The following is a 56,345-nucleotide window of genomic DNA, read 5'->3' as shown; positions in this document are numbered from 1 at the left end:
GATTACACTGGACTTACCATGGTCCATTTTCTACACTGGTGACAGGGCATTCAAGAATAGATTGTCTCCTACAAAATTGGGGCGGGGCTTGCAAAGTATTTATTTAACTCACAAAGCACTTGGATATGCATGATTCTAGGTGATACTTACAAATCAATGTAATTGACTATCTCCATACTGAGAAAAACAATTCAAAGAATTGTTTAGAAGAATAAAGAGATATGTACTAAATCATCCTACAGCCCAAAGCCCCCCTGAAATAGTCATTTTCATTGCCATTCATTGTCAAGAAAAGTGGGAGAAAATTGTACCCCTGGGTGAAATAAGCTTCATTATTTATTAAATTTATATGGCCATCTCCCAAGACATTACTCTGGGCAGTGTGCAGCAAAATAAAGAAATATAACTATAAACATACTGAACACAGACATAAACACACACATACAATTTGATTAGCAATGAACCACCTCAAGGTATCAGTGGTCCCCTGAGAAACCAAGGCCTGATGACAAAGCCAAGTCTTCAGATACTTCTGGGAAATGAAGGGTGAAGGGGAACATTCCCTAATGCATGGACCATTACTGACAACTCTTGTCATCTGGTCCAAGCCACCTTAATTTCCAGTTGGAGGGAACTTTGAGGAGCCCCCCTCCCCCACAAAGTTCAAAGTAGAAAGGCAGAATTATGCTTGGCAAGGCATTTCCTGGTATCTCCAGGAAATTTATAGGTGATCAGCATTTTGAAGTGGGCCTGGCAGCCTACAGATAATTATTCTACTTCCCAGAAAACAAGACAGCCCCTTCCCAAGTTTCTGATTGACAAGCTGGAAAAAGAATTCAAGAAAGGTAAGAGTAAAGAATAGAATTGTATGAATTCTATACTAGCAACTACAAATATTGATGGGGTCCCAAGCTTCTCCTCTCATGCCCAGTACTTCCTGAACAAACTGGTATCTTGTCTCCATTGTAAAAAGTAATCTTTCTTGTAGAGCTGTTGATATACAGACAAGCAGTATATATCTACAGAGAAAATATAGTCATTATTTGGGTACAGGTCTTGTACCTGTATATAAACTGGTTAAAAGGTAAAGGTTCCCTCGCACATGTGTGCTAGTCGTTTCCAACTCCAGGGGCCGGTGCTCATCTCCATTTCAAAGCTGAAGAGCCAGCACTTGTCCGAGGATGTCTCCATGGTCATGTGGCCGGCATGACTAGATGCCAAAGGTGCATGGAACGCTGTTACCTTCCCACCGTAGTGGTCCCTATTTTTCTACTTGCATTTTTACGTGCTTTCGAACTGCTAGGTTGGCAGAAACTGGGAATAGTAACAGGTGCTCACTCTGCTACGCGGCACTCGGGATTTGAACTGCCAAACTGCCAACCTTCTGATCGGCAAGCTCAGCGTCCTAACCCACTGAGCCACCGCGTCCCTAAACTAGTTACCAATATACTAATTCAGTGCACCCTTTCCAGTTCATAACTTTGCATGCCATTATCTCTATCTTTTATGACACAGACCTGCTCCTTCAGGAAATGCCATAAGTTGGAAGGACAAAAATGATCCACAAAATTACAAGGGGAGCTAGGTTTAGGTTAATAATATTTTTCATAGAGGCCCTAGCCTGTTACAAGAATTGAAACACTGGCTTTTAAAGAAGATATTATTTGCTTGCTGAGCAAAGATAAAGAGAAAAATCATTACAACAGAGTCTTGTGTGAAGTACCGTAGTTGCCTTCCTGAAACAGGACACTCAATAGGATGTCCTTCGGAAGTTTCAAACTGCAGCTCCTACCATCCCAGGTCAGTAGCTGGGACCTAACTTAGGGGAGATATGTTCTAAAATAGGGCTCCCCAAACCCCGGTGTATGGACCAGCTCTGGTCTGCGGCATGCTAGAAACCGGTCCGTGCAAACAAGCAAAGCCCCATCTGCGGGATGCAGGCAGTACATGAAATCAGGCCCCCTCTGGTCTGCAGAAAAATCTCCACAGAACTAGTCCCTGGTGCTCAAAAGGTTAGGGACCTCTGTTCTAAAACATCCAGAGGCACCATGGTTCATGAGAAGTGGTTTTTTTCTTAATAATGCTATTCCCTCTCTCCTGGGAATCCTGCCACCTCTTATGAAAGATATCCAAAATGAATCTGATGGCTGCAGTTAATGCTTTGCTTCCTCAAAAATCACTTCCTCCACCCATATGCAAACAACCAGGAAAGAAAACTGCTTCTGAGCAGTTTGTTCAAAAAACTACAGGACGCTGATCTTGGACTTCTTTTTATTATCAGAACTGAAGGTCTAAACAACAAATAATTTCTGGCCCAAAATACTATATTTTCAGAGAGTCCTTTGAAGTTGATGGCTTTTCTTCCAGGATTTCTTCTTCCTTTTCCACTTTGTAGTCCAACCTATAATGGCTGGATTTCCAATGCGTATTCTACTACTCACGGAGCCAAACTGCTTAGCTTTTCTGAGATCAGCCAAGGTCAACTAGGCACTGTCAATTGCCATTAAATCTGCTCTTAAAGGTACAGCGACAGATTAAATTTTGAAAAAATGGCCATCTTAAAAACAAACAAAAATCCTTTAAGGGAGGATTCCCTAAAACAGAATTTCACAGCATTTAGGAAAATTAACTGTCTAATAGAAATACTCAGGCTTTTTGGATGAAACAAAATGGGATACAACAAAAGCAAGGAGTGGGTAACAAACCTCTTTAACAGGTCCAACCAGGCTCCTCACAGTAAGCTAAAAATGAGGTTAACCTTTTCGGGATGCAACTTCAGGGTTACGTGAGCCGAGCTCGATTCACAGATTAGTTTATTAGTGCGCTACACAAACACGAGGCAACCTGCATAAACTTGGTATGCGAATTATATTCCAATGTATATTTCCAAAATGCACAATAACAGTATAATCAAGTATTGTAGCTAATCCCTGTCTTCTTCTTCTTCTCCGGTGCCCTCACCCAAAATTCACTCTTAAAACTCTTTACACCCGAATTCTCTTAAGAGGATTCCCTAACGAGACGGAGGGATCTAGGACCCTGAAGGCGCTGCCCCTTTCACTCGTTGTCACCTTACTTTCCACTGTGAAGATTTGCTCGCAGCACCGGGAGCTGCTTTTCTGCACAGAAAGCCTCAATGCCGGCAATAAACGAATAAGCACCTGAGGGTGGAAAAAGAAAAAAAAAGAAAAGGGGGAGGGGGAGGGGGAGAGGGAGGGGGAAAGCTCCCAACATTTCCAAAATACCTTCCCGTTGCAATGCATCGCTGCAGTCAATTTCTACATTTTTTGGGATGATTAGGGGGAAGGACTTCCCGGGTCAGGGGGAAGTGGCTTCCGGGCAGCTTTGAGCCCCGGCACCTTTTTTTTTTTTAAAATTTGGAAATTATCCGCTGGCAGAAGCTCAAGGGAAATAGCCTGCGGCATCCTTGGCCAAAGTTGCATTACCAGGATTCCTTATTTGAAACCATGGTCGCGAATCTTACTGGGATTGGTGTTTAGTGCACGCTGCTGGGCAGAACTTAATTTCAGCCAGGGCTCGACAAAGGTATAGTTCTTCCCTCCGGAGCTGCTCCATCAGCTGTAACGCCGTAGGTGAAGGTCTTAGGTTAAGGGATCTGGTCGCTTCTCGTTTTAGACTAGATATCTCTGCCTGACTTCTGTGCAACCTGCAAACTGGCTGGGAAAGGGAAGGAGGAAGCAAATTGGGGAAGGGTCTAACTAGTCTGCTGACATGGTAAATGTGTGCTAGTTTAAAAAGTCCACTGTTGGCTTGGAAGATGAGTTGGGAGAAGGACCTCGTCAGAGTTGTTAACATTAGGGAAAGGGGGATCTTGGGGCAGGAGTGATCAGAAGTATTGTTCAGGAGTTCTGTACTGTTCAGGGTTTTTTTTTAATCTTCCTCCTAATAATCAATGGGCGGAGCAGATAATACTCCTCCTAGATCGCAGCTTCAGTCCGGCTCTTAGACAAATATAACCTGCGTTGTTTTCCGGGGACTAAACTTATTTGAAGGCAACGAGCCTTGCTCCTCAGTACTGTACACAGGCTTAGGATGGAGGTGCAAAAGTAAAATAAGTGGAATTAAAGGCTGGAGATCCAGGGGGCTGTGATAAAACATATTTTTGAATGCCAGATTAATTTATTTTGATTTTTAAAGTGCAGATTCTATCTAGTGCCTACATAGAAGTAATCTGTATTGTTTCAGTAGGTTTTGTAAGGGCATCTAGGGTTATGGCTTTATTACATCAGCGGAAGATACACATTTATTACCCAGATTTATATACTGCCCCATCCCAAGACATTCTTTCTCAAACACGCTCATATTCCATTCCACCGCAAAGGATAGTCCTAGCATCTTTTGTATCCTAAATGTTTTAAATCTAGATCAGGTTAGGGCAGCTTGGCCTCTGTATGTTTTATTAATCTAATTTTGAGGGAATTTACTTAAGAAAATATCCCAGAAGAAGGCAATGATGATGAACCACATTTATACTGTTGCCAAGAGAACTTTTATGGATGTATTAACACATTTCCATAGAATCAGTTCTATCCAAAGGGGCCTTAATCCTAAATTGCTTTATCATTGCAATCTAAACCTGTCCTTGAGCCAAGTTGTTTGACTCCATTTGTTTGAGTCATCTGGGACAGTCTGTTAACAACTGTGTTTTGCACAGTAATTAGCCCATCACATTTCTTTCAGCCTGTTGTGTGAAATCAACCACTGTGATCAGTTTGATATTTGTACCCAGAAAATTGGATTAAATTCATTATGGTTCAGTTAACCATGGCTTGAACATGAATGTAATAATGTCTTTAATGTTACCTTCAGATAAACATCACCCTTAAAAGCTTTTACAAGCAAATAAGTTTCAGTGACAGTAAAACTTCTACTGAAGAGACATTTTAAATCTTCATGTCGGCCTGAAATCAACTAGAAATGCTTTTCCTATTTCCCTGTTGAGAAGAGTAATTTCAATCCTTTTTCTCTCTCTAGGAACATTATATTCTGTAGGTGTTATTTATAATGCTCCTGAGCACATTCTTTTTACTGGATCAGTTTGATCCAACTGCAAGTTTATACATTTTTGAAAAATGGAGGTACTAGATTCTGTGGCTATAGAATGGTGCATCATATTAAAATGATGTGCATGTATTTATAAAGATGTTTATTGGGCAGACTTCTGGAAAAAGATGGAGCCAGTCAGTCTGGATAGCTAATGGCTTGCTTTTGTGAAGTTAATGCTCTGTTATGGGCTGGGCTTTTGTTTGCAAGCACACCAATGGCATGCATACTAACAGTTTCCCACTGTTTGAAATCTAAAATGGGTTGAGACCATATGGGTGCAATGAGGCCCAGTCAGTTGCACAACCTTGTTAATCTGAGCATGCTCTGAGATGGTTGGGGGTGGGTGGGATTCACGAATAACAAGTTCAAGAAAGTGAGGGCTGCAAAGGCAGGAGTCAACTAAGTCTTTGGGGAATCTGAAAGTTTTAAAAAACTGACATCAAGTAAAGCATTTGGAGTGGGCAAGCAGGCACATGCTGGACTGAATCTGCAGTTTTTGGTTGGCAAGGCTGGATGAGTAGAAGACTCAAAACTAGTAAGATTTCTTTTTTCTCTCTCTCTCCTCCTTCCTCTCTATCTATCCTGGCATTGTATTTGCACTTGAAAATATTTTTGTCTATTTGAAACATTATTAGAAATCTTATTCCATGAATATCTTGAGTATTCCTCAGTTAGCGAAAATGCTCTTTGAAACAATGAATTTGTTTGCAGAGAATTTAATATTGGTATGGTGGTCTAAAGTCCCTATTAAAGAAATTTGGATACTTCTAAGAATCACTTAGACCCTGATGTATTCCAGCTTTCTAAGGATTTTGATCCTTCTCCAACCAGCAAGCAAGAAAAATTTGGAATGATTGATTGATTGATTGATTGATTGATTGATTGATTGATTGATTGATAGCAAGGCATAAATTCATAAATCCTAAATTTACTTTTGACCAGTATTGCATGCTTAGATTTTTCTTGTACATGGTGGGGATGTTTGCCCAGTGGTCTAATCTTTTCACATAAACCAATTTTGGGAGCAGTATCTATACAAAAATGGTAAATGTGACAGGAAATGTATCTTTGTTACATTTCTACTAATGGCTATTTATGATCTGTAAATTGAGATTTAACATAATTCTTGGAACTGCCTTGCTGGTCAGCCTGAACAGAAAACCTTCCTTCCACTTGTCACATATTATAAAAGGAGTACATCTGGTTGATATTTTAAAAATGCCACCTCCAATGTTTCTTTTTTAAACAACGATCTCAGGATAACAGATAAAGCTGGCATATTTTTAATGGGGGTAGCTAAAAATACTATTACTGTATTTTTGTTTAAATATGATTGATTGCATTATATATGTTCAATGAATATATGTCTTCTATTTTTTATTGTTAGAACTTATAGTAGTTAATTCTACCATGATTTCATACCACTGAATTACCACACTAAAAAAATCTGGTCAGTTCCTATGTGCAATTTTTGGTACATGTTGGAAAGGTTTTGGTGTTTCTTGGCTCAATGCCCAGTGCATCATTCAGCCAGTAGAATTCAGAGCTGATCTAATGGCAAAGACAATACTGTACATAGTCTCTTGTTTCAGTTTGGAGTAATTTTCAGAATGAATTTGTTATCTTCTTTTATTTAGAAAAAAATAAGGAATCTAGAAGAGGGAAGCTGGAAAAATGCCCTCTAGTAAGTTCTTTAGTTAACCTTTAATGGCAACCCTTCTTTGGTTGGAAGTTTATTTCAAACTATTTTATAATTTTCTTCAATGTTCCAGATTTGGCTAATCAGTCCCAATCTGAGCTAGGGACAAATAAGGGCCATTTGGCTTGGGTTTCATCTTTTAATTTTTATGATTGTTGAAGACTTTAAATGTTTAAAGTGGTCTAGTCCTCTCTGAATCTCAGAGATAATCTGGAGGAACATTGTAGAGTCTTAAAATGGTGGCTTGAACCAACTGCTCTAAATGTCAGATATATAATCTTCTGTAATTTTTGGCTCTTTCCCTTAAGCCTTTCCGCATTGTATCAGAAATTTCCAATAAGACAAGCTAACAAAATCTGGTTTAACACAACATCTGATAAGAAAATATTTCTTTTCATGTAGATGGAAGCATTTGGAAGTTTGTATTCATATTATTTGGTGCTGAATATGTGAAATGTTTCTTTATGTTTTGGATTTCAACTTCCATCAACTTCCAACCTTGAGCAATATAACTTAAATAACTACTGAATATAAGAACAGCCCCACTGAATAAGACAAAGGCCTATCTTAGTCGAGCATTTTTTTAAAATTACAACTAGATGGTCCAATAATGCTCAGAAGCAAGATATTCTCATGTAGTTGGTATTTGGAGTCATGCTGCCCTAAAGACAACACTGAGTTTTCTAGATGATAGACCTGAAAACATTTGGTCCCCCTTTTAAACTATTCAAGATTTTGACCATCATCACAACTTAGAATAATCAATTTTAGAAAGGTCCAGGCCAAAACTGCTGGAGGATGTAAAACTTCCAGCCCACAGCCTGGTACAACAGTCTAACATAAATTATGATCAGTTATAAATGAGCTGGCTTCAAAGCATGAATTATAAAACTATGTAAAGTAACATATGAAAGTAATAATAGTTTAAACCATTCCTTTCCCGTCCTTTATGCCAGTCAAATTTAGACTTTACCCTTCCCTGATTAATTGGCTTTCTTCTTTCTCTTCCATGTCATGCTTAGTTCAGTTCTTGAGATACTGTAACATAGAAAGTATTACATTTAATAAAGGGGAATATCATTTAAAGGGGAAAATTGAGTTCTTACACAGTGTATTACAAGTGTGACCAGATCATTGCAAATTGAAGCATTTCAGGGTGCTTGTCAAGGAAAGGTTTTGTGAAGTTTACAATCTAAAGAAAACTATGAACCTCATCGTGTATATTTCTGGAAGAAATTTATTTATCTTGTCTCTTATTTTTTATAAGTAACTCAAAGTGAAACTAACTAGTACTATCTTCTCCTCCTATTTTCCCAACAATAATCCTGTGAGATCAGTTCAGGTGAGAGAGTGACTGGCCCAAGTCACACTTTCATGTGTGGCTTTCATGCCAAGGGCAGGACTAAAATTCACTCTCCTGTCTTCTAGGGCTAGCTGTGTTACTGAATTCAAGTAAATATACAAAGGATTGCAGTTTTAATAGCTGAACAGATTACTTCAAGCAAAATATCCTGCTTTCTCCAGTTTAGCTAATCTAGGAGAAAAGTCCTATAACACAGTTATTTTACTAATAATTAATTTAAATAATTTTTAATGCAGCTTGGTCAGCTTGGAAACAGCAATAGGCACATGAAATGTGTTATTTATTTTTCAAATACTAGCTTTATGTACCCTTTTGTAACCTGCCTCTGTACTCATAGCTAGTTTTCTTTTAATGTTATAGTTATAGATCCTATTGGCCAATCAACTCTTGATTTGCGCTGGTAGCATGCAATATCTTTATCGATAGGTGTCCCCAATTGACATATTAAAATAGGTAGTTCAATTGTAACTTGTTTTTTTAAAAAAAAAACCTGTGTTCATATTCCTCTTTGTTGTATCATTGTCTCTCCCTCTAGCTTGAGACCCAAACCACTCAAGGAATTTCTCCACTTGATAGTGTCTCCAGCTGGCAGACCAGTTATTGGAAGCTTCAGCAGAAGCCTACATAAACTCCAAATCCAAAGAATGAGGAGGAAAATAGCAGCAAAGAGGAATATGGTAGCCCAGTACTTCCAGTGTCAGACACCATTCGAACAACGAATGCAACCATTGGTGAAAATGGAAAAAGAACCAGACCCAGCAGGCTCTGATTCATTAGGAATGTCAGAAGCCTCCGTAAGAACATATCGTATTGTACCGGTAGGAACAGGAGGAGGAGGAAATCTCCGGCTAGTAACACCACAGCAAACCAGGAATGAACGACTAGAGGCACCCCAATGCTGGGAAATCCAAGGGCAAGAATTGCCAACTCCAGAACTTACCCCAGTCCAATCACCTGCATGGCGGAATCTGCAAGTACCAGAACTCACCTTAACAGAAGACATTGAGACCTACTTGACTACTTTTGAGGATGTGGCTGAGGCCTGCAAATGGCCAAGGGAACAGTGGGTGACTCGGCTAGTGCCAGCCCTCAACGGAGCTGCTCTTCAGGCCTACAACAGCTTGGATCCCAGAGAAAGTGGGGATTATGGGAAAGTAAAAGCTGCAATCTTACGAGAAGATGCTGTCAGTCTGGAAAGACAGAGGCAGCATTTCAGGCATTTCCGTTACCAGGAGGCTGAAGGGCCCCGTGAAGTCTGTTCTCGTCTGCGGGGGCTCTGCCATCGTTGGTTGGAACCAGAGAGCCGCACCAAGGAACAGATTGTAGAGTTGTTGATCCTAGAACAATTTCTGACTGTCTTGCCTGAGGAAATGCAGGAATGGGTTCAGGAATATCGTCCAAAGACCTGCATTCAGGCAGTAACCTTGGCAGAACATTTTCTTCTGAAGCAGCAAGACAGTGAGAGATGGGATCAACAGGTGAGCACTTTCCAGGATGAAACCTGGGAGCTTATGTCCTAACATGCAATTAGAGTTTTAAATCACTTTTAACAGCACCAGCTTCTGCCTACACTCATGGTAGTATCCAGGAATGGGGGGGGGGGGGGAACCTCCCTACCTTTAGGGAGCTGGTTGTTGCTGAAGCTCTCTCTCTCTTTTTTTTAGTTTTTACTATTTTATTTAGTAGTGCCCAGTTCCCATGAGGAGAAACTTGGGTATTTTTTTTAAATAGACTCTACAAGCAGCTCAAAGTGTGGGTCAGTTCTGATGTACATAATAGAAATGGTCACATTCCACAAAGGCCATTTGACCACCTATTTCACAGGCAAGTGTTTATTTGATAACATCTCTGTCAAAATAATGTCCTGTGCCAAAAGATTAATACTATGTTCATTTTAATTGCTTAAAAAGGTGCTTACTTTGTTTATATAGTATTCTTTAAAGTATAATGAAAGTGATTTCTGAAACCATCCATGAAAAGTCATTGCACTGAGCTGAAATTGAGTCCTTATTGCTTTTTAGATTTTCTGTTTGCTCACAAAGAGAAAACAACTTGAAAGTGAGGAAGCGACACCGGGGAGCATTTGTTCTTTTACATTGTTTAACCACACAAATGTTGACACCCCTCTCCTTCACCAAAAAAAATGTTTCCCATCTTTAGAGCAGAGCAGCATTCTGAGAGAACCTGAATGATTTAAATGAATATCAGCTGATGCAGGCAGCTGTATATACTATTAAAATTCACAGAAACAGTACCAGAAGACTCTTGGAGAGATCCAAGTCTATCTCAAGCAAGTGTGAATTTTGAACTACCAGAAATAAAAGATCTATACATTTTGCAAGGTGCAGCAGTTGGGAATATCCAGCATCTAGCCAAGAATTGACTTTGTCTGGTTAGGATTTAGTGAGTCCCAGATTAAAGTTAAAGACAGCACATGTAAAGTGCTTTTTCCTGGATTGACAGCTATTACAGTCACCTTTGAATCTATCTTACACCACTGGCTTCCCTAGACACTAAACATGATTGAAAATGTTTCTCATGTGTTGCTGTTTTCCTACTTGCATTCTATCTTTCCCTGACAATATTGTATCCCTCTGCTTGGTGTATTCCTTTGCCTTGAATGGTGTCTAACTGCTGTTTCAGGTGCTAGGGCCATATATGCTTGAGGAGTCTGTGAATTTGCCAGAAAGTGAGCAAGTTGTCTCAGATACCCGGCAGACGGTGCTTTGCAGAGAAAATAAGGACGAGCTGAATGAGAATGCCTCCTTAGCAGGTAAGGATTTTTGAGACTCCAAGTATCTTGGGCCAACTCTGATAATATAGTCATTTAGTTAGGGATTATGGGATTGAAACAGAGTATCTGAAGGGACCAAATTGGGCCAGAGAATCACTCTGAACTAACAAGATCCAAGTTCAAATAACTCTTCAGCCATAAACCTCTGGTCTTCTACTCCATTTTATCATATCTTATTTTGCAAAGTTGTTATGGAATTACAATGGCTGCCAATATATATATTGTAACTATATATACTGTAACTAAATAATGTGTTTGTCTTCTTGCAAAAGTGAAGATTATGAAACTGTAATGTATAGTTACATAAATAGTAATAACTTTTTTCTTTTTTAATCTAGCAGGTGATGAAATGCAGACTAAAAATGAGGGAGAGTATCTGTTACAGGAAAGTTCAAAAAGACAGAGAAATCGCCTTGCTCCCAATCTGCAAGCAACTCCCTTTGCTCACCAGACACCCAACAGTCAGCTAGCTTTGAAAAAACAGCCCTTGCACAAACAAGAAGCGCTTTTCCCTTGCCCCGAATGTGGGAAGAACTTCTCACGTAAATCCACCCTCACCAGACACCGGAGAGTACACACAGGAGTCAAGCCCCATCAGTGCACCGAATGTGGGAAAAGATTCTTGCACAAATTCAACCTGGTGAACCACATGAGGACCCATGTGCGAGAAGAATCAAGCCGTTGTTCACTTTGTGGGAAAAATACAAAGCGGAATTCAGTGCAAGGGAGCCAAGAGCGAAAGGCTGGGTGTTGTGAATGCACAGGCAGTTTGGAACTACAGTACAGTGTGGAGCAGACAGTGCAGGACACGGGTGAATCCTTTAATTGACTTGAATCCTAGGGAGAAACAGTATAGCTGACTTGAACGTGCAAAGAAGTTTTTAGGAAATAACTCTAAATCAGGGAAATGTTCTGTGCCCGGGAGTATTCTAGAAGCCAGAACCATTTTCTGAGGACAGGCCAGTTACCCTGAATATTGGTCAAAGCGAAAATGCCTTCGGTAGCTCAGTTCACATATTGAATGTTTTGTTATTTGTTAATTTCTAAAATCATCCAGGGGAAGGGAAGAGGGAAAAACAACAAAGTTCTAACCTAATGATAATGGAAATATTTTCTTCTTGACACAACAGTCAGAAAGAGAAAGCTAGACAATCACACAGCCAAAGCTAGTGGAAATTCACCCCTAGCCCCTCCCCAGAAATCAAAATGTGATTGACCATAGAAATATGCAAAATGCTTCCAGGTCAGTACACTTTGATATCTGAATATACTGAAAGCTGTCTGATCTTTCAATGAGTTTCAAGAGTGGGCCATCCCTTGTATTCTCAGAAGAGATGTTCTCATATCAGAATGGAACATTTCAAGGATGGAATGGTTTAATTTCAAAATGTTTTGCACACTCAGTTAAAGAGCTTCTATTTAATTAAACTGCTCAGATACTGAAATTGGATACAGAATTTATTTCATAAATATCAATTTCGCAAATGTCCCAAACAATAAAAATCTTGCTTTCAAGTTGATCAGTCATGTTCTTAAGTGCAAAAATGTCTTTATTTGCTCATGCATAAAAATCATATGGACAGATGCTTATCCAGTCATATACTAACTAATTAATTATGTATCAGATTTTTACAAATTTGGGTAAACTTCTAGATAATGTATAACGGAATGTCACCTTGAAGGCCTTCAATCCTGTGCCTCTTTCATGGGGATCTTGAAAATCCTGTATTTGAAACTGTGATAGAGATGTGGACTGTTCTGTTGATTTGTCAATTTTTTCTGTGTTCCCTTTTTTTAACAGTGCCTCAATGAGGGATGGTAAAATTCACAATAATATTTGGGTTCATTGGAACTTTTCTATTAGGACTTTTTCTCCTAGAATTTGTTTTCCTAAACGTAAAATTGTTTTCCCAAAATAATTACAGAGTCAAGATAAAAGCTAAAGAATTACCTGGTTTAGCAGACATCCTGGTCAGAGTTACAAGGGATTTGATTTAACTCATCTGAATTACATCTCTTGGAGAAGCTGGCCACATTTCCAGGGAAATTTGCAGTTTGTGTTTGTCAGACTATAGTTCTCAGTAGCACATGGCAAACTTTTGAAATGGTGACTTTAAAAAGTGATTTGGGTAAGAACTGAGGAATCTTGTGTTTTTCAAGATGGGACAAAAATCCAATTGAGTGTGTTGTAAGTAGAGGTTTTCTAATTTCATCATCTGGCTGTTTGTAAATTCCTCTCAAGCACATCATAAGTATTTCAGGGTCTTCTAACACTACCAATTTTAATCCCTCTAACACTGTTGATATACCAAAACTGCATGTTTGGAATTTTGCAATGGTTATAGCTGCACATGTAAATGTTAGGGTTTTTTAAGAGAAAAAAAGTTTTTGTAATTTTTTATTAAAGCTTTATTTTTTTCTAGTTTGCACATTAAAAGGAGTTTAATGTTGTAATCAGAATTTATAGTTCTTCATTTCTCACTTAGCTGGGAGTTGATAATTTTGTTAATTTGTAGTATAGCTATAAACCCATAGTTTTGATTTTTAAAATGTGCTTCAGAGCAAGCAAGTCTATGAATATATTAGCCATATGAAATACTTTGGGCACTGAATCACCTGCAAGCTCTGGCTTGTAACCCAAATGAAGCCACTGGCAGTGGATCTAAACATTTCATAAGACACTTCACCATTCCCAAAATGACTTGCAAAATTTGTCATATACACAATGAACTTTATACGTACCTAGGAATCAATCTAAATATAATAGGGTTTATCTTTTAGTAATACATAGAATACAGATGCACCAATTATTTTAAACCTTTTTCATTTTAAAAATCCCATTAAAGTGAAATTTACTATATATCTTTAAGATATTGTATGTCCCAAAGTCCAGATGTATGAGACTGCCATGCTGATTAGAAATTAGAGAATGGTAATTCCAACACATCTGATTAGAAAAGAGATGGATTTTTGCTAGTTTTTTTTAAAAAAATGGTTCTTCGTTGGTATATACTTGGAGTAGAAAAGACCGCTTGCATCCAATCTGCTGCCAGAAATTAGCAGACCACATTCATAATGCCCCCTGACAATCCAAATTCCATATTGAGACCACTGCCCTCATAATTCTATCATTGCCTCTTAAACTAAATAAACAATTGCAGTTATGTTACTCTCCGGGGAAGACAATGCAAATTCGTACAACAAAAAATGCATGCTTTAACATTCTCAGAACTGAAAAGCACATTCTACAAAATTCAAAATCCATACATTCTTTTGTAAAACTTTGGTTGTTTATAAAAGTGATCTTACTCAGTTCTGTATTCTGACTCTTTATCATAGATCTGAGGATCACATATGATTCCCTGAATATGCAAGAAGTTCTATAATAACATTAATGTGGTATATATATTTTCTTCCAATCAGTTATGTCCATTTCTTGGAGACTGCCTAGACAAGTCACTGTAGTTGGCAAGGTTTTTCAGAAGTGGTTTACCATTGGTTCCTTCATAGAATTCACGATCTTCTAGTTTCTAGAAGAGTCTAGTAAATAAAACATTAAGTATAACATCATTTAATCTAAAGACATTATAGCCAGAATGGTATGATATTTGGGGTCTTGAATTGAGTCAAAGAAGACCCAGGTTTAAATTCCTACTGAGGTTTGCAAGAAGCCGTGTAACATCATGTCAATCCATAGCAGTTCTCGTAAATACTGCATGTTGCCATGGTTTGCTTCATGATAATTCATTAAATTATCAAAACTAAACAAAATAAGTTAGCTTATTCTATGAACCCAGCCATTACTTTGCAACAAGACACAGCAGTTAATATACCAAATCCAGACTGCAAACATCTGGATGATTAATAGCAAAAAAAATTAACTTTTGCTGCATCTGGATTTTTGCTCCAGACCTGGTAGTCCTAATTTAGGTTAAAATTATTAGAATCTCTTGGCCTCCATTAGGCAATAGGGAATGGCTAAGAAAGAAAAAAATATGAAAGCTGCTTGCCATGTATTGGCATGCTCTCTAATTCTTATCAGGCTGATGGCTATTATTGCATCCAGTTAAATGACAGTAATATTTTTCTCCACTACAAGATTCAGCTTAATTAGATTGCACGATATTCACTGTCAAAGGTCACCAGACAAAAATGATGTAATGACCAATTAAGTATTTAAATAGATAGGTCTACCACCATTTCCTCCCTGAATTTGGAACTTAAAATATTTTCTCTACCCTAGGCACTTTTTCAATTTTCCAAATAATCCTTGACAAGTTGGTCATGAATGATAATACCACAATCTTCTTTTGTCCTTAAAAGCTCTATTGGCTTGTTAAGGATTCTCCAAAGAAGATACTTGCTAAAGAGATAAGCCTAAAGTAACAGCACCAAGCACTTTTTTAACATGTTATGTATTCTTCCCCTTTTTAAAAAAGAATAGATTTAAGATTCTAAACTATTTGAACATGCCCTAGAGGTTAGTACTACTTAAGAGCAGCCAAAGGGGGGAAATTCCATGCAGAGATCTGTGAATGAGACAGCCAGAACTCAAAATCACAACTATCATAATTCAGTTATTTAAGAATGCCACAATTTAATTTCCTAATTAACTGTCAGGGAATTTCATCTTCTTTCTAAACACAAACATTTCTAGAACCTTTGTGGATTCAAAGTATGTAGGAAACTACTGATAAAATGTTGGACACCAGAGACTTTGCTAGGTAAACATTTCAGTTGTCCAAAGCAGAGCTACAGCGCTCTTCACCAAGAATAAGCTAAACTAAGTAAAGCAAAATAAAATAATTTGTGCAGGTATGCTTATCTGTATAATTTATACAGCTTTCTGCTTTATTCCTTGCAGAATAAAATGCAATTCTCATCATAGCAGTTTGATTTGATAGAGGTAATAATACTAATACTGTAGCTTTCTTCCATTTCTTCTTGTACTAATTGATTTTCAGTTTTGCCCAGAAACACAAAATAGCCTGTCCCTATAGGTTCCATTGGTTTAATTTAGCAGAATATATTCCTTTTTGTTACAATTTGTAAACAGAGTTTTCTCCTTAGTGCTACACAAATCAGTTTTGTCCTTGCATAAAGTGATATCTTTCCATTTTTTAGCTAAAAATGGCACGCCAATGCTTTGCAAACCACAATCTTAATGTTTCATCCCAGTTTCCAAACCTGTTTCTGTGAGGTTTATGCAAGACCTAGTCTGGGTCTATGATGGGGCTATTCACAGCTCAAAAGTTTGGGGGAAGGTGCTTCCTAACTTAGATGTGCTTCCCAGGCCTTGGCTTTTGAGTTGCTTATCATGCAACTATTCTTTCTATTCTTATCACATGTTTCTGAATGATATTCCCCTAGCTATCTCTGCATTTCCTCTGGCAAGACAGTCAAGAGCTGCTCCTTAATTAGAAATTCCAAGATATCTTCCTTGGTATGGTACTGATTTCAATTAGAACGACTAAGTTCCTCAGTTTTATGGTAGTAATGGAATTGCCAAGTGTCAACTGTGCCCCCTCTCAAGATGGCTTTATTTTTTATTCATATTAGCTTTTGTATCTAGGCGCATTATGAGCCTACTTGGCATGTTTGCCAAACAATGGCACAGCTGAGTCACCTACTTCACTTGTGAGCTATCTGCAAATTGTGATCATTTACTAAAAGATAGACAGGAAGATATCAATGTTGGCCTCAAGTCCTCACAAGTGTTTTCTACTCAAGAATTTAGAATGAAAAATCTTCAGCACTTTCAAATATGTCCTGAGGGGTAATGTTGATATAAAGATCATACCACTAAAGGTGTGATTTGGATGGGTAGTAAAACATCTACCACTGATAAACCAAGTTAAGAGATCTCAACAATCCAACACTTCAGTCCTGAGTTATGTAAATTCTCTGCAGTTACCTTTATATCCTGAAGACATTGAATTGCCTAATTTAATTTCTTTTTCATTATAGTCCAGGTACATGTTGGAACTGTAATGTATTGGGCCTTTTACTTGAACTGTTTCCACATGTCTTAAATGCTGCTTAAGACTGCTTAATTAGGGTATCTGTGTAATGGTCGCTGATTGTCCAGACATGCAATCTTCAGGACGATCATTAGTTGGCTCTGGGGCAGGAATAGGTTCCTTTAAACCTATTGGCTGCCACCTAGTGGCCAACTGTATAAGTAGCTGTGCAGAAGCCTCTGATTCAGTTTTGTTCCTGTTACTTCAATAAAGCAATGTTCCTGCTTGAACCCTCTTGTCTCGCCTCCTGCTTCCAAAGAACCCACTACACAACACTGGCGAGGAAGGTGGGATCCTGCTTCTTCAGAAGACCTAAAAGTCACTAGAAGGTGAGGCCAGCAAAGCTCCTGGCAGAGAACGCGTTCCCCCCCAGTCGGCCTAGCAAGCCACACTAGTGACCACCCCGCTCTGTGGACCAGTCCCAGGGCCTACAGAAGGAGCAGGACAAGACAACAAGAGACCCAAGCCGCGAAGACTTCCTGAAGATAGCAAAAGTCAGAAAGCTTGAGAAGTTTGATGTTACTCACCCAGAGAGATGGGCATCCTACATCTCGAGGGTTGAAAACTACCTCCGCACCAACCAAGTCGCTGAAGACAGCCTGAAGGCCGCAACACTCCTCTGTGTCTGCAGGCCTGCAACCTTCAATATCGTGGAGAACTTGGTTGCACTGGCGCAGCTGGAGTCTGTTACTTACGTTGACCTGAAGAAATGGCTTGGCAACCATTTCCAGCCCAAATTGTTGGTGATAGCATGGAGGCACGCCTTTGAACAACGAGTTCAACAACCCGGAGAGACGGCAACGGAATTCATTACAGCACTGAGACAAGCTTCGCACCTTTGCCAATTTTCGGACTTAGAAGAAAGGCTTTGAGACCGACTCGTCTGTGGACTTCGGAGCAGAGAGCTACAACAGAAACTTTTTTCAAAAGAGACTCTCTCACTCCAGGAAGCCTTAAAAGAAATCATGGCGGACAAAGCCACCGCTGGAGCTGTGAAAGCCATGCGGCCCACCAAAAGCACTCAGTATAAGGAAGCCGTCCACCATAAGAACGCCAAACTTCCAGAAGACATCGATTTCAACCATGAAGTTGACAAGATCCAATGGCACCATGACAAAGAACCGAAGACTCCTTACAAGGCAGTTCCTTTCCCTCGGTGTCTGGGCTGCGGTGGCCGCCACCAACAAGCAGACTGCAGGTTCCGGACAGCCACATCTTGGGCCTGCAGGAAGACCGGTGTTAAGGAAAGTTGAAATGTTGTCTTCATGTAGTTTAAATGGGTCAGCATATCTCCATTCTTCTGCAGACGAGCCCTAAACAGCTTACATGTAAGGTGTATATGTGCACCCACACTGTCTCTAACATAAAGCCTTCGCAAAATGTGCCAACACCTAGCAGCAGACTCCTCACCACGAATATGGACAAGCTGCTGATCATTCAGTGTTAGTCCAATAATGCAAAGTGCTTTCTCATTGCTATGTTTAAAGTCGTCTATCTTCTTTGTATCCTCTTTGTTATTTGCATCCCAAGCAGTAATATCTGGTGAGTTATTTACAACAGTCCATACTCCTTCCTTGCGCAAAAGCAAGCAGCATTTCGTGGACCAGGAAACATAGTTTGTCCCATCCAACCGGGTTATCCAGGAGATGCCTGACAACAATTCTTGTGCCATTTTACACCAAATAGCTAACACAAACTCAGCTAGGAATACTGTGTGTACTTACTCTTAGTACAGGCCTGGGCCCATAACCAGTGTTAAGGAATTTGTTGTGCAGAGGTCTCCTTGTGCTACCAAAGAGTTGCACAGACAAGGAAGGGTACTGAGAGCAGCAAGAGTCACACAGTAAACACAAGAGTACACTGAGTTGTAAAAGCAAAAAGTAGTTTACTTTTGAGGTGGTGTAAAAACAAAAATGCACAGTCAAAAATAAATAGTCCAAGTAGCAATCCAAAATACAAAGTCTTCTTACCGGTCCAGAGGTCAATACACAGTTCAGGTAACAGAGCAAAAATTTAGTGAATTCAGAGAGAGAAAGAAGCTACGTTCCTAGCTTCATCTTATGGCCATGAGAACACTTACACACCCATTGGCCAATTAACATCTTAAAGACATAACATCTTGGTTAATATATTTTCAACCCAACATTGTAGGCTAACACCATATGCCTAACAACCGGCACATCACATCTGCAGAGGTCGCCAGAAGGACTGCCATTTGGACGTTCCAATCAGGATAGGTACCGGAGCCCCGGCGCAGCTTAGTATAGGGTTTTGCTCCAGCCATCGGAGCATTTGCCGCACGGGAGGTTGCCATCCCCTTAAGCCCAAACACCGGCTCTTAGACAAAAACATCCCATGGAAGTGGACTAAGGTTCATGAAAACAGTTTTAAGGCAGTAAAATTACTTTGTTGTTGTTGTTGTTAGTTGCGAAGTCGTGTCCGACCCATCGCGACCCTATGGACAATGTTCCTCCAGGCTTTCCTGTACTCTACCAACTTCTGGAGTCCATTTAAGCTCACGCCTACTGCTTCAGTGACTCCATCCAGCCACCTCATTCTCTGTCGTCCCTTTCTTCTATTGCCCTCAATCTTTCCCAGCATTAGGCTCTTCTCCAGTGAGTCCTTCCTTCTCATAAGGTGGCCAAAGTATTTGAGTTTTAGCTTCAGGATCTGGCCTTCTAAAGAGCAGTCAGGGTTGATCTCTAGGACTGACCGGTTTGATCGCCTTGCAGTCCAAGGGACTCGCAGGAGTCTTCTCCAACACCATAGTTCAAAGGCCTCAATTCTTTGGCGCTCAGCCTTTTTTATGGTCCAACTTTCACTGCCATACATTGCAACTGGGAAGACCATAGCCTATACGCACTTTTGTTGACAGGGTGATGTCTCTGCTTTTTAGTGTGCTGTCTAGATTTGCCATGGCTTTCCTCCCGAGGAGCAAGCGTCTTTTAATTTCTTGGCTACAGTCCCCATCTGCAGTGATCTTGGAGCCCAGGAAAATAAAATCTGTCACTACCTCCATTTCTTCCCCATCTATTTGCCAGGAATTGAGAGGGCCGGATGCCATGATCTTGGTTTTCTTAATGTTTACTTTCAACCCAACTTTTGCACTCTCCTTCTTCACTCGCAACAAGAGACTCTTCAGTTCCTCTTCACTTTCTGCCATTAGAGTGGTATCATCTGCATATCTTAGGTTGTTGATATTTCTTCCAGCAATCTTTATTCCAACTTTTGATTCATCTAGCCCTGTCTTTCTCATGATGTGCTCTGCATATAAGTTAAATAGGCAAGGTGACAGTATACAGCCTTACCGGACTCCTTTCCCAATTTTGAACCAATCAGTGGTTCCGTGTCCAGTTCTCACTGTTGCTTCTTGGCCCGCATATAGGTTTCTCAAGAGACAAATAAGATGGTCTGGTACACCCATCTCTTTAAGGACTTGCCACAGTTTGTTATGATCCACACAATCAAAGGCTTTAGCATAGTCAATGAAGCAGAAGTAGATGTTTTTCTGGAACTCTCTAGCTTTCTCCATGATCCAGCGTATGTTGGCAATTTGATCTCTAGTTCCTCTGCCTCTTCGAAATCCTGCCTGTACTTCTGGTAGTTCTCGATCCACATACTGCTGAAGTCTAGCTTGTAGGATTTTAAGCATAACTTTACTAGCATGAGAAATGAGTGCAATGGTGCAATAGTTTGAACATTCTTTGGCATTTTCTTCAGTTTAAGCCTAAACTTTGCAACAAGAAGCTCATGGTCTGAGCCACAGTCAGCTCCTGGTCTTGTTTTTACTGACTGTATAGAGCTTCTCCATCTTTGGCTGCAGAGCATATAGTCAATCTGATTTCTGTTATGACCATTGTATTCTCTTGACAAAATTCTATCAGCCTGTGCCCTGCTTCATTTTGTAGTCCAAGGCCAAACTTGCCTGTTATTCCGGTTATCTTTTGGCTTCCTACTTTAGCATTCCAATCCCCCATGATGATAAGGACATCATTTTTGGGTGTTAGTTCTATAAGGTGCTGTAGGGCTTCATAGAACCGGTCAATTTCATCCTCTTCAGCACCGGTGGTTGGGGCATAGACTTGGACTACTGTGATATTGAATGGTTTGCCTTGGATTCAAACTGAGATCATTCTGTCATTTTGAGGATTGTATCCCAGTATTGCTTTTCCTACTCTTTTATTGACTATGGAGGCTACTCCATTTCTTCTGAGGGATTCTTGCCCGCAGTAGTATACCTTATGGTCATCTGAATTAAATTCACCCATTCCTGTCCATTTTAGTTCGCTGATACCTAAGATGTCGATGTTCAGTCTTGTCATCTCTTGTTTGACCACGTCCAGCTTTCCTTGATTCATGGATCTTACATTCCAGGTTCCTATGGAGAAAAAATCTTTACAGCATCGGACTTTCCTTTCACCACCAGACATATCCACAGCTGAGCGTCCTTTCGGCTTTGGCCCAGTCGCTTCATTCTTTCTGGCGCTACTAGTACTAGCCCTCTGCTCTTCCCCAGTAGCATATTGGACGCATTCCGACCTGAGGGGCTCATCTTCCAGCATCATATCGTTTTGCCTTTTGGTACTGAACATAGGGTTTTCATGGCAAAGATACTGGAGTGGGTTGCCATTTCTTTCTCCAGTGGATCACGTTTTGTCAGAACTCTCTGCTATGACCTGTCCATCTTGGGTGGCCCTGCACGGCATAGCTCATAGCTTCATTGAATTACGCAAGCCCCTTTGCCACGACAAGGCAGTAATCCATGAAGGGGTGCTTAAGATTGCTTAATTAGGTTGTCTGTGTAACAGTCGCTGACTGCCCAGACATTCAGTCTCCAGGACGATCATTGGTTGGTTCTGGGAGGGGGGGGAGGAATAGGTTCCTTTAAAGTTTGGCCGCCGCCTAGTTGCCAACCGTATAAGTAGCTGTGCAGAAGCCTCTGATTTAGTTCTGTTCCTGTTACTTCAATAAAGCAATGTTCCTGCTTGAACCCTCTCGTCTTGCCTCCTGCTTCCAAAGAACCCACTACATAACCGGAACTATCCGTATTGTATATGTATGATGGCCTCCAACTGAATCAGAACCAAAGGATGGAAGTGTTCTGTTCCAGCCTACTACCGGCCCTGCAGAAAAGGCAGGGACAACCCCTTTACAAAAGGCAAAAGGCTGGAAGTAAGCCCGCCAAATTTATTTACACAAAACAGATCCAAAACAGAGCAAACTGAGCAAAACAAAATGTGTTATTATTATTATTATTTATTTATTAAATTTGTATACCGCCCTTCTCCCGAGGGACTCAGGGCGGTGAACAGGGCACATATAAATAGAGGATACAAAAATTAAAAAAAGAATTAAATAGTCGCCCAGATAAAACAGTAACAATATAAATACCCAATTAAAAACCCTAACTTCTCCCATCAGGCCAGGCCAGCTTGTTCAAATAAATGGGTCTTCAGACCGCGTCGGAAGGAGCGAAGGTCCGGTGCCATCCGGAGCTCAACCGGCAGCTGGTTCCATAAAGCCGGAGCGCCCACAGAGAAGGCCCTCCCCCTGGGGGCCACCAGCCGACATTCTCTGACCGGGGGCACCCTGAGGAGGCCCTCTCTGTGGGAACGCACAGGGCGGAGGGAAGTTGACGCCGGCAGCAGGTGGTCCCCGAGGTACTCTGGACCTATGCCATGTAGGGACTTAAAGACCATTACCAGAACCTTGAATCTCACCCGGAAGACAACTGGTAACCAATGTAGCTCGTGGAGCAAAGGTGTAATGTGGGAGTACCGGGAAACTCCCAAGACAACTCTCACGGCCGCATTCTGTACCAGTTGGAGCCTCCGAGTGGTCTTCAAGGGAAGCCCCATGTTGTTTTTGTTAGCTGTGAAGTCGTGTCCGACCCATCGCGACCCTATGGACAACATTCCTCCAGGCCTTCCTGTCCTCTACCATCTTCTGGAGTCCATTTAAGCTCACGCCTACTGCTTCAGTGACTCCATCCAGCCACCTCATTCTCTGTCGTCCCCTTCTTCTATTGCCCTCGATCTTTCCCAGCATTAGGCTCTTCTCCAGTGAGTCCTTCCTTCTCATTAGGTGGCCAAAGTATTTGAGTTTTAGCTTCAGGATCTGGCCTTCTAAAGAGCAGTCGGGATTGATCTCCTCTAGGATTGACCGGTTTGATCGCCTTGCAGTCCAAGGGAGTCCAAAAGGCAAAACAAAATACAAACCACTAAAACAGGAGCTATTCAAATGGTTGCCTTCAGCAAACCAGCCCTCCCACACTTTCCCCTTTTAAACAGTTCAAGGCGTGGCTTCTCTCTGCCTCCTTCCGAGGTGCCCCATTGCCTTCCTCTGTTTACTCCTGATTGACTGCCTCCTGCGTCGGGCGTCCTTGAACAGGGCCAGCTGTGGGTCATCTTCATCCATGCTGTCAGGCTCACACAGCTGGGTCTGCATAGTAACCAGATGGGAGGGGCCTGGCTGAGGGCTCTGCGAAGCCTCAGAACTGTCCTCTGCAGGCTCTCCAACCCCCCCCTCCTCCTCCTCCTCTGAATCGTCCAACCCAACTTCCGAACTCACAGGCTGATCCTGAATCACAACAGGAAGTTCTCAGGTACAGCTTTACCTGAGACAACTCAGCCTGGTCTTGAAAACTCAGCTGGAAATAATTCTACAGCTCGACAGCCATTAATGAACCTATGTCCCCAGTCTCCTTTTCAGAAAGACTTGGGAATGGAAAGAAATATAAATATTTAAAGGAACTCTCCCACTCTTCCATAAAAATCAGAATTGAACAGTAAAGCAAATTCTGAAATTTTCATAAAAGAATGGATAAAATATGGATATATGCACATTATGGGAAAAACTATTTTCAAGAACATGACTTTGAAAAAGCAGATCTTAGGAGCAATGTATGTAGCAGCATATGAAAGTGTTCATGTGGAATTTATAATATCTTAATTTAGCAAAAATGTCACAACATTAAAACAGTACTTGAGCTGTGAACTGTAGAGCAGAATAGGGACAGTGACAAACCAGTTCTCATTCAAAGACATTTACACCTACAGGAATAAGTTGTTTGCAGAATAATTCATCCTGCCACTAGTGTGTTTCTATTCATACAACAGGAGAGGTGAAGAATCATACCTGAAATTCCATTTGCTTTCAAAATACATAGTGTATTGGGTCTATCAGGTATCAGACTCCTACCAAGTTCTAACAGAACCTATTGCAACCTGAATAATCTGAGTACATATTAGACTCAGTGAGGGATGGGGGTCGAAAGTGGCAACCATCTGGTTTTAAATTTTTGTTCCCAGTTTGACACAAGATCAAACTACTGCTGCTGATCCCATGAAATGACTGGAAATGTCCCAGTCCTAGTAGATTTGGAGGTTTATTTTGGACCTGACAATAGGTGTGATTAGTATACAGAAGTATGCATAACTGCAGTAAAAGATAAGTTTTTCTTCACAACCCTACAAGATAGATTGGGCTGAGAGAACCCAATTAACTCAAAGTTATCTAGTAGATTAAGGGGAACTAGCATCTGTGTTTCTTTGCTTATAGGTCAATACCATAACTACTATAACATAATGGTTCTGGGTTTGGCTATCTTGAGCCTGTGAAGGTGACAGCATTGTTGAGCATGTGCAAACTGTAAAGACTTGCTCCATATTTGACACATGCTCACAGATGTGCTTGCATGTTGGCCTGCTTAGAACTACTATGTCCTTCAAGTATATTCCTAATTTTCAAAGCTTGCTTTGCACACAATAGTAACAAATTCTTATGCTGCAAGAGTGTAGATGCAGTTCCACTATACAGGGAATTGCATCTTTGTCTCACCAATACTCTGAGATGTCAAACTTCCTGACTCAGAGCCCTTTACACATGCCTAGAGATACTTTTTCACGTGTCACCTCTTAACACTGCAAAAACCTTCTGGATAACACCTTTCAGTTATCGTCTCCTTTCAGCATCCCTCAGATTAATTTTTTGACTTTGGCCGTGCGACGTCATTCTAAATCGATTGTTCTGATGGAAGCTCCAGCAGGGGGGGGGGCATGCGGCTCGCCTCTTTGCTCGGCCGGAATCAGCAAGAAAAGAGCCACACAGGTTTATTCCCCCGAGCTCGTGCCTGTTTTCAGCTGCAACTTTGATAGGCAAAGATCCAAGACACCTGGAAGGGGTTGGAGGACAGCCCAGCAACAGGAATACAGTCTTTGGATTAAAGACAGCGGAGGGCGCTCTGCAGCTGGAACAGCTGGGGCTGGGATCCAGGGTTCGGAGCTCTGATTGGTCGAGCTTAGAAAAACATGCCTGTCTGAATACATTTCCTTTCTAGTAGGTGCCTCACCCACGCCCCACCATAATTTGTGTAAATATTGATTTACTGCATTATGTATTAAATGCACACGTTTGTATTTCAAAGTGGGTTTCATATGCAGAGACAGGTAAATAATATATAAAAATCATAGGTCTGAGAGAAAACCCAGATTTCTTCGGGCTAGTAGCATCCACGTAGAAGGAATTTGTTTTCAGTGTTGAGAGATTCCTGGGCTGAATTTAAGGGAACCCAGGTGACAGGGACTTTTGTACTGAATTTCATGTTTGCAAATGTGCATACTTAAGTGGAGATAGAACAATGTTATTCTTTCACATGAACATTTTCAAAAGATAGACTTGACAGTTGTAGTGCATCTCCAGCATTAGATTTATATGAAAATTCCAGTAAACTGAAGCATGATTTTTGCTTCTAACAAACAAAGGGACTGTTCTTATTGATGGTTTTTAAATTTCCTTCATCTTTATATGCAGTACATATTAAAATATATCCATATTTATTATATTATTCTTTTTCTTTTTGGGGATTCCTTTTAGGATAAGCAAAGTATATTAGTTCATAGAAAGGCTTGCCTTCAGCAAGAATGGTATGTTGTCCCTGAATGATTGCTAGTAGATACTAATTTTGTAATGCTGAGGCATCATTTCCAAATGTATTTGATATACATTTTTTTCACCTTATATAAGAACCATCTGATTTCTAGCAACTAGTTAAAAATAACTTAAAAGCAAACTGGGGGGGGATCACTTTGCAAGAAATGTAAAAATGTACAACTTATGAAAAGGAACTCAGATGTCTCATTTAATCTCCCCTCTTTAAATCTGTAATATATTGCTATATTTAATTCTGAACATATAACACACAAGCTATGATGTTGTAGGGCAGGGGTGTCAATCTGCTGGCCCACGGGCCAGATGCATCATAGTGAAACCACGCCCACCCCTTTGCCAGCAATGTTGTGACACATGTGACGTTGGGAGTTTGACACCCCTATAATGTAGGGCATAACTCAGAAGAATGAAGAAGAGAAGAATCCAAACCAGCAGGGGTAGCTTATACCAAATGGATGGAAATCAAGAAAATTTGTAAGTGCAAAAAACTGAAAAACTTCCCTCTCCTTAAGATTATTAGATGCATTATCTAAAATGACTTAATACATTGTACAAAATCATCCTTAATTGAATTTACAGATTTGGTACTTAATGATAAAATATCATAATGAGGTAAAACAAGAAATGTTTATTTTCTTCAAACATAGCTGTTTATGTCATAATCAAAGTAGTATACAGTACGTAAGATCTTTAAACTGGAAACAAACTCATGTGCTTACATTTATATTGAATGGGAAGAATGGGAGGATTTCCATACAGACTTTTCCATGTACACTTTCATTTACTACTGCTACAACTTCTTTAGATTAGATAACCTTTATTGTCATTTTTTTACTGTGGGCACAACGGCACATATTAAAAATGAAATTTAGTTGCTTGCTCTCAAAGTGTACACATACATAACACACATTAAGCATAGTATATACAACATATGTATAGACCTACGCCCTTACATATAAGTAACATAAATATTAATCACTGTCCATCTTGAATACATAATGGAAGGAGGAAATCACCCCAAACTTTCCCCCAAAAAACATAGCAAAACCTCTCTCTTCTTTCTGGCTCTTGGGGATCAGGTGCCAACCTCAGGGCCTTTCAGGTTGACTTTTGATTTAAAGGGCCAATTTCTCTCCTCTAGTAGATAAATGAGTACCACTTCAATAGGAAAAACCTAGCTGGCTTTGTGTGTGTGCAGAGCGGAAGCCGACACTAGCCCTGGCCAGACACAAAGCAACACAACATGAGGCGAGACCAGCGGAGGAGCCTGGAAGAGACAAGAACCCCAGCACCGCTAGTCATTTGTTGCACGCTAGTTGGCTTCAGAGATGCACCAAGGATAGGCACACAAGTGCCTAACATACTGAAATAGCAATTTAGGCTGACAGGATTGCATTGTGTTTAGCATTTGTAGATTTCCCTGACATTGTGTGCCATTTGCTAAATAAACAAATCACCACTGTGCAGCAGTATTGAAATGAGATGAGAAAGGGCAAAGGTTTGTGAACTTCCAAGGCTGAGAGCCAAACACTTTTATTAGGTCATCCCACAGGTGCTGTTTCAGGAAGCAACTGGACTTTGTTTTTCTTTGAAGACGTTTCGTTTCTCATCCAATAAGCTTCTTCAGCTCCGAAGAAGCTTCTTGGATGAGAAGTGAAACGTCTTCAAAGTCCAGTTGCTCCTAAAAAAACTACCTTTGGGACAACCATAACCTGGATGAATGAGAATCTTTATAGATACTTCTATCAGGCTTTCCAACCCCAGTTCTTTCCCCTCTCTCGTCTTCCTCCCAAACATGACCTTTTTCTGAATGCAATCTCAGTAATCTCCCAAGTTCTTTCTGGTAACAGAAATGAGCGAGACTTTTTCAAGCAGGACATCATTTCCCAGCAGGCTTGGGGAAGTTTACGAAAGAAAACGAGGGACATTTTATGGAGTTTATAAGGCGTCGAGGACCTATGACGTCAGGATCCGCTCGCTGGTGTATGTTTTTTCCCGCCGATAGCTAGCTTGCTTTTTCGCGCGAAAAAGAAAATGGGCGGGATGTTACTAGGTGAGGGAGAGACATTGAAGCTGAGACAGGTAATTCTTTTTCGCTTTGCGCGCGCTTACCCCCGCTGCGGGGCTGCCGAGGGAGCTTTCGTGCGACGGGGGGGGATATTTTTGGCGGGAATAATTTCTGCGTCCAGGATAGAACGGGATGTGAGAGATTCCTCTGTAAATCGCAGAGAAGGAAATGGTGGGAAAGCTCCCCTTATTAACTGTTCTTGTGGATAGCACTTCCTCCCTACGCACCACAGATACACACCTACCTCTTTTTTCCCTCTAAATATAGGCGAGACTTTAGAATATTGTTATATGTATTGGCTCTTCTGTCCCTATAGTGGCTGCAGGACAGGTCAACGAGGGGAAAAACGGAGGCAAGCTAAATAACAGAGAGAGCTACCCATTCCTTTCAAAAAGAAATATTAGTCCCCAAGGATCCTTTTTCTAATGTTATTCTATTTGTACGCTCTTGTGTAAACTACTGTGGCAAATTTTATGGGAAGGATATGGAGTGTGATATTTTTAAAGCAAATTGATATAAAACAGCTGGTCTTATATTATGAAGATGAGTTAAAAGAGGAGAGAAGCAGCATTGCAAAACATCGAAAAGGTGTTTTCAGAGTTAGTTCCTTGCTGTATGATCTGTGGGATTTTATTTCTTCCCTTGTTTTTGCATATATATTTCCAAATGTGTGTTAAATGAAATAAAATCTAGTGGCTCTATGCAATTATTTGTCTTGCAGATCTGCAGTTATTAAAAAATGCTGTGTTGAGAGAAATGGAAGAAAGACTATGAATGTGTATTTATTGCATATATAATGCTAGACAATAGTAATTTAGTAATATTTATGCCCTGTGAACCGCCCTGAGTCCCTTTGGGAGAAGGGCGGTATAAAAATCTCAATAAATCTAAATCTAATCTAAATCTAAATTTCTTTCACATGCTTGCTATGTAAATATTGTGTAAATATTAACATGGAATAGAAGAATGGTTTAGAAAGCCCCTTAAACTTTTATCTGCTGGTATGGCAAATATTTTAAATTATTATTATTATTATTATTATTATTATTATTATTATTATTATTATTATTATTATTATTATTATTATTATCATTATTATTATTATTATTATTATTATTATTATTTAATTTCTTTACCGCCCTTCTCCCGAAGGACTCAGGGCGGTGTACAGGGCAATACAATAAAATACAACATACAAAATTTAAAAAATATTAAATATTACAGCCCAATTCAATACAATTAATACAATAACATTAAAATACCCCTAAACCCATCAGACCAGGCCGGCTTGTTCAAATAAATATGTTTTTAGGTCATGTCGGAAGGAGCGAAGGTCGGGAGCCATCCGGAGCTCCAATAGTTTGATGCAGAAGAAAAGCCTTTACATTTTAATAGTTCCAGAGATTTTAGACATTTACTACATTCACTAAATTCCAACAGCATTAGTGCCAATAATCATAGCAGTTTTTAGTCTACAGTAGAATACAAATGCAACCTAGCTCTCAGCAGTGCTGTTCTAGCGGAGGAAATTAGGAGGAAGTATAATAACTGCTTGAGTTCTTGGAGGAAGGAATCTAATAATGTCATACTATGCAATAGGCTAGTGCCGATATTACTGGTATCATAGACTAGAACTTAGCAACAATCCAGGTAAAGGATGTCTTTAATTAATTTCCCAGGGTACTGGCACAAAGCTTCTGAATCAAACTATTTGCTACTGGAGGCCATCTTAAATATCATAACCACCCTCATAACCAATATTCCATCAGATTTGAATGACCCATCCCCCAAACCTCTTTCATCTGAATGCCTATGATTCCTTTTTACAACTGATCTTTTAGAACACTATATCTTAAACTTTTCTCTCTCACCCTTTCCCACTTTGAATAGTTATAGAGGATGCTAAAATATTTTTCGTTTGTATGGGTTATATACTGCTCAAAAAAATAAAGGGAACACAAGATAAGACATCCTACTATTAAATACAGTACATTGTGTTGTTTAAGTGTTCCCTTTATTTTTTTGTTGTTTAAGTGTTGCCTTTATTTGAGCAGTATATTTATCAATTTTTACCATGTTAAATATTAAAATTGATGCATTCACTGCCACTATTACTTTTCACAATTATTTGATGACATTTAACATTGTTATTTTTTTAACATAGGCTGGCAAATAATTTTCATTTTGCAGACCCCTAACAGGACTTGGGGGACTTAGAATTATACTTTGAGAAACACTGTCTTAGAATATAACTAACTAATGCTCCAAATAAAATGACACCTCCAATTTAATCGAAATAGAGCAGCATGTTGACATCGTACACAAAGCATATGGAAGGAATCAAGTTACCTGGTTCTAGCTTACCTATCTCCACATTTTTGTTGTTTCAGTTTTGATGAAAGAATGTAGAAAACTGTGGACATGCATGTCAAATTGTAATACTATGGTTTAAAATTTAAATTGAATTGAAATTTATGACTTTAAAGAGAGTTGAGCACTTCTCTGTTCTACAACTCAAGCAATCCTGCAAAAGATGCTATTTTAACATCTTCATTGCGGTTTTGTTTCACAAATGTTTAAAAACTGCTCCCTAGAAAGTTACTTGTTCCCCATTGTCAAGGGCTGTAAAATTATCCATTTTATGGATGAGATCTGCAACAGCTCACACTTGACCTGTCCAATGAGAAATAATATTGAAAAGATTTTGCAGGCAGCTTCCACAAAATAAAAATAAAACTGTAGATATATAATTTTGTGTTTCCAGTCATTAAATATTTTTATGTATAATAACAGGAATAATAATTAAGGGAGATTAAAGAAGCTGAGAAAAGGTGCCTGAGAGGAAGATTGATAGCATTCTTCAAAATCTGAAAGGCAGGACATAGAACAATAAATTAGAGAAAAGTAAATTCTTCAAATGTTAGAAGTGGAACCAACCAGAAGTAGAGAAATAGCAGTTTCTGCTCCATTACATGCATTCAAGCAGATGCTAAATAGCTATCTTTATAAGTATGCCTGTGTTGAGCAGGGGGTGGGTTTGATGGGCTTAAAATCAACCTGCTATGCTTCTAAAAGTAGAACCAAAGAGCAGCCCTCCTGAATCAAGCTAAGATCCACCTTACACGATTACCGGTATTTTTTTCTTCACATTAACCAACAAGGGACTTCTGAGGTAGAGAAAGAGATGAGCTGTTCTTTTTCTTTTGAAAGTGGTATATGGAGGCATCATATCCCAAAGCCAAAAGAAACATTAGGTCTTCCAAAAACTTGATACACACCTTTCATGAATTTATTCAGTCTTCTTTTAAAGCCATCCAAGTTTGCCATCGCTACATCTTGTTGGAATTCCAAAGGTCACATTTTTACACAGCTCAAATTCAATCTGCCATCTCTTATTTTCTTTCAGCTGTATCATATGAGAAAATAGGATATAACTATTTTGTGGAACTGGTGAGCTAAGGAAAAATCCAGATCTCTACAATGCAAAGCAACATAAGGTATGTGACAGCATGCCATCTTTAAGCAAATAAAGTTTGCTTTATTGAAAATTGGAAATTTTCATTTCTGGTGTGCAAGACAGACATTTAAAACTGCGGGGTGAAGTGTTTGACTATGAAATGATTTTTCTGGACTGAACAGCATTACCATTTTAAGAACAAATACTAACAATTTCTTGAAATACGTAAAAGGAACATATCAGCAATTAAAATACTTAACAAATAAGTTTTCAAGCAACACTTGTTTATTGATTTGTTTATATTTATGTGGCCATAAACTCAAGCAGTGCCACCCAGTGGCTTACAAGAAAGAACCCCAAATAAGACAAACAGTTTTCAGGCATAGGAAAGTGTATCATCTTTTGAAAAATATATAGATGTAGTATTGTTTTTTGTCTTTCTTGAAGACCAGAACTTCCTTTGGGAGAAATTAGTTGAGCTGTGTGCTCACTATGAGCAGGAACAATGCCAAAGTATTGGCACCCTGTCTTCTTCATTAGTAATTGGGCAAAGCCAGACATATTAATGTTTCCAAAGGGTTTCTTTTTAATTAAAGAGTGATTTTAAAAAAATATTATGGCTGGTCACAGTCAGATTTTTAGACTGGATTTGGTATTTTTATCCACCTATTAAATACTTCCCAAGGACCTAGGATAGGCAGATCTTGTCTGATTATCATTACAGAATGTAAGATGTTCCATGTAAAACAATGTTTTGCAATTGGTTTTGTAAGAGTTGATGGTGTTCAAGTGGTGCTCCAATTCTTTTGGGATTAAACCCAAGTTGCCTCTTAATATTGTTTCTATCTATCCATTTTATCTGTTTTCTTTTGCCACAATTGTTCTACATCTATTTGCTGGTCTTTGTATTTTGGGATTTTCTCCAGTTTGATCTCTTCTCTTCTGTACTACAGTGTCCACTATCCAGACTTTTTTGTCTTTCTTATTGACAGTTAAGTCTGGGCTGTTATGTGGCAGGTGTTAGTTTGTTTCAGTTCTAAAGTCCCAGAGCACTTTAGTTTCCTCATTTTCTTTTACTTTGCCTATTTTGTGGTCCTACCAGTTCTTGCTTGCAGGCAAATGGTGTTTCCTGCAGATATTCCAATACACAATTGTTACCATTTTGTCATGCCATTGTTTCTAGTTAGTTTGTGCAATCTTACAGCTGCTGGGTGGATTCACCATTTCTTCAACTTCTTTGCAGAGGCAGCATTTGCTACTGCTATTATATATATACTTATCCTGCCCTTTTATTTAGGTACGCTTTTTCATTCTCTATCTTAAGCTATCTACCGGTATGTATTTGCTTTATTATGGAAACTTCTGGCTTTTTGAACTGGAAAGCTGCCAGAAACTAAGATATCATTCTGTCTCTTGTAAAAATTATTATGCGCTCTGCAGCCCTGAGAATGAGGAAGAATACGTAAACCATGTTTATTTATGTCTGAGCAGATCATTCTTCCAGCCTCTGGCACGAATAAAGTCTGAAAAAGAAAAAGCAGAAGACAGCCACACGGAAGATGTGCTTATTTCACAAAAGTGAGTTACTTATGTACTCATACACCAAGCTGCAAAGTCTATTCATCATCTTAGGCAATCTTGAAATGATTCTTGTACCAAATCTTCAAAGAATACTGATTTTGAATACACAGTCCTTGCAACTGAAAAATCTGTATTTTTCTACAACTGACTTTTAACCAATATATACAATAAATAATAAATAGGATATTTAGTAGTTCAGTAATTAATGCTAAATACTTTGTTCTCAGGAAATTAATAAATGGTTCAGAACTGTCTGAAGACTTCCCAGTGAATTCTGCATCAAAAAAAGTTGCTAAGGTCCTTAAGAGTGATGATGAAGAAGATTCTGTGGAATTAGATGGAAAGGATGCACAAGCAGATGACAACAAGTTGGTAAGTCAGGTCCTATAACATCCTAATATTTGACTCATGAAGAACTCTTTGACCTCTTAATGCAGATTTTCTGATTTTATTTTTAAAATGTATTTTTATTTGTGATTGCCCAGAGTTGTTGGGAGTTGGGTTTCTCATTTAACTTCAGTTGTAGCACATACATAGATTGCTCTTATCAGACTAGCATAAAAGTTATAATAAATACTGATTTGTTCCTCTTTTATTGTAATGTTCAATCCAAGATGTATGATTGTCTGTGGTTATTTTTTCTGTCAATACTTTGTCAGTTAGTAATTATCTCTTTTTAGAGCCCTGACTGTGTTTCTGAGCAAAAGATCTCTGAAGAGAGCATCTCTCCAAGTACCAGCCCAACTACCACCAATTCAACCACATCTTTCAGTATCCCAAGGCGCAAAACTGGTAAGTTCACCCTCTTGATCATCCAACTCAGAAAAGTTTGTGTACAAGAAACCATTTCAATATCTTTGCTCTATAGGTACTTTAATTCTAACATTGTTATTTTATGCAGTCCTAATAGAATTAGGAAGTCTTGAACTTATAGTTCTGGTTTTACAGTAGACAGCTTTCTACAACTTTTCATGTTTTTGAGGAATCTGAAGTCCATCCAAGTTGCAGAAAGCTGGATGAGAATGGAACCTTAATGACTGACCCCATCAAATCAGTTTGGCTCAATTTGATTTTGATAGAGGGTTATTTTTAATGCCTGACATTTATTATAGACCCCTCATTTCATCAAGCGTGGTGTATTAGAAATGTCAACAAGCAGTGCTACGCACCCTCACCAGCTTCATTGTGATAGCTCTGGCATAAGAAAGCAGATTGAAGTCTTAGCTTTCTTGAAACTATTCTAACGCGTAGTCTACAACGGAGGTTGCCTATGAAAATATAACTCGCTCTCAGAAAATCATAATTATATTGATTCATAGAAACTTCCCAAATCCCAGTCCTCAATCAGCAATTAATCTATTAAGTATAATGGAGAAATGTTCTTTGAATTTTTAGAAATGTGGAAAGTTGTCCTTATCATTTGAATGTTAATTGTACCCTGCACTGATAAAATCTACTATTTAGTAATATCTGCTAGTACTTCTTCTGTAGTCCCCAGAAACCACTAGCAGAGACATTAGGCATCATTTCCTTCCTTAAGTACCCCAAATAACCTTTGAATAATATAGGATAACATTGCCTTGCTCACTTTTTAAATTAAGCTCTCAACATTTTTACACAAAGCCCAATCCAGAATTGAGGCCTACTTCCCTGCTTCTTCCAACTTCCTGTTTTTGCTACTTAGAAATATGTGCATTGAGTTCTAGAAAGCAAAACTTTGAGGAAGATCAGAAAAGCAGAAGAAATTCACACTGTCCATCTAGAACAGGCATGTCAAACTTGCGACATCACATGATGTCACACAACATATCAGTGACCTTTTCCCCATTGCCGACAGTGGGGTGGGGGTGGTTTCAGTATGATGCATCCAGCCCGTGGGCCAGCATTTTGACATGCCTGATCTAGAATAACGAGGTTTTGTGTGGTATTCTGTAGATATCCTTTTATCATTTAACTACTTTCTTGATCTGTATCTTACCACTTTTGTAAATCTTTTCTGCTCAAGTTAAGACATCCTTTTGATCAAGAAATTACATAGGCAGGACTTTTGATATTAATTAAATACAGCATATCAAGTCTATGATCTCTTATTTGCTTTAAGTGAAGTAAAAGTTTCCTAATCGTTGGGAAAAGTAGTGCCAGTTTAACTGCAAATAAAATTTACTTTTACCTTTAGCCCGCAAGCAACTCTCTAAACGTAAACCACAGGAAGATGACAACAGTTATAATTTCCATGAAAGCCGCAGTACCAAACGATGGAAGGAAGAGCTTGATAGAGATGGTGAGCCCCTTATTGTCTGTTTATTAGAACACAATGGTTAATATGAGGGAATCAAAAGGGGACTGGAATAACTCAATGACTTGCTATTGAGTCTTCTGGAATGAAAGTGGCTATCAGACAAGACAGTAGGAAAATGGTCTAAAATACTGGATATAACTGTTGTTGTTTTTTAGAAGTAAATTTTTTCTGAATTACTTCTGTGTTAATATAGTTTACCCAGTTAGAGATTAAGCTTAATTTTTAATTTTTCGTTTGCAATATATTTTTTGACAAAAAAATAATATAGTGTAGAGTCCAGTCATGTTTGTCAATGCTTATATGAATTTGCCCTGTCTTCCGATGTTCTGTAGGCTTTTCAAGTTCAAAATATTGTTCTCTAAATGTTTTTTTCACAGAAGTTGTCTGCAGCTATCTTGGGTATCAAAAAGCAAGTCAAAGCAAACTTGAGTTGAAATGGGTTAGGCTTTAAAACATAGTTACGTTTTCTACAGATGATGTTCAACATTTGGTTTCTGCTTTATATATAGATTCTAAAGATAAAACTAATGAGAAACCCATTGATGTGGAAGAAGCGAAAAGTGAAAATGCAAAATTGGTGCAGCATAAAACAGACAGAAATGCAAAGGAAAAAGAAATCTCAGATTCCTCTAAGCCATCCAGCAAGTCCATTTCTAGTTTTTTTGGTATGTTTAAATGTACCACCATTTCTGCATTGGAGTAAGAGCAGTGAAATAACCAAGATTATCATTAGGGGTTTGTATATCTAAGCTGGCATCTTGTTGTTTTATGTTGCATCTTATTTTGTCACATGCTGAAAGAATGGTTTCATGTATTGCTTTCAACATGGAAAGGATCTTTTCCTGGTCTTCATATTCTCTTAATAGTGTATTAAGTTGAAGATTTTAAAATCAGACGTTAAAAATGATTTTATAACGAGGTATGGGACCTCTATTTCACGTATTATAGGTGGTCTTTGTAGTAGAAGTTGTTTGTCAAGTAAGATTTTATACTCCAAGGTATTCCATCATCTCATGTAATAACAAATGTTTCTCATATAAAGAAATAGGAAAGCAATTTCCCACGTATAGCTCTGAAAGTCAGTAAATGTTTACATTCATAGTTCAAACAGGCCAATTATGCCACTCAGAAATTCTCTTTACAACTGAATTTCTCAAAGGTGGTATCTATCAAGGTCGAAAGAGTTTTATCTGAGGTCTGGGCTTCAAGCCAAGTCTCTTTTAGGCAATAACAAGTTGTAATAATACAGTTGTAATACTTCGCCACAAGATGTCACCAATGCCGTTTAAAGCTTTTTAAGTCCAAAATTTTTATAATCCTTTTTCCAGTTTTATTTCTTTTTTGTAAAAAAACAAAAACAAAAGTGTTCAGTAAAAATAAGAAAACTTTTGGTCCCAAATTTCAGAAACATATAAATCCAATTAGATTAAAATTTTTCTTATAGTGCTTTAACTACCCTGGGTAGTCAGTTGCTGCTGTTCTTAGAGGGTGGGGTAGAAATTCCCTTCCCTCTTTCCTCACAGGGGAAAAAATACTTTGGGCAGCTTTTACAGGAAAAGAAAATACTTAAAAAAGAGCCTTGGTGGAGCAGTGGGCTAATGCCTCCTTAAGTAACACCAGCTGCCTGCAATTAGTGCAGGTTCGCATCCCACCAGGCTCAAGGTTGACTCAGTCTTCCATCCTTCCGAGGTAGGTAAAATGAGGACCCAGATTGTTGGGGGCAATTAAGCTGACTTTGTAATAATGCCGCTTGGGGTGTGTGTGAAAGCCCTAATAAGCAGGCATATACATAGAATGAAGGCTACTGCTAATCTTGTAAGCCGCCCTGAGTCTTCGGAGAAGGGCGGGATATAAATGGAATTAAAATTAAAAATTAAAGAGAAGATCAGATCTCGCCCAGTTTCATCTGCATTGCTTTAGAAGTGCCGGATGGTAAGTTTGACTTCGGCTGTCAGCAGCTTAGTGACGAACCATATTTCTATGGCCGGTCTTTCTTCCGCCGGTTTGGAGGGCTGCCCCGGATCAAGCAGGGGTCCCCTCCTTGCTCGTCGCCCCTACAGAGCAACTTTCAACCCTTTCTAGGGTCCCCCAGCGGAACGAAATCGAATGCGGAAGACAGAGCTCACCTTCCAGCGTCCATAGCCACGATGGCAAACCGGAAGTCTTGATATGACCTTTCTTGTTGCATTCATTAAGCAATATATCACATGACTGTAGTTTGCAACCTTCCCAGCCGGTTTCCCCATTGTCTGCTTGCTGAAAGCTGGCTGGGAAAGTTGCAGATAGCAATTACATTATAACAGGATACTGCAAAAATTGTAAATGTGAGGATTGATCACAAGTCACTTTTAAACATCGTGATAGTTTCAAATAGTTGGTAAAATAATGGTCTTAAGTCAAGAATTACTGGAGTGCCTTTGTGTTGTATTTTTACTTTCAGCTCCCAAGAAAAGTTCTGTGAAAATAGAAAAGAAGCAAACAACTGTAGTATCAGAAAACATGGCAGTACCAAAGTGTCTTAATAATGTTAATAATGATGAGTCCAACAGCATCACTGACAAGTAAGTGATTCAAAGAGGGCTCTGTTTCATATTTATCTTGGGACTACATTAGTATTCCAAAGGATAAGGTAAGTAAGCAGAAGATCACAGTACTTCATGCTTTTTGTCCAGAAAGGATTTAACAATTCTTACCAAATCAGAAAATTATTTCAAGGAAAACCAATGTGAGTGATAATGTTACAAAGAGGGAACAAAGTATAAAATGTTTTATCCATTAATAAGTACTATGAAAATGATAAATATTTATTATTTATGAATATAATTACAGTAATCTAAAGACATTTGGAGAAACGTCTGTATCTAAATAGTCAGATAAAGAGATTTTATATTGCAGAAACTCAATTTCTAGTGTAAAGGTAAAGGTAAAGGTTCCCCCGCACATGCGTGCTAGTCGTTTCCGACTCTAGGGGCCGGTGCTCATCTCCGTTTCATAGCCGAAGAGCCAGCGCTTGTCCGAGGACGTCTCCGTGGTCATGTGGCCAGCATGACTAGACACCAAAGGCGCACGGAACGCTGTTACCTTCCCACCGTAGTGGTCCCTATTTTTCTACTTGCATTTTTACGTGCTTTCGAACTGCTAGGTGGGCAGAAGCTGGGACGAGTAACAGGCGCTCACTCTGCTACACGGCACTCGGGATTCGACCCGCCAAACTGCCGACCTTCCGATCGACAAGTTCAGCGTCCTAACCCACTGAGCCACCGCATCCCCTAATTTCTAGTGTAGAAGATGATAAAATGAAAATAAGACTATAACTGAATCGAGTGTAACTTCCTACAAAATAAGAGTGCATAGATTTTTGGCTTCCAGTTTTGCGCAGTAGTACAAGTAGCCGAGGGATTGCGGGGCTCCTCACTCTATGGCCGATTCTTTTCTGTTGGGGACCCTAAAGTTGCCCCGGACAGGCAACAAGGGAGGGAAGCCCTGCCGACTGCAGAGAGACTAGTCGATCTGGTTGTTCGGGGAAAGCCCTCCAGAAACCAGCAGAAGAAAGGCTAGCTTCACTCCAGAATCTAGCCCAAGCTACAAGCAGCCAAAGCCAAAAAGAACTAAATTAAGCTTGATCATAAACAGCATGTTTGGAACTGGGTAAGAATACCAATTCTCTTTCTTCTACTTGATATTTGATTTCCTGGGGGAAAAAACCCAAGAAGCAACAATCCTCCAAAAGTGAGAAGGAGGGGGACTCTTGCCCCACCCTCCCACAGAAGGAAGGAATTAAACTTTTATGGGGGACAGAAATATATTGAAATGAAATGAATATAAGACTTAAATCTGGATAAGTTTGAAATTGGTGGAATTTGTTAAGATTTTCCTTTCAAAAGATTATTGATGAAAACAGAAGAAAGTAAATGTTTTGAAAACTGAAAAAACGAACTGGGGCTGACATCTAGTGGTGGATGAAAATATACAACTGTAGTTGCTCTAATACAAGAATTGACAGAAAGCCCAGTAAAAGATAACTTGTTTTTGTGATCTTCAATAACTAAACAGAGAACAGCTGCAACAAAAGGAACATATTTTGGGCTATTTATAAGGCAAGAACTATAAACTTTAGGGGAAAAATTGACCTTCCTGGATTATAAATAATTCTAGAATTGTGACTCTAAAGCTGTTTGCAGAGAAAGGAAAATTTTGATTTTTGGCTATCATGGAACATCAGATACCTGCAGAAAGAACATATCAAGAAAAAACAAATATCTTCCAGGAGGAAATGTATGCTATGTTGCAACTAATTCAAACGACAATGATTTCAAACCACGAGGAAATTAAAAACAACTTTGAAAATATAAATAAACACATCTTCAATTTAACCTTTCCACAAAAAAACTCTCAGAAAATAAAAAATAGAGAGAGATCAGATAAAGCAGACAAGTGAATATAAACCAGAGGAAAGAGATTTAAAGATGGAACTCAACAATGGAAGGAATTATGACTTAACCCAGGCAGAGAAAAACTTTTAGGAAATATTGGACATGGAAAAGATAACCTATACGTCAAGATTGCAAAATAAGTCTGAGGACAAGAAAAAAGATTTGACAAAATGGATTATAGAGCTGTCAGAACTATGAGAATTTGAGAGACAAAAAATAATAAAGAGAAATTAAGAGAGAAAGAAAAAAGATTTCCAATGAATACAAACAGGCCAAACCTTCCCACAAAAACATTTTACTGGATTTATCTCTTGTACCTACAAGACTACAGGAAGACTTTTTGGTCCAGCAGGGCATACTGATTTGGCAAAAAAGGGGCTAAAGTTAGAATTAAGAAATTGGATGATGGGACTTGTCAGATGGAATATTTAAAGATTAAACATTTGTTTGAATATGGTTAAAAATAGAAAAATTCTAGATATAAATGTATTTTAGTTTAAAAGGCATGGGGACCTTAAGTAATATAGTATTTTTTTCTGATGTGAGAAATATAAAAATGTTGGGATGGTTTATATGAGGGAAATGTTTTAGATATTTAAGTGTAATTGATCTTGAGAAAATCTCAATTGATTAATGTTCTGAATAGACTCCAAAGATTAGATGATTGAATTTATTGGATGGAATATTTAAATATTAAACATTTGTTTGAATATGGTTAAAAAGAATAAAAAAAATATATATAAATGTATTTTAGCTTAAGAAGGACATGTTTTTCAAGTAGTATATTCCTTTTTTTCTCTTTTTTTAAGATGAGAAATGTAAAATTGTTGGGATGAGGAAAAAGATTTAATACTTAAGTGTAATTAACTGAGAAAATCTTAACTGGTAAGAATGTTTTGAACATTGTGGGGAAAACAAATCTAAATAAGAACCTTGAAAGCAGGATTTATGATGAGGTAATTAAGATGGTCACTTAGAAAAGCTTTATATTGATGTTAAATAGAAAAATGTTTATATTCAATTGTTATCTATCAAAATATTAAGAAATGTACTAATTCAAAGTTGGTAAAAGAATATTATTGGAAAAAGAGAAAATCAAAGAAAACTACTATATGGATTATGGAATTATAGAAACTAATTGTTATGGATTGTTTTTAAATGTAAACCCAGACAACACGCTGTTTACCAAATATTAAGGTGACTGCTAAAAAATCAATAAAATAATATTTTTTTTAAAAAAAGAATGCATAGCTTTTCTTTGCAGCACAGGACCAGGCCTCTATAGATTCTTTTACATTATGCAAAGAAAAATTAAATTGAAACCACAGCTCAGTTCTCCAAAGTTTCCTCTCTAATTTTCCCCCCAACTTACATGGGAATGTAATGAACCAGGTTAAACGGTCTCTTCCCCAGCATGGCTTCATTGTTCATGTACTATTTTTGAAATAAGAGCTATTGAAATTTTCTATATAGTAAACATGTCAAGCAAAATATAGATAGCCTTATTCTGGCTGAACTATTTCCCAATCTGTCTTTATGTATCTGAATATTATTGTAAAAGAACGTCTCCAATATTATCTTTACTGTGTTGACAAGCAGAGAAAAGGTATACATGATTTTTATGTGTATTTAAAATATTTTTTCTGCCTGATTTTACTGGTGGGATGATTGTCTTACTGTAATCATCTTTTCATGTCAGTGGCTAGCAGGTTTACTGATTTGATTTTATAAAATGTACTTCATTTGAAAACATTTGGCTCCTACTTTGTTGTTGTTGTTGTTAGCTGCGAAGTCGTGTCCGACCCATCGCGACCCTATGGACAACATTCCTCCAGACCTTCCTGTCCTCTACCATCTTCTGGAGTCCAGGCTCCTACTTAGATTAGCCTTAATACCAATTTGTAAAAAATGTTGCAATGATTCTCCAGGCCTTAAGAAAGTATGAAAATTTATCAGTCTGGATTCTCGTTTTACCAATTTCCGAAGGCTGAATCAACCCTGAGCCAGTCAAGATCAAACTCCTGGCTATGGGCAGAGGTAGCCTGCAATACTGCATTCTAACCACTATGGCTCCTAAATCTTAAAAAATATCAATTGGTCATTTTGTGTAGGATAACTACATACTGTGTATTTTCTGCCTCTGCTTTTACAGTTTACTCAAGCCATCAGTTACACTTGAGCCTGCAGAATACAATCCTACAAAGAGCACTTATCATCCTGTTCGTGATGCTTGCTGGAGCCCTGGCCAAAAGTGAGTGCCATTGCTTCTTTTAAAAATTTATCTCCTATTATTCAAGCACCAATGGACATTTCCTATCTGTTTTCATGTTAGTCAGTCTTGTTGTAAGCTTCATTATAGAATCATGTTAAATTACTGTATTAACTATCTCATGTCCTAAACCAAGATTGTTATTTAAGACCTGTGAACAGTGTATCTCGTCTTCCAGCCATAGTTATCATCTCACAGTTATTTAATATAAACTGGCTTTTGTTTAGAATAAAATTATTATAATCAAGCTACTATTTTTTCTAAATCACAAGAGTCTATTGATCAGCATTATTAGTTGTTATGGCTTAGCATTATATATGTGAGCCCACCAAATCATGCCTTATTTAACAGTCATAATACTTTTTAAAAATCATAGCTTATCACAATATGCAAGTCCAATTGAACAAAATAGATAGAATTTAGTACTGATTTTTGAGACAGAGGAGGTCCTTTTTAAGATTTTGGCATTCTTTTTCACTTACTGCTATTTTTTAGCAAATTCAGGAGATATAATATATGCAAAGAGAAGAAAGTTCACTTTGTTCTACTACTTCTGGATGATGCATTTCAGTTTCACAGTTTTAAATGTCGCTGTTATGCTAATTCTTTTGATAGGATACCATACATGGCTGTGGCTCGTACTTTTGAATTTATTGAGGAAGAATCTGCCCGGTAAGATGCCTTGCTACATATTACAGAATAAGGATAGTTGTAGCATTCAGTCTTGTCTTCAAAAATCATACATCTCTTTCTTTCTAGGTTGAAAATTATAGAGACCCTAAGCAATCTCTTTCGTTCTGCAATTGTCCTATCTCCACAAGACCTGCTTCCCTGTGTCTACCTCTGTCTCAATCGGTTAGGTCCAGCATATGAGGGCCTAGAATTAGGCATTGGCAAAACCATCCTCATGAAAGCTCTGGCCCAGGCCACAGGTGAGTCTGTCCATTTATAATCTTCTTAGGAGAAGTAACATTAGGCAATAGCTGCCAATAGAACAAACACTAGTACGCTCTTGTAATAAAGTTGAACATTTTGAATCTTATCTGAAAAGATGAAGGTACTAAGAAACGAATAGCACGCATGTGCGGGGGAACTTTTACCTTTACCTTTTTACTAAGAATTAATAATAAATTAGTCTCAGGGTTTTTTTATTTTTATTTTAAAAAAAACATGATTATATGGTCTCGTCTTCTCTCTAGGTCGCCAATTGGACCAAATCAAGGCAGAGGCAGCAGAGAAGGGAGATTTAGGTTTAGTTGCTGAAAACAGTCGCACAACACAAGGAACTGTGTTTGCTCCACCCAAACTTGGTGCTGCTGCTGTCTTTGGCAAACTCCAAGCAATTGGTCATATGGCAGGAAGCTCTGTAAGTAATGAGTGAAAGGAGATTAACAGTTCTGGAACAGAGCTGACTGTATTGATTTATTAGGTGATATAGCAAGGGTTCAATTGATTAAATGTCATATATGATATTAACTTTCATGTTTATCTGGCACAAATATTTGATGTTATAATTTCTGAAAACAGTAATAGAATACTAGCTTGGAGGAAGATAGAGTTTCTGAAAGCATCATCCAGAAAAATTTATTTTCAACCCTTATGCTTATCTGCCAAAAAAGTAGGTTGGTTGTAAAACTATTTTCTGAAATGCCCTGTCTCATCCTGTATGTATGGGAAGAGCCTTTTTTGTGAGGTTGCTCTCATTATATGGAATGCAATTTTCTAAAAGTTACTATCCCTAGTTATCCTTCCTCCTTTTCTATACCCCCTATACATTTGAAATTTTATTTCTGTTTCTTTTTTCCTCAGTCTATGAAAAAGAAAATTGACATTATCAAATCTTTGTTTGTTGCATGTCGCCATTCAGAGGCTCGTTATATGGCTCGGTAAGTGCAGTTATCCTTGTAGCACAATTGTTCTCCTTGTCCCACTTCAATATACCCACATTATATTCCTAAAATGATGTGTCTTGATATTTAGTTTGCATTATCTCCATTGATTTCCTAAACTCTATTACAATCATTATTTCTTCTACATTACTGTTGGTTAGTGGCAAACTCTTAGTATTCTATTTCTCAGTGTTCTTGCTTCCATCAAACACAAAGTGACGCATATATAAAGTCTCCTTCAGCCATCAATATAACTTCTTCAGTATTGTAATAAAGTTTTTTGTGCATTGCAGGTCCCTAGAAGGAAAGTTACGGATTGGGCTAGCGGAGCAGTCTGTCCTCTCGGCTCTTGCCCAGGCAGCATCACTCACTCCCCCAGGACAAAGTGAGTTTGGTTTGCAAATGGGAAATAGCACTAATGCTGACTGAAGGGAAATTTAAGGAGTTCTGTCCAATACATAGGAATACCTGATTGGCATTTTAGTGCAAAAGAGTTGAATATATTTAGAACCATCTAGGAAGCTGGTGTCATCCATAGGACAGGAAGTTTGTATTCTCTATTGAATCAGAGTTAATTAAAAGGTATAAGCTATTTTTATTATTGTTAAATAATTCAGAATTTGAAGATTTCAGTCAGAGAACAAAAAATACAATTAGTCATTAACAAATGTAGCAGTACCTTGCAACATGATTTTAGGGGCATGGGGAGCATATTCAGTCTCTCTTAAAAAAAATCAAATAGTACTCTTATTTCTAAAAATCCATGGCATTTAGTATATAAGTAATCCTCACTTACCAACCACTCATTCACTGGCCATTTGAATTAATGAAAGTGCTATAAATAAAAACTTGTGATTGGTCCTCAGTCATATGATTACAATTCAGGTGCTTGGGAACCGGCGGACATTTACAATTGTCACAGCATCCTTCAGTGAAGTGATGGTTGTTGTAACTTTCACAGCTAACTTCTGACAAGCAAAGTCAGTGAGGAAATAGGCAGCAAGTCAGAGTGACATGACATTCTGCTTAATGACCTGTGGTGATTCACTTAAAGACTTCAAATGGAATTGACATCATAAGTCAGCATAGTCATGTGACATTGTGCGTAACAACCACTCCACTTAGCAACAGAGTTCCCAGTCCCTATTGCATTATTTCTTTGAATTAATGGTCAGTCCCAGTGAAGTATTCTGTACTTTCACAGTAAGCATACAAAATGTGCACATCTTAACTAAAGGAATTCAATCGTTAATATGTAAGTTAGTATGCATATATTCTTCCCCTTCTAGAATTTCCGCCAGATGTTTTGGATGCTGCAAAGGGCAAATCTGCAGATGCACGCAAAGCTTGGCTGGATGAAAGGGCCTTGATAGTTAAGCAGGCCTTCTGGTGAATATTATTTGTATTAATAAATTAGTCATAATGTCTTTCCATTGCCCCTATCAGTTTTCATAAACTGCAATAGGTAAAGTCCCAGACAGTACTAAATGCTACTGTGTATCTGGCTTCAATCATGTCATTCTTGTTTTTTAACTAGTAAAGAAAAATTTGTGAATAGATAAAAAAGGAAAGCTGAGCAATTATGTTTTCACTTTCTCTCAAGTAGTTTTCTGTCTAATTCAGTCAATACATACTTATGTATAAATTTTCCTTTTGTCTTTTTGTTTTGATTGTATAATTGCTGGGAAACACCCAGCCAGGTAATAGGAGAGATCAAGTGGAGAATTAGCCTTATGTCCTTATGCAGCCGCAAGTGACTTAAGTTTAACCCTTCCTAGGTTCCATGGAACCTTATCTGTTTGTTCCCAAGGGAAGGCAAGCAGTCTGGGAGATTAAGTAGCACACAATAAAGTAGTCAACATGAACTTTTCATGTCTGGATCCAGTTGCTGTACCTGACATAGCTGGAATGCTGTCAGATTTTTTCCCCCTGTAATGATTTATGTTCTCACTGAGCTGTCTAGAACTTTTTAAAAAAGGCAGGAAAGTGCCAAAAAAAGCCCCAATGGAGCCTTATAGAATATTAAAGGAATAGTATTAGCTTGAATCATTTGTGAATTAATAGCCTAGGACTGTGAACAATCAAAAACCACTACAAACATTAGATTATTTATATTTTTAGCTAGCCAAAATCTAGTCACAGATCTCTGCAATTTTAATTTATTTGTTTTCAGTGAACTACCAAATTATGACATCATTGTACCTGTCCTTTTGGAGCATGGTGTGGAGAGCTTGCCTCAGTATTGCAAGATCACTCCAGGTATTTTTAAATTATTTTAGTGGGAGAGGGGCACTTGATAAATCAGGAATCTATTCCTTAAACAGAACTAGCACTTCTCCAAAAGCGTTTGCTATAGCATTTTCATCTTAAAAAGAAAACAGATTCTATTCCTTATGGTGGTTTGCACTTTAAAGTACAGATTGTCAATAAAATGATTTAATAAAAAATCAGTATTCTACAACATACTTATAATTACTTTCTTCTCCTTAATCATTTCATGTTTGCTACCTTTCTCTTAGATTTTACTGTGCAATGAGTCAGACATTCAGTTACTGCAAATCCCAGCTTTGTGTATTTTCTCCAACAGGGATTCCCCTGAAGCCCATGCTGGCTCACCCAACCAAAGGAATTGGGGAGGTATTAAAGCGTTTTGAAGAAGCAGCTTTCACTTGTGAATACAAATATGATGGGGAGCGGGCACAGGTAACAATGTTTGGTGTGAACAAAGAAGAGAAACTTCTATTCTCCTTTCCATTTGTTGTTCAGTGTTAACTCTTTCTTTCCATACAGATCCACATTCTAGAGAATGGAGAAGTACATATTTATAGCCGAAACCAAGAGAACAACACAACAAAGTACCCTGATATTGTCACCCGTGTTCCCAAGGTGCGATTGCTTTTAGAAATGTAACAACAAGAAGAGAGCAACATGGAGATGATTTTGCTGGTACAAGAGCAATTTCAGTAGTCAGTGGGTCTCCTGCAGGAGGAATGCTTTAAAGAATGGTACAGGATCGAGAATTTACAGCATGCAGAAATTCAGTTGTATTAAACTTATATTCTTGTGCAGGTGAAAAACAGCACTGTGAAATCATGCATTTTGGATGCAGAGGCAGTGGCCTGGGACCCTGTTGCAAAACAGATCCTTCCATTCCAAGTATTGACCACTCGCAAGCGCAAGGTAAAACATCACTGGATGGTTCTAGAATGTGTTAATCAAACACAATCTATAATCCTTTCTTTAGGGCATATCATAACTAGAGTGAAACGTATTACTTTTTAGATAATGGGGGGAGGAGAGGTGAAAGATACCATATATTGGGAAGTCTAATTTTTGAAAATAAAATACTATAGCGAAGAAATATTTTTCTTCTAACAGCTATTAAAATGTAAAAATCATGCAAATAAAATTAGACCAGAAATGTTTTAATTAGTATTCTGTGGTATAAATATCTAGCCTTCCTTTTCCCTTTGGCATTGTTCTTTAGGATGTGGATGCTGCAGAAATCCGAGTGCAAGTTTGTATATATGCATTCGACATGCTCTACCTTAATGGAACGGTAAGTCTAACAAATGTATTTCTCTAAAAATGAATGGTTGATGCTTTATAGTAATCTTGCCTCTTATTCTGTCTTTCTGCATCATCAATTCTTTTTATAATTACCTCTGTATTTTCCTTACTCTCTTGAAGTCCCTGCTTGGTACCTTCTTTTTAAATATATAATTATCTGCATTTTAGTCTTTAGTCCAGAAACCTCTGTCTCAGCGCCGGACCTTACTGCATAATTCTTTCACTGAGGTTGAAGGCCAATTCCTTTTTGCCACTTCCATGGACACTAGTAATGTTGATGAGATAGCAGAATTTCTGGAACGCTCTATCAAAGGTATTGTGTAGCTGATACATATGTTTCTTTTAGTATTATTCTCATAAAACTCAACCTTCTGTTGAGCATCAAATGAAAGCCAATATTGCAGAGTCTTAACATTTATAAGAATGATGTTTACCATCTTAACTTTGTACCTCTATGGATTTGTTTGTTTATTTTTGATTTATTGCCCATCTCTTTCAGAAATGGACAAGCTAGGGTCAGTGCAGCTGTGAGAATAAAAAAGTGAAACATTTGTTTATTTCAACCCTAAGCTTTTTAGAATAGTAAAATTGGATAATAACATGCTACAGAAGATAATAAATTGTTTTGCCTTCCTCAGATTCATGTGAAGGGTTAATGGTGAAAACACTGGAAGTGGATGCCACATATGAAATTGCAAAGAGGTCACACAATTGGCGGAAGGTAAGAACTGAATGCTTACTTAGCCTTAAATACTATGTGATACAATTGCTTAACTGTGCTGATTTGTGGCAGGATTGGAGTTTGTGACCCCTTCCCCAAATTGCCCATGTTCTTTTTTCAAGGATGGGTGGTATTTTATTTGCCATTTTACTTGTTTCTCAGTTTGAATAAAAGAGCCCAGAATGGTCAGGAATAAGGAATGCAAATAATAAAAGTTTTATTCCAAATTATTTTCCCCTACTTAACATTCGCCTTCCAGTACTAGAAAAACCTGTCTAGATGTTGGTTCTGTCCCTGTTCAGCAGTTGACTTACTCCATTAATACCTGTTTCCCATGCCAGCTTAAAAAAGATTATCTGGAAGGTGTTGGTGACACCCTTGACCTGGTGGTGATTGGTGCCTACTTGGGCAAGGGCAAACGCGCAGGCACGTATGGAGGTTTCCTTCTAGCATGTTATGATGAGGAAAGTGAAGAGTTCCAGAGCATCTGCAAAGTAAGAATTTTAGACTAGCACTTTTAAGAGATTTTGATTATTGATTTACAGGTTATAAACTTTTGGTACTGAATAGCATCAGTTGCCCTGACCTTAATTGTGGAAGAGGATTGTGTGTACCTTTGAGTCAGTCTTGTCTCAATGACAAGTCTTTGCAGTTTTCTTGGCAACATTTAGTGCTCAGTCACTGGAGATTTTCAGGGGGGAAAAAAGAACAGCCATTTGTCCAGGATGGTCTGAAAATTCCTGCATTGGGTGTGGGGAGGGAGGGGGCTGTAATGGAAGATTTCCAAGATCCTTCCAAACCTACAATATTGTTTTTGAAAAGTGATTTGCTGTTGCCTTTTTTCCTAGGGCTGAGCAAGAGTGTCAAAATTACTCAGCTGGTTTTGTGGCTAAGGCAGGATTAGAATGCATGGTGTCCTAGTTTTTAGCCTAGTGTTTTTTACCACTAGACCAAAATGGCCCTGCCCATTCTAATTAGAATCTATAAAATGAGATTGCTGTAATGACAGTTTATCTTACTGGGATAAAGAAGGGGAAAACTACCAGTACTACAAAGGAAACACACAGTAAATAATAACTGAAGTATAAAATTGGTAGCTTTTATATTTTCCATACTATGTTTCCTTGTCCCTCAAGACAAATGATAGACATTTAGTTATTTGTATCTAATTGCCACTTACCCTTTATCCCTTCTCAGATTGGCACTGGATTCTCGGATGAGGACTTAGAGAGACTCCATAGCTCACTCAAGGTAGGACTGCAAAACAAAAAGCTCAATACTGGGTTTGAAATAGCCCATTTTGAACTGGAAATGGCCTATCATACAAGATGTTCAGAGGATTTGGGCTGTATTTCAGGTTCTGTGTCAAAAAGTATGCTATATGTGAGGTAGAATGTTTCAAGAGGGTCACATATTCTTACTACTCACCATAGTCTGCATTACAGGACTACGTGATTCCAAAGCCACGACCATACTATCGTTGGGGTAGAACAGCTGAACCTGATCACTGGTTGGAAGCCCAGCATGTTTGGGAAGTGAAGTCTGCTGATTTATCCATTTCTCCCATCCACAGAGCAGCATCAGGTTTGGTGAGTGATGGGTGACATTGGAAGGCATCTATGTATTTATAGCAAGGACTTAATTTGTACGTACTGTAAATACTGTATAAACTGTTAATTGGCTATCATTACTAGGAAATATTTTGAGATCACAGTTCTCTGGCAGTATTAGTTCAGTATTCTGTAGCAATTTCAACACATTTTCAGCATTTTCTAAGGAAAATTTCTAACATCTTCAGCTGTTGAAATGGCATTTTAAAATTAGAAATGTCTGTTACTGTTATAATTTGTATAGGCCCTAATTACTGGAACAATTTAGTTTACTTTTATATAAAAGGTACAAATGTTTAACTTGTAATGCATATATTTAAATATAAGTAACAACTGTTCACTAATCTATACTGTAAGGAAATGAAGGAGAACTGTATTGTGGGTGATCAGGCTGTAATCTCAAAGTTTAAATTTTATTTGATGGTTTGAATGTGTAAAATTACCATAATTATGTATGTTTTTGATACTCAATTTGAAATACTACATTTCCAAATGCTGTAGGGTACAAAATGACTGGGTAGAAAAAAAATAAAACACTAAATAACGGTTTACAATGGGAATTGAGATTGGGCACTAAGTGGTGCAGTCATAAAACGCGACATCATGTGATCATGTCACTTAGCAATGTCCATTCCAGCACTTCCTGGTTGCCATCATTAAGCAAATCCCCCCCCCCCCAATTAAGCAAAGATATATATTTTCAACCTCCTGCCAGCTTCCCTATTGATTTTGCTTGTAGGAAGCCAGCAAAGGCCACAAATGATGATCATGAGACTGTAGCACACTGCAACGTCATAATCGCAAGTCGGCACCAAGCATGCAGGTTGCAATCACATGACTGAAGATGCTGCAATGGCCAGAACTTCAGTGACAAGTCATAAGTGCCGCTTGTTCAGCTCTATCACAACTTTGGTCACTGAATGATCATTAAGAACCACCTGTAATGGGGAAATAACTTTAGAATTTGCTCTTAACCTAATGTAACTTTATTAATGCTAGAAGCATGTTCAAGGATTTGGTAAGATCTGGTGGATTTGAAGCCCTTTGCACAACTCATAAACTCAAAGCCTTTCCAAGAGACTTCAGATCTCATTGTTTCAGAAACTAGTGAAGTCATTTTGGTAGTGCTGGTTTTTCTCCTCTAACAAATCATATAGTGCGTGCCTCGAAAATGATCAATGAGTGTTTCTGATCTCATAAGCATCTCACCTCTGCTGTTACACATGCCAAAGTATGTAAATTTACAGGCTATGTATTACATTATAATATTTCAGTCTGTGCCATAGATAAATAAGGTTTTGCAAAGTTGAAACAATAAATACTATTATCGCCAATGCCTTAATAAATTTTTATATTTGAATATGGTTGCTTCAGTATAGTGTGTGTGTGTGTGTGTGTGTGTGTGTGTGTGAGAGAGAGAGAGAGAGAGAGAGAGAGAGAGAGAGAGAGAGAGAGAGAGAGATACCAAAGTTGCCCCCAGAAGTTATAGCCTTGTGAATGGATTAAATAGTAATTGGATTTTTAAAGATCTAGTTATCTTTGCTAACAAAAGAAATTACAGGGAAGGGACATAGTAATTAACCATTTCTCTTCACTGCCCAAAAAACACCCTTTTGAAGGAGGCTTTATGAAACTTCAAGGATAATTTATTATTCCATGCAGGTGGATGAAGAAAAGGGCATCTCCTTACGTTTTCCCAGATTCCAGCGCACCCGAGATGATAAGAAACCAGAGGAAGCCACTAGCAGTTCTCAGGTAAAGATGGCAAGATATCTATATATAAATTCAATTAGTATAAATGAATCAGCCAAGAATTGTTTTCAGTATATGCAAAGTTGGATTCATGTCCTTTTGTATTATTACCTGTAATCATGAAAAGACAGACTAAGTAATTTTTGAAGTCTAGGGCTGTTTTTTTGTGTTTTTTAATAGTGTTTTGCTGAAAGTGCTAAAAGAGGCAAATGTGGGCATGGACAACATTCCCATCCTTTTGGATTGAGCTTCAGATTACCCACATTGTTCAATTCTCTAAATGAAAAAATTGGCATGGGGTGGGGTTCATGGTAAAATAGAAGTGTGTGTGTGTGTGTGTGTGTGAGAGAGAGAGAGAGAGAGAGAGAGAGAGAGAGAGAGAGAGAGAGATAAGCAGGTAAGCAAACTACAACTTTAGGACAAGAGACCATCCTACAATTTTTATGTACAAATATTCAGCCACCTTTCTCTTAATACAGGTAGCTGAACTTTATCGGATGCAGCAGCAGATCCAAAATCAACTGTCACTGGAAAAAGATTATGATTTCTACTAATAATAAAGTTTTTCTATTTGAAGTTTTTTGGCATGAGGTCATAGTACTGAACATAACTGATGTGTGTTAAGTTTGGGATAGAGTAAAATGGCAACTGTTGTTTCCCAGCTGAATGAATTTCTTTGATCAGGTATGAAACTTAAGTTGGTGATAGTGTATAAATAAACCTTGATATTTTTAAATTCCTGTTTATGTGGTTTGAGACATCTTCCTGGGACATCTGTAAATTTGACTCAGATCAAGTGTTTAAAATAAGTGTTTATTAGTGCATAGTTAGGTACAGGTAGCTTAAATTCTATAAAGTCTACATAAAAAAGTTATTACACAGCTTCAGGACTGTTGTCTAGGTTGGGGGGGAGGGGGGGGAAGGACACCATCCCAATACAGCTTTCCCTGGTAATCCTGGTAGTCGCCACAAACAGGCTAATCTTAGTTCTTTCCTACAACAGCAGTACCAATTTCTTTCAAACTAGATTCACTCTCTCCTTCCTACATCATTCCTTTTCTCTACATCTCTGCATCCGTCTTGCATTACACACTATCTCCTACCCCAAAGGGTAATGCAGGCTACTAAAGTGCCAACATTTCCCAAACATAATTTCTAACATGCTTGTTCTGTTCTATATACACTGTTCCATCGCTCTCCCCCACATGAATTTTTCATTTCACGAGGGTAGAGGGAGGACTCCTTGCCACTAGGGGGTGGTACGCAAGCGCTGACTGCGTGCCTTGTATACTTCAATGAGCAGGTCCTTGACGTACTGGATCTCTCTCTCAATAGATTCTGCTTTCTCTCGCAGATCACGATTGCGTGCCTCCAAGGCCTGGCACTCGTCCCCCAATGCTTCGTGTTCGGCTCGTTTACGCTGACGGTACCGCAGGGCTGCTGTCTTGTTCTGATCTCTCTTCTTTTGGCGTCGATCCCCTTTAGGCGTTAGCACAAGTGATTGCTGTACTGAGGCACATAATTCATTGCCCTGCAGGGGGAGCTCAGCAGGCGTTTCCCCACCATAGAGCTCCAACAATTCTAAGCAACTTGAATCCAAGGTTTGCAAGGGTGCAGGTGTACTGTGGTGGTGGTGGTGGTCCAGTGAATGGAAGCCATCACCAAAAGGAAAGTGAAAATTCCCATCAGAGGGAGGGGTGCTGGGTGCTACCTGATCAGGTGAGAGAGTTTCCTCCAAGAAATAATCCTCCATCTGCTCCAACTCTTTTTTGAGCAGTGAGGCCATGGCCTCCAGGTCCGGAGCAGGAGGAGAGGGCAGTGAGAGTGGCGAGGACTCCCCTGACACACTCAGGAGCGTGGCCAGGTCTGTGCGTTCCGTCATCCAGTCTGAGAAGCCATCGCCTAGGGAGTAGCAAAGCAAAACCAGATAAAACCACAACTTAAAACAAGAAAGTAAACTTGGATGTTCATGTGCATTTTCAGAAACATACCAGAAAAACAGCTTGTTACAGTATGTATGGAATATTTCAGAGAAATGTGTTATCTGAATTAGTATAGGAACAATGAAATTATAATATGGGGTAAACAGAAGCCAAAGTAGTGGTGATGGGGAAAGAAGCTAAGGGAGGGAATATTGAAAAACTATTACAAGCCCTGTTTTTTTCCCTTGCTTAACTGTCAAATTTGGGCTGCAAAAATTTATACATCTAGATAAGTGCAAAAAAATTCAAGATGCCTACTCTTTCCTGCCGTCTCCTAATCATCTGAATTTGTATCCTTACCCTTGGTTCCAGATTGAAAAAAAGCTATCAATTGACCATGCATTAAGCCTCAGATAACTAAATGGATTCATCTTTACTATCATCCCAACACTATGAGGGACCTTTCACAATGTTAGCACTTAACTATATTAAAATAGCCTATCAAACTAGTATTAATCTTCTGTCCCTAAAGAGAATATTCCTTGCCTTTTATACATGTAAATTTTCTCAAATTCCAGGATTTATTCTATTCTCACTCCAACTGGTCACCTGTTAGCACTGGGCGCTCCATGCCGAGGACAAAGCCCTGATCCACAGGTCCGGGTAGCAGCTCACTCTGACCGGCATGGGGCAGCCGGTGCTTGAGCAGCTCCGGCCTGCAGGACATGGTGCTAGCTGGGATCATGGTCAGGTCCAGGTCCAGGGTCAGTGCTGCCAGCAGAGACATTGTATTGGTGATCACTCAGGTTTAGTGCAGGATTTGTACGTAGCAGGCAAGACGTGGCTCTGCTCCTGCAGGCAAGGATACTGGTGGTGGTGGTGGTGGTAGTAGTAAAAGGAGACCTGGAAAGCAATAGAAATATTTTCTCAATCAAATCACTAGCCGAGATTTATTTTTATTTGTAGAACAGATCAGACAGGACTTTTTTTTTTAATCCCATTTATATCCCGCCCTTCTCCGAAGACTCAGGGCGGCTTACAATCTAAAGCACAAATCAATGTGCTTAGCAATGGCCTTCATTCTATGTATATGCCTGCTTATTAGGGCTTTTGCCCCCCCCCCCCGCGGCATTATTATAAAGTCAGCTTATTGCCCCCAAGAATCTGGGTCCTCATTTTACCTACCTCGGAAGGATGAGTCAACCTTGAGCCTGGTGGGACTCAAACCTGCACTAATTGCAGGCAGCTGGTGTTACTTAAGGAGGCATTAGCCCACTGCTCCACCAAGGCTCTGTTTTACCTGTAGCAAAAATCTTAGCACTTTGTTCTGTGCTGCAATCAACTTGTGTGAAAAGATCTGTAGAACAGGCCTCTGTTGACAGGCCAATTACAGATACATAACTAGGCTGAGACAATACCCTCTGCAGGTAGTCCTTGATTTATGACCACAATTAGGCCCAAACTTTCTGTTGCAGTTGTTAAGAGAGTCACACCCCATGTTATGATCTTTTTACCACAGTTAAGTGAAACAGTGCAGCTGAGTGAATCACGTGGCCATTAAGCAAATCTGGCTTTTCCCATTGACTTCTGTTGTCAGAGGTCAGCTGGGAAGGTCATAGATGGCAATCACATGACCCCAGGACACTGCAACCATCTTAAATATATGCCAGTTGCCGGAAGTTTGATCATATGACCATGGGGATGCTGCAGCGGTGATAAGTGTGAGAATCAGTCAAGTAACTTTTTTCAGTGTCATTGTAACTTTGAACGGTCACTAAATGAAGTCATAAGTCAAGGACTGCATGTTGTAATAGGTATCTAATTACAACTAGGCCCAGCAAAACGTTAGCCAAATTAAGGGCGTCGGACTCTTCAAAATACCAGGGAAAGCATGCAACGGGGACAATGAGCTTTGCTCCCTGCATCAGTACTGCAAGCACCATACTTCTAACAATTGGAACCCTCCCACCCACGTGTTGGATTTCAACTCCCATAATGCTCAGCCAGCATAACTTTTATGGAAGTTTGGTCCAAGACCTCTGAAGATGCGAGGGCGTAGTGGCAGGTGTAGACACGCATGTTTGTGGGAAGAGGCAGTGACAGCCCTGCGGTCACACAAAGGCTCCGCTGGCGGCCCGGCTTTTCTCAGTGGGGTTACGCAAGCCGCATCTGCTTCCTTCCCCAGAGAGCAGAATGTCTTACTGTACTCCCCGATGGAAAGAGGGGCGGGCAGACAAACAGGTTTTAGCATGCTAGGAAACGGAGGAGGAGCGGGGGGGGGCTTAGGGAGGAGAGGAAACATAGCGTTGCTACTCTGCATCTGTACGGAGATCTGGAAAATCTCACCATCCTGAACGTGTCGCCTCCGCTTCGTTACTTTTCCTTCGGTTATCCCCATCCCCACCCACCCCCGCAGGGTTTGCAAGAGTCTTTCTGCCATCCTAAGCGACCCCCCACCCCTTTTTTCCGAGAGTGGGCCGGGAAAAGGTGAATGGAAAGAGACAGCATCCCAACATTTTACTTACTCCATCTTGCTTGTTCTGTTGCAGCGTGCAATACACGCTAGTTTTCCTTCGGGATCCACGCCGCCCTAGAAAGCCATGTCCTCGATCTCGCGTGCCTCACCGGCGCTCTAAAACTCAAATCCTAAATTTGTGACAGGAGCAGAATGAGTCACAACGGGGTGGAGCCTCCGTATATATCCCTCTAGCCTCAGCGCAGAGTCTTCGCGTATCCTTCCGCCTGCACACTTTCCTGATGGATACTGCTTTCACTAATGCGCATGCTTCGGAGGCGGCGAGGAAAGGAAGCCCTTTTAGTATTTTTTTTCCAATGCCGTTAAGGCGGCAATTGTGTTTTTTTAAAAAAAATGCCGGGAATCA

General features: G+C 39.0%; 3 protein-coding genes across 4 annotated transcripts; 2 read left to right on the top strand and 1 right to left on the bottom strand.

Moving 5' to 3' along the window:
• Window positions 1-8,866: 8,866 nt before the first annotated feature.
• LOC308677788 (uncharacterized protein) lies at window positions 8,867-13,347 on the top strand (the record flags this gene model as incomplete). Its single annotated transcript, XM_081344484.1, has 3 exons — window positions 8,867-9,607; window positions 10,773-10,902; window positions 11,262-13,347. 3 exons carry the CDS (start codon window positions 8,867-8,869, stop codon window positions 11,750-11,752), a joined length of 1,362 nt encoding a protein of 453 aa, XP_081200610.1. The 3' UTR covers window positions 11,753-13,347.
• A 14,494-nt stretch (window positions 13,348-27,841) lies between these two features.
• LOC308677196 (DNA ligase 1-like) lies at window positions 27,842-52,237 on the top strand. Of its 2 annotated transcripts, XM_081343387.1 has the most exons (27): window positions 27,842-27,974; window positions 31,367-31,457; window positions 32,909-32,995; window positions 33,226-33,370; window positions 33,679-33,790; window positions 35,175-35,279; window positions 35,807-35,962; window positions 37,738-37,858; window positions 41,883-41,981; window positions 42,615-42,671; window positions 42,759-42,931; window positions 43,199-43,365; window positions 43,809-43,885; window positions 44,182-44,273; window positions 45,178-45,277; window positions 46,062-46,147; window positions 46,476-46,591; window positions 46,679-46,774; window positions 46,958-47,068; window positions 47,376-47,447; window positions 47,627-47,771; window positions 48,097-48,179; window positions 48,521-48,673; window positions 49,377-49,430; window positions 49,625-49,768; window positions 51,452-51,544; window positions 52,021-52,237. In XM_081343387.1, exons 2-27 carry the CDS (start codon window positions 31,441-31,443, stop codon window positions 52,093-52,095), a joined length of 2,736 nt encoding a protein of 911 aa, XP_081199513.1. In that variant the 5' UTR covers window positions 27,842-27,974; window positions 31,367-31,440; the 3' UTR covers window positions 52,096-52,237. The 2 variants fall into 2 exon arrangements, with proteins under 2 accessions (XP_081199513.1, XP_081199514.1); XM_081343388.1 differs by lacking the exon at window positions 35,807-35,962.
• A 104-nt stretch (window positions 52,238-52,341) lies between these two features.
• LOC308677229 (cyclic AMP-dependent transcription factor ATF-5-like) lies at window positions 52,342-56,112 on the bottom strand. Its single transcript, XM_081343444.1, has 3 exons — window positions 55,989-56,112; window positions 54,073-54,366; window positions 52,342-53,443 (listed from the first exon to the last, which is right to left on the bottom strand). Exons 2-3 carry the CDS (start codon window positions 54,248-54,250, stop codon window positions 52,791-52,793), a joined length of 831 nt encoding a protein of 276 aa, XP_081199570.1. The 5' UTR covers window positions 54,251-54,366; window positions 55,989-56,112; the 3' UTR covers window positions 52,342-52,790.
• Between the last annotated feature and the right edge of the window lie 233 nt (window positions 56,113-56,345).

This window comes from Vipera berus (genome assembly GCF_964194415.1).
Source record: "Vipera berus genome assembly, chromosome: Z".
In the NCBI taxonomy this organism is placed as follows: Eukaryota; Metazoa; Chordata; class Lepidosauria; order Squamata; family Viperidae; genus Vipera; species Vipera berus.
This window is presented reverse-complemented; position numbering and strand designations above follow the sequence as displayed.

Bases quoted from the DNA above. Each gene is read 5' to 3' on its own strand.
- LOC308677196 (XM_081343387.1), top strand. The intron at 46,148-46,475 runs GTATTTTTAAAT...TTTCTCCAACAG, and splicing joins GTATTGCAAGATCACTCCAG to GGATTCCCCTGAAGCCCATG. The intron at 47,448-47,626 runs GTAAGTCTAACA...TCTGCATTTTAG, and splicing joins TGCTCTACCTTAATGGAACG to TCTTTAGTCCAGAAACCTCT.
- LOC308677229 (XM_081343444.1), bottom strand. From the start codon at position 54,250: ATGTCTCTGCTGGCAGCACTGACCCTGGACCTGGACCTGACCATGATC. The intron at 53,444-54,072 runs GTGACCAGTTGG...GCTACTCCCTAG, and splicing joins GGAGCGCCCAGTGCTAACAG to GCGATGGCTTCTCAGACTGG.